The sequence below is a fragment of the Rattus norvegicus genome, chromosome 5, assembly GCF_036323735.1.
Source record: "Rattus norvegicus strain BN/NHsdMcwi chromosome 5, GRCr8, whole genome shotgun sequence".
NCBI classification, from domain to species: Eukaryota; Metazoa; Chordata; class Mammalia; order Rodentia; family Muridae; genus Rattus; species Rattus norvegicus.
This window is the reverse complement of record NC_086023.1, coordinates 108703182-108775270: the sequence shown is the minus strand read 5'-3', so window position 1 is coordinate 108775270 and position 72089 is coordinate 108703182. Positions and strand designations below refer to the sequence as shown.

The 72089-nt window shown below is 40.4% G+C and overlaps 2 long non-coding RNA genes, 2 other non-coding genes and 1 pseudogene across 4 annotated transcripts; 3 read left to right on the top strand and 2 right to left on the bottom strand.

The window, feature by feature from the left end:
• Nmt1-ps1 (N-myristoyltransferase 1, pseudogene 1) overlaps positions 1-588 on the top strand; it is a 3423-nt pseudogene extending 2835 nt beyond the window's left edge.
• Positions 589-29704: 29116 nt separating this feature from the next.
• LOC130062808 (uncharacterized) lies at positions 29705-31767 on the bottom strand. Its single transcript, NR_185306.1, has 2 exons — positions 31371-31767; positions 29705-30123 (listed from the first exon to the last, which is right to left on the bottom strand). It is a non-coding gene; the product is annotated as an uncharacterized LOC130062808 (long non-coding RNA).
• A 163-nt stretch (positions 31768-31930) lies between these two features.
• On the top strand, positions 31931-61132 carry LOC130062807 (uncharacterized). The gene is made up of 3 exons (NR_185305.1): positions 31931-32001; positions 43499-43604; positions 60269-61132. It is a non-coding gene; the product is annotated as an uncharacterized LOC130062807 (long non-coding RNA).
• Mir3554 (microRNA 3554) lies at positions 60311-60428 on the bottom strand. Its single transcript, NR_037332.1, has one exon. It is a non-coding gene; the product is annotated as a microRNA 3554 (primary transcript).
• Positions 60317-60422, top strand: Mir31 (microRNA 31). The gene has a single exon (NR_031845.1). It is a non-coding gene; the product is annotated as a microRNA 31 (primary transcript).
• Positions 61133-72089: the final 10957 nt, after the last annotated feature.

Genomic DNA, 72089 nt, shown 5'->3' with positions numbered 1-72089 from the left:
TTGCAAAGCCTGTTTGCACCTGTAGGTACTGGCATTGGTCCCTGAACCCTCAGAAGTTGATTGAAGAGTTCTCCTACCTGAGCAGAAATATGACCATGCAGTGCACCAAGAAGCTCTACCGACTGACAGAGACTCCCAAGACAGTGGGGCTATGACCAATGGATAAGAAGGACATCCTAGTAGTGTACCAGCTGCTCAGAAGGTACCTGAAGCAGTTTCACTCCACCCCTGTCATGAACCAGGAGGAGAGGAGCACTGGTTCTACTCCCAGGAGAACATCATTGACACATTTGTGGTAGAGAAGGCCAACGGTGAGGTGACTGATTTCCTGAGCTTTTATACACTTCCCTCCACCATCATGAACCATCCAACCCATAAGAGTCTGAAAGCCACATACTCCTTCTATAAGGCCCACACCAGACATCTAGACATTATGAGTAACACCCTCGTTCTACTCAAAATGGAAGGGTTGGACTTATTCAATGCCTGGATCTAACAGAGAACAAAACATTCCTGGAGAAGCTCCTAGGGAATGGCAACCTGCAGTATTACCTGTACAATTGGAAGTGCCTGAGCTCTGGGGGTTGAGAAGGTTGAGTTGGGGTTATAGTAACCAGTTGTCAGTGAGATTCTGGATAAAGTCACTGAAAATCCAAACTAAGAAATGGAATCCTTCCACTTGTTGGTCCAGCTTTCACAAATGTGAGATCTCTGGCAAACAGAACAGAACTGAACCAGCTTTACCAAACTACCAGCGAACTTGACAATTATAATGCGATGGCATAGGCTGCATGATGTCACCTTTAACCATGTTTTTGGTTTCCCTGTTTTCAATGAATTAACATTCTCGTGTACCTGTGATCAAGGGAAGGGAAGAGCTGAAACCTAGCTCGTGATTGGCATATTATGGAGCTAACTGGAGAATAGTAAAAGTATGTGATATATATATATATATATACATATATATATATATATATATATGCATAAAAACAATCAAAGAAGCAGCAAAAATATTTTAAGGAAGAACTGAATGCTCACAAAGTAAGTTACTAAGTGAACCATCTAAACTTCTTCCACCCTACTGACACAACCCCTTATGAGGAGAGTGGGTATCAATAGGACAGCCTGCTCCTTTAAGAAGCTTGCCAAAGGAAAGACAGCTCACCTCCCAGACAGGTGGGCACTCCTGAGACTGCAGAATAGGAGAGACCACCAATACTGCCCACCCTTGCCCACATCCCTGGCCCAAGAGGAAACTGTATAGGGCCTCTGGGAAACGGAAGATAGGGGCACTCAAGCAGCAGGTAACCTGTAGTCCAGACACCGCTCGATTCTGAAGGTAACTGGTCAACAGCTCCCTGCACCCAAATCCCTTGGGAGCGAGAGCTAAACCTTCAGAGGGGCAGACAGGTCTGGGAAGCCAGAGGAGACTGCACTCAGCCCCACATTTCTGACTCCAGAGGAAAATATCTAACGCCATCTGAGAGACCTTTGCACAGGGGCCAGGGAAAAGGTTGGGCAAGCCCTTCTGGTTGCTACCCTCATGCAGAGTTCAAATGCAGCCCCCCAGGAAAAACTTGAACCCCAGGACCAGAGGTAAGACCAACTTTTCTGCTCCAGGTGGACTGCCTGGTGGACTCAGGACACACACCAACATGAACAGCTAGACAGGAAAAACTACAGGCCCGAGAGCAGAACACTCTGTTCCCATAACTGGCTGAAAGAAAATAGGAAAACAGGTCTATAGCACCACTGACACACAGGCCTATAGGATAGTCTAGCCACTGTCAGAAATAGCAGCACAAGGTAACACCAGAGACAACTTGATGGTGAAAGGCAAGCACAGGAACCCAAGCAACAGAAACCAAGACTACATGGCATCATCAGAGCCCAATTCTCCCATCAAAGCAAACACGGAATAACCAAACACACCAGAAAAGCAAGATCTTGATTTTAAATCACATTTGATCATGATGATGGAGGACTTCAAGAAAAACATAAAGAACTCCCTTAGAGAAATGCAGGAAAACGTAATGAGCAAGTAGAAGCCTATAGAGAGGAATCACAATAATCCCTGAAAGAATTCAAGGAAAACACAATCAAAGAGGTGAAGGAATTAAAAATGGAAATAGAAGCAATAAAGTAAGTGCAAAGGGAGACAACCCTGATATAGAAAACCAGAAGAAGAGACAAGGAGCCATAGATACAAGCATCACAAACAGAATACAAGAGATTGAAGAGAGAATCTCAGGAGCAGAAGATTCCATAGAAATCATCGACACAACTGTCAAAGATAATGTAAAATGGAAAAAGATACTGGCCCAAAACATACAGGAAATCCAGGACACAATGAGAAGGTCAAACCGAAGGAAAATAGGTATAGAAGAGAGTGAAGACTCCCAGCTCAAAGGACCAGTAATATCTTCAACAAAATCATAGAAGAAAACGTCCTAACCCAAAGAAAGAGATGCCCATAAACATACAAGAAGCCTACAGAACACCAAACAGATTGGGCCAGAAAAGAAACTCCTCCTGTCACATAATAGTCAAAACACCAAATGCAGAAAAAAAAAGAATATTAAAAGCAGTAAAGGAAAAAGGTCAAGTAACATATAAAGGCAGAACTATCAGAATCACACCAAACTTCTCACCAGAGACTATGAAAGCCAAAAGATCCTGGAGAGATGTCATACAGACGCTAAGAGAACACAAATGCCAGCCCAGGTTACTGTATCCAGCAAAACTCTCAATTAACATAGATGGAGAAACCAAGATATTCCATGACAAACCCAAATTTACACAATATCTTTCCACAAATCCGGCACTACAAAGGATAATAAATGGTAAAATCCAACATAAGGAGGAAAGCTACACCTAGAAAAAGTAAGAAACTAATCATCTTGGTAACAAAACAAAGAGAAGAAAAGCACACAAACATAATCTCACATCCAAACATAACAGGAAGCAAAAATCATTATTCCTTAATATCTCTCAACATCAATGGGCTCAATTCCCCAATAAAAAGACAAAGATTAACAAACTGGATACACAATGAGGACCCTGCATTCTGCTGCCTACAGGAAACACACCTCAGAGACAAAGACAGACACTACCTCAGAGTGAAAGGCTGGAAAACAACTTTCGAAACAAATGGTCTGAAGAAGCAAGCTGGAGTAGCCATTCTAATATTGAAAAAATTCGATTTTCCACCAAAAGTCATCAAGAAAGATAAGGAAGGACACTTCATATTCATCAAAGGAAAAATGCACCAAGATAAACTCTCAATCCTAAATTTCTATGCTCCAAATACAAGGGCACCTACATACAGAAAAGAAACCGTACTAAAGATCAAAGCACACATTCACCTCACACAATAATAGTAGGAGATTTCAACACCCCACTCTCATCAATGGACAGATCATGGAAACAGAAATTAAACAGAGACATAGACAGACTAAGAGAAGTCATGAACCAAATTGACTTAACTGATATTTATAGAACATTCTACCCTAAAACAAAAGGATATACCTTCTTCTCACCACCTCATGTTACTTTCTCCAAAATTGACCATATAATCGGTCATAAAACAGGCCTCAACAGATACAGAAAGATAGAAATAATCCCATGCGTCCTATCAGACCACCACGGGCTAAAGCTTGTTTTCAATAACAATGAGGGAAAAACGCCAACATATACATGGAAGTTGAACAATGCTCTACTCAATGATAAACTGGTAAAGGAAGAAATAAAGAAAGAAATTAAAGACTTCTTAGAATTTCATGAAAATGAAGGTACAACATACCCAAACTTATGGGACACAATGAAAGCTGTGCTAAGAGGAAAACTCATAGCGCTGAGTGCCTGCAGAAAGAAACAGGAAAGAGCATATGTCAGCAGCTTGACAGCACACCTAAAAGCTCTAGAACAAAAAGAAGCAAATACACCCAGGAAGAGTAGAAGGCAGGAAATAATCAAACTCAGAGCTGAAATCAACCAAGTAGAAACAAAAAGGACTATACAAAGAATCAACAGAACCAAAAGTTGGTTCTTTGATAAAAACAACAAGATAGATAAATCCTTAGTCAGACTAACAAGAGGACACATATAGTGTGTCCAAATTAACAGCATCAGAAATGAAAAGGAAGACATAACAACAGAATCAGAGGAAATTCAAAAAATCATCAAATCCTACTACAAAAGCCTATATTCAACAAAACTTGAAAATCTGCAGGAAATGGACAATTTCCTAGACAGATACCAGGTACCGAAGTTAAATCAGGAACAGATAAACCATTTAAACAACCCCATAACTCCTAATGAAATAGAAGCAGTCATTAAAGGTCTCCCAACCAAAAAGAGCTCTGGTCCAGATGGGTAGAATGCAGAATTCTATCAGACCTTCATAGAAGACCTCATACCAATACTATCCAAACTATTCCACAAAATTGAAACAGATGGAGAACTACAAAATTCCTTCTATGAAGCCACAATTACTCTTATACCTAAATCACACAAAGACCCAACAAAGAAAGAGAACTTCAGACCAATTTCCCTTATGAATATCGACGCAAAAATACTCAACAAAATTCTGCCAAACCGAATCCAAGAGCACATCAAAACAATCATCCACCATGATCAAGTAGGCTTCATCCCAGACATGGAGGGAAGGTTTAATATATGGAAAACCATCAAGGTAATCCATTATATAAACAAATCAAAAGAATAAAACCACATCATCATTTCAGTAGATGAAGAGAAAGCATTTGACAAAATTCAACACCCCTTCATGATAAAAGTCCTGGAAAGTATAGGAATTCAAGTCACATACCTAAACATAGTAAAAGCCATATACAGCAAACCAGTAGCTAATATTAAACTAAATGGAGAGAAACTTGAAGCAATCCCACTAAAATCAGGGACTAGACAAGGCTGCCCACTCTCTCCCTACTTATTCAATATAGTTCTTGAAGTTCTAGCCAGAGCAATCAGACAACAAAAGGAGGTCAAGGGGATATAGATCAGAAAAGAAGAAGTCAAAATATCACTATTTGCAGATGATATGATAGTATATTTAAGTGATCCCAAAAGTTCCACCAGAGAACTACTAAACCTGATAAAACCTTCAGCAAAATGGCTGGGTATAAAATTAACTCAAATAAATCAGTAGCCTTCCTCTACACAAAAGAGAAACAACCTGAGAAAGGAATTAGGGAAACGACACCCTTCATAATAGACCCAAATAATATAAAGTACCTCGGTGTGACTTTAACCAAGCAAGTAAAAGATCTGTACAATAAGAACTTCAAGACACTGAAGAAGGAAATTGAAGAAGACCTCAGAAGATGGAAAGATCTCCCATGCTCATGGATTGGCCGGATTAATATAGTAAAAATGGCCATTTTACCAAAAGTGATCTACAGATTCAATGCAATCCCCGTCAAAATACCAATCCAATTCTTCAAAGAGTTAGACAGAACAATTTGCAAATTCATCTGGAATAACAAAAAACCCAGGATAGCTAAAGCTATCCTCAACAATAAAAGGACTTCAGGGGGAATCACTATCCCTGAACTCAAGCAGTATTACAGAGCAATAGTGATAAATTCTGCATGGTATTGGTACAGAGACAGACAGATAGACCAATGGAATAGAATTGAAGACCCAAAAAAGAACCCACACACCTATGGTCACTTGATTTTTGACAAAGGAGCCAAAACCATCCAATGGAAATAAGATAGCATTTTCAGCAAATGGTGCTGTTTCTACTGGAAGTCAGTATGTAGAAGAATGCAGATCGATCCATGCTTATCACCCTGTACAAAGTTTAAGTCCAAGTGGATCAAGGACCTCCACATCAAACCAGATACACTCAAAGAAATAGAAGAAAAAGTGGGGATGCATCTCGAACACATGGGCACTGGAGAAAATTTTTTGAACAAAACACTAATGGCTTATGCTCTATGATCAAGAATCGACAAATGGGATCTCATAAAACTGCAAAGCTTCTGTAGGGCAAAGGACACTGTTGTTAGAACAAAACGACAACCAACAGATTCAGAAAATACCTTTACCAATCTTACAGCAGATAGAGGGTTTATATGCAAAATATACAAAGAACTCAAGAAGTTAGACTGCAGGGAGACAAATAACCCTATTAAAAATGGGGTTCAGAACTAAACAAAGAATTCACAGCTGAGGAATGCCGAATGGCTGAGAAACACCTAAAGAAATGTTCAACATCTTTAGTCATAAGGGAAATGCAAATCAAAACAACCCTGAGATTTCACCTCACACCAGTGAGAATGGCTAAGATCAAAAACTCAGGTGACAGCAGATGCTGGCGAGGATGTGGAGAAAGAGGAACACTCCTCCATTGTTGGTGGGATTGCAGACTGGTAAAACCATTCTGGAAATCAGTCTGGAGGTTCCTCAGAAAATTGGACATTGAACTGCCTGAGGATCCAGCTATACCTCTCTTGGGCATATACCCAAAAGATGCCTCAACATATAAAAGAGACACATGCTCCACTATGTTCATAGCAGCCTTATTTATAATAGCCAGAAACTGGAAAGAACCCAGATGCCCTTCAACAGAGGAATGGATACAGAAAATGTGGTACATCTACACAATGGAATATTACTCAGCTATCAAAAACAACGAGTTTATGAAATTCGTAGGCAAATGGTTGGAACTGGAAAATATCATCCTGAGTGAGCTAACCCAATCACAGAAAGACATACATGGTATGCACTCATTGATAAGTGGCTTTTAGCCCAAATGCTTGAATTACCCTAGATCCCTAGAACAAACGAAACTCAAGACGGATGATCAAAATGTGAATGCTTCACTCCTTCTTTAAATGAGGTAAAAGAATACCCTTGGCAGGGAAGGGAGAGGCAAAGATTAAAACAGAGACTGAAGGAACACCCATTCGGAGCCTGTCCCACATGTGGCCCATACATATACAGCCACCCAATTAGACAAGATGGATGAAGCAAAGAAGTGCAGACCGACAGGAGCCGGATGTAGATTGCTCCTGAGAGACACAGCCAGAATACAGCAAATACAGAGGCGAATGCCAGCAGCAAACCACTGAACTGAGAATAGGTCCCCCGTTGAAGGAATCAGAGAAAGAACTGGAAGAGCTTGAAGGGGCTCGAGACCCCAAAAGTACAACAATGTCAAGCAACCAGAGCTTCCAGGAACTAAGCCACTACCTAAATACTATACATGGACTGACCCTGGACTCTGACCCCATAGGTAGCAATGAATATCCTAGTAAGAGCACCAGTGGAAGGGGAAGCCCTGGGTCCTGCTAAGACTGAACCCCCAGTGAACTAGACTATGGGGGGAGGGCGGCAATGGGGGGAGGGTTGGGAGGGGAACACCCATAAGGAAGGGGAGGGGGGAGGGGGATGCTTGCCCGGAAACCGGGAAAGGGAATAACACTTGAAATGTATATAAGAAATACTCAAGTTAATAAAAAAAAATGGGGTTCTGAGTTAAACAAAGAATTCACAGCTGTGGAGTGCCGAATGGCTGAGAAACACCTAAAGAAATGTTCAACATCTTTAGTCATAAGGGAAATGCAAATCAAAACAACCCTGAGATTTCAACACACACCAGTCAGAATGGCTAAGATCAAAAACTCAGATGACAACAGATGCTGGCGAGGATGTGGAGAAAGAGGAACACTCCTTCATTGTTGGTGGGATTGCAGACTGGTACAACCATCCTGGAAATCATTCTGGAGTTTCCTCAGAAAATTGGACATTGAACTACCTGAGGACCCACTTATACCTCTCTTGGGCATATACCTAAAAGATGTTCCAATATATAACAAAGACAAGTGTTCCACTATGTTCATAGCATGCTTATTTATAATAGCCAGAAGCTGGAAAGAACCCAGATGCCCTTCAACAGATCTACATAATGGAATATTATTCAGCTACCAAACCAGTGACTTTATGAAATTCATAGGTAAATGGATGGGAAAATATCATCCTGAGTGAAGTGACCCAGTCACAGAAAAACACACATGGTATGCACTTATTGATAAGTGGATATTAGCCCAAATGCTCGAATTACCCTAGATGCACAGAACACATGAAACAAAAGAAGGATGACCAAACTTTGAATGCTTCACATGTGGCCCATACATATACAGGCACCAAAGTATATAAGATGGATGAAGCAAAGAAGTTCAGGCTGACAGGAACCGGATATAGATCTGTCCTGAGAGACACAGACAGAATACAGCAAATACATAGGCGAATGCCATCCTTAAAACACTGAACCCAGAACGGGACCCCGTTGAAGGTATCAGAGAAAGGACTGAAGGAGCTTGAAGGGGCTCGAGACCCCATATGAACAACAATGCCAACCAACCAGAGCTTCCAGGACTAAGCCACTACATAAAGACTATACATGGACTGACCCTGGGCTCCAACCTCATAGGTAGCAATGAATATCCTAGTAAGAGCACCAGTGGAAGGGGAAGGCCTTGCTCCTGCCAAGGCTGAACCCCCAGTGAATGTGATTGTTGGTGGTAGGGCAGTAATGGGGGAAGGATGGGGATGTGAACACCCATAGAGAAGGGGCAGAGGGGTTAGGTGGATGTTGGCCTTGAAACCTGAATAGGGAATGACAATCAAAATGTAAATAAGATATACCCAAGTTAATAAAGATAAAAAAAAGAAGCTTGCCAAATCATAACTTCAAGGTTTTCAAATGGGGTGATAATTCATTTTGTGTATTTTCCCAGGTTTTAAGTCTAAAATCTTTTACATGACATTTCCAAGATCCTTTAGCTCAATTATGCACCTCCATTTCAAACCCGTATACCATGATGCATAAAAGCTTCAATGACATAGTCACATAAAGATTACCTCTTTAGAGTGACTAGATTCTTAATTTTACTTACAGTATATGAACCTTTATGAAAAATAGAGCTCCACTAAATCTGATGGGGACGGGGTGGGGGGAGAATGTCAGCGAAATGTCCGATGCATATGCAGCATAAAGTGTGGGACTTTAGGCTCAGATAACATGAATTCGTATCCTAATCCCTTACACATTCAACAAGGGATGTTGTTTGAGTTACTTAGGTGCCTAAAACCCCAGCTTGTGATCAGTAAGATAGGGTTAGCAATGATCGAACCACCTCGAAGTATGCAGGCAGTAAGCATTGTGCATGAGAGAGGTTGAACAGACTAGCATGAGGCACAAGTCCGTGTAAATGCTCACTTTCTGTCCCTTGCATTATTACAGAATTGCTAAGAATCACTGCTGTAGAAATCCAGTAAATATTACATATTGATACTCTTCACCAGTTTATTTCATTTGGTCTTCAAGGTCAAGATTACTTATGATGACTAAGCAGATTTGGGGATAGGTCTGTCTACCCCATTGTTTTTATTGTGTCTTTTTTTTTTTTTTTTTGTCAAACTATAAAACTGTAAACCACAGGGTTTCTGGGAATGGTACATTTACTAAAAATAAAAACAAGTCATCATAATTTGTAATATTTCTCATTTGGATATTACGCATGGCTAAGAACTTCTGGCGTCTGCTAAAATTGCTCTGGTAGTAGAATGTAAAGTCAACAGGAAATGAGTCACAGCAGGTAGATGCTGACACTTTCAGTCCCAGACCTTTCATCAGAATGTGCTACTTTTTGATTTATTTGTAAAATGTCTATTAAGCATCAATAATATTCAGGATACTGAAATGAACAGGAATCATGCTGTCTGTGAATTTCCAACTTAGAAGAGAAAGAACACACAAGTTACACTTTGGTAGTTCTCACTGCTAATGGAGGAAAATTGCTTCCCATTGATGGCAAATGGAAGAATTCGAAAGGCTTTTTACCTTCAGTAAATAGTAAAGGAAGAATCCAAACGATGCTGCCATTGGATCAGGACATGCTGCCGACCTAGAATCTCTACCATGAGAAAGGTGCTTCTATCAGAGCTCCCCAAAGGCACCAAGGACCCTGCCAATCACAGGTCTGTTTGGGACAGCACTTCTGTGCACTCGATCCATCCTCAGTTAAGGAGTGACTCCACGTTGCACTCTTACCATTTATTTTCTGGCTTCCTGGGTATTGGTCCGCTCCTAGAGGACAGAGGGCAAGTCACAAAGTCAAGTTCAAGCAAATTATAGACACTCAGTACACAATTGTGTTAGGGACTGGAAGACTTCCCCAAACCAAGAGACCAGAAAGGAAGAATTCAGGGTTACCAGTGCATGTTAAATCCCTTACAGACAGAGCTCTTGGGGCCTGGCAAGAATGGTGCGTTCAGGTCATGCTGGCAGGAGGCTGGGGCTGGACCACTTCCAGAGCAGACCAGAGATGGCAGAGATACATTGCGCAATGAGCCCCAGGGAAGGTGAACAACTGCATTACTCAGCCCTGATCAGTGAAGAAAGCTCCATTATTCTCTCCTAGCCTCTGGCTTGAGGTTAGTGGTGGTGCCATGAAGCTTGAGCGCAGGCGTGTAGATGTCTAAATGATAGGAAAAAAAGTTAGACTGAAAACTGACTAAATGGCAAAAATATTGGAGAATAATTTAATAATATATATCTCCTATCTTCCTATTTAGACTTCTAAAATGATGTTACAAATAAGTCTAAAAAGCTAATATAGAAGAGTAAATTTGGAAACAGTTGGGGACTTGTTTGTCCTTTGAAAGTACTTTGAAAATAAATATCACCCGCCACCTAACTTGTTGTAAGAAATTTGAATAATGAAAATAGTTTTAAACCTCAGGGAAAATGTTATCATCATAAAATTCCTTTTTAGGTCATAATTTAACCTTTAGGCATAATTAATTGTCCCTATACAATGCTTTCCAGAATCTAACAAAAGAGACACACTGCTACATTCTGCACCTCTTTGACTGGAGTGCCCGTCCTTGTGTGCGTGTCACTAAGTTTATTTCCACTGCCAGGCCAGAGCAAGGAACTGGAGGACACAGGGGAAGGAAAGACAGAGAGAGACAGAGTAGGCTTCGAATGTCTGAGCTTGTAGAAAGGTTGGAGTTACAGAGAAATGAGTATGAAGGATGTTCCAGAAACCATAATGTTGGCAATCAGAAAAGATAGAGAGGAGACAACAGCTGTCAAATAGCTAATCAATATATGTTGTTAAAAGTCCACCTTAGAAGCCAAGAAACAGAGTTGCAAGAACCGTGGAAGAAGAGACTGGGAATGGAACTGAATGACTAGATTTAGGGTAGCAAAGGCATGGAAACTCCAACTATACATTCATAGCAAATTTTTTCCTAGGTCTGTAATTTTTGTCTGTAGAATAGGAGCCATGTCTCTAAATTGGGCTAAACTGAGAGCTTCAGGCAATTAATGTAGCCACTAATGCACCACACACACACACACACACACACACACACACAAAGCAATATTCAATCTGAGCCTTTAAACACTGCAGGGTGCACTTGGATAGTAAGCAGTTCAAGGAAATGGAGGTTATGGATGTGCCCATTTTTCATACGAGAGAGCTGAGATTTAAGCACCTTTCTCAGTGTCATGTAGCCCCTGAAGCAGTCAGTATTTGAATTCTAGCAGTCTGAATCCAGAATCTGAAATCTTAGGTGCTTTTTAAAAGAAGGATCATACTTTGTTGCCTAGGCTAGCCTCAAACTTATTATGAAGCCCGGGCAAGCCTCATTTTCATGATAATCCTTATGCCTCAGCCTCTAGTAGTTGAGATGCTGCTCAGGCACCTCCACAACTGGCTCAGAGGCTGAATTACTATCATCATCCATCCCTCCCTCCCTCCCTCCCTCCCTCCCTCCCTCCCTCCCTCCCTCCCTCCCTCTCTCCTTTCTCCCTCCCTCTTTCCTTCCTCCCTTTCCTCCCCTTCCTCCGCTTCCTCCCCTTCCTCCTCTTCCTCCCTTTCCTCTTCTTCCTCTTCCTCTTCCCCTTCTTCCTCTTCTTCCTCTTCCTCCCCTTCCTCCCCTTCCTCCCTTTCCTCTTCTTCTTCCTCTTCCTCTTCTTCCTCCTCTTCTTCTTCCTCCTCCCCCTCCTTCTAATCCCCTCCTCCCCCTCCTCCTTCCTCACCCTTTACTGTATAGTGCTAGGACTAGAAACCACAGACTTGGGCATGCTGCACACATGACCTACCACTGAGATCCATCCCCAGTGAAGTTTGAAATCCTAACCACTATTTTCCACCATCAACTACAGAGTAAGTATGCCTATGAGTTTCATATACAAGACCAATGCTCATGAAAGGAGTTCCAATGAGAGATTAGGAAACATGATCCACGCTATTGCAATGCTTGTAAAATTAAGGCTAGAAAGTTCTCTGTAAAACACCATACACTTTGTTAAAAAATCTGGCCAGTGACTTATGCACAAATGTTAATATTTGTCACCACAAATATCTAGTTCGTGGTATGATGACATTTATAGAAAAAAATGTTAGCCTGATTTTCATTGTTATAAGGTATTTAAAGTAGTCCATTTTATAACTGTATGTAACACACACACACACACACACACACACACACACACACTCCCTTCCACACATACAAATGAAGAGATACCACATCCAGGAGTCAGAAATGGAAACAGAGGTAGAACCAGACTAGTGTGCATTGATTCTATGAGGGCACATTAATTTTATGCTGCCTTCTGATAGGCTGTGGATGGTTAGATCTGAAAGGATTCCCTATGTGTCCTGCTAGAAATGCAGTCTAATGCATGATAACAAAAAGAGCTGAGGGATGTGAAAATACATTACAAGCCAAAATAATGGTAGCAAAGAAAAAAAATGTACATACTCACATGTTCTGCTATAATTGTTTCACAGTTTTTCTGCTTTCGGGCAAGTTGTTACAAACTCTTATTCCCAGAGACCTGTTTTCCTAAGTCAGCAGCAGCTGTGTTCAAGTAAAGTGTTCGTTCCCTGTCAGATGAAGAGAGAACATTACAAAGGCAGCATTTTCTAATGGTCCCCAGCCTCTTTCTCCACAACCCCTGCTTCAAATAAATCAGTCAAATGTATTTCTGGGTTATTTGATGAGCTGCAGGGATTAAAGTAATGTAATAAGAAGAACCAAGAATATTCAATAGCTTAAAGACGCCCTTTGGGTCTCTTCTAAAAGCAAAGCCGACAGTCGAAAGGCAACACGCTGAACACTATGAGAGGCTCTGAGAGCAGGAAAAGTCCTCTTGGGATCAGGGAAACAGTGTGGATGGTTTAATTTGAGGAAGTTTAAGTTCCTCTAGCACTCGGCAACCCTTCTTGTTCACTTTATTTGGATGTTTGGGTCAGTGTCTTAATTTCACATATTCAGTGTAAGGGAGGGATAGTTAACATTGCTTTCTGTAGGATCAAAATGAGCTAAAGATCAAAGGAACAAGGGAGCAATGTCAACATGAAAGGTGCCTAGAAAACCCACAGCAAGCAAATGCAAACAAGTCGAATGTCAGCTGCACCTTATGACAGGTTAAAATCAGGTTCGGATTTCATGCTACATCCTCTCGTTGATTTGGATTTTCCCCCACTCCAGAGCACTGAAGTTGATTTCTGACTGCCCCACACAATCCTGTTCACACACTTAGAGGTTCAGTGAGGTGTGTGTTCCTCTGAATGTATACATTGGGAGCACAGGACTATGGGAACAGGTGGGTAATAGGGAAATGATGGGGAGATGGCTCTGTGGCTGGAGGCTCGATCTCAGGAGTGGTTATTACTTTAAAGATTTAATCCTGCCGCCGGTGATATCATTTCTGCAAGTGTTTGCTTTGGCATCTTCTGCTAAACTAACAATGATCCAGCAATAAAGTGTGTCACATTACTGTGATCAGAATCTAGGACAGATTCCTGTAACCTCCCAGATTTCTTTTGAAAACTTCCCACGCCTTGACTTGAGACCAAACCTAGTTGTTGTGAAGGTGAGACAGCTTTCAAATGACTCAGAAAATGATCAACCTAATTAAAACACACTTGGGTTACCCTAGCACTTTTTTCTTGTCTTTATTTTTATTTTGTTCTTTCTTAAGCTTTCTGCTATTTCCTTCCCTGGCCCTGGCTTTCCTTCATTGTCTAATTTTTCTGTCGTATTTGCTTTCCTGAGTAGATGCATCTTAGAACCTGCAAAGGTCAATTGACCTGTGATCTACTTACCTGGCAAAGAGCTCCCAGAATGTCATGCATAAAAATGAATGAGAGGAGAGGGGACCTTGAGAATGTGGGCCATGATGCTTAAGTAACCATCCATGGAGCACTTAAGCTGACTAAACAGTGTAGAATCATTTCATCAAAGTGTAGAGAAGTTGCTTGGGAACTCCAAACCTCATGTTTCAATAGTTGGTTTCTTCAGGAAGAAAACGTCTCCAAACAAATTATGAGATTTGAGTTAAGTCCAACTTGGGAAACAAATGATTGAAATAATTTAAAATAATAGGAGAAATGATTGAAAATTTGATTATTCGGAGAATCATGGGAATGATTAGGAGCCTGTCAGTTGAGAGAAGTGATGACTATTTCTCCTTGAGATGTGCTCTTTGAATCAGTGTTTTGCCAAGTGTTACGAGGCAAATGCCTTTTTAGAAATTACAATTAGTAATAAGAATTCTGTCAATAGAATGTTAGTTTCCTATCCTAGAAATAAAACAAATCAAGAAGGCAGGACATAATCGCCCATTTCACCTCGATTCTCTAAAATCAAATTTCTCAGTCTTACCAAAATTTTAGGATATATATCATGAAGACGAAAAATAACTACAAGAGAAATACCCGAATGATAAGATTATCAGAGTACACCCATGATAGTTGGCCTTGCTGTTGAAAGCATGGTTGCTTCAAGGAACATTCCACAGAGAGTAAAGTGGGCAATAATCACCCTGGTTTGAGATAAAATCAGTGATTCTTTCAAGAAAAAAAATGGCTGACTGGTGCTAGGGAAACTGTCTCAGAGTATCCTGTTGTTAATGGGACTAGGATGCTATTAGAACCCTTGTCTCTGTTCTCAGTTGGTTTAAAGAGCATATCATTTTTCTCCCATTCTTTTGATTGTCACATAGCACACTTGTAGAGGAAATGTCACCTGTACTCAGCCCTTGACGGTCAGTTCTCTGCTTCTGGGTAAGTTATTGTTTGAGCAGTACAGCAGACACAATTAGACCTAGGGGTAAAATTTAATTAAGTATTTTTCAGATGGTTTACCCACAAAATTCCATAGTGTTTCATCCGTGCCGGAAGAGTTGTATTCTGTGCAACCAGTGCCTTTCACAATACCAGACACATGTTGATTTCCAAACGGACTTGTTGAGAAGTGCAAAATATGTAAAAGTCAACCCTCACATATTTTTCTATTTAAATGTTCCAGCACACTATGTGGACTCGTGTCCACATAGAATAAACTACATTTAGATGCACTTCTCACGTTTTTCAAAAATCAGTCTCTCTTGGCCTGAGATGGGTGGTGAAATGGCACAGAATTCAGCACTACACAGGTTTGCTGTGAGCTGTAACCAACTCCTTACTTGATGCTCTCTAGTACAGACAGTCTGACCAGAGCACGGCGAGGTGGGAACAGTCTTCCATTCACAGAGGAGCAAGTATCTGCACATCTGTTTGGGCCCCTCACTAAAGAGAATTCATTGAAGGTGAGAATTTAAGCAAAAATTGTAATAAATGTCAAGTTAACATTTTTAATGGTGACTGAGAAGTTACCACACCCCAGAAAGGAATAAATTATATAAATCTTATTAGATTCCTTATAGAGTTCTGCTTCATCTCTCTCTCTCTCTCTCTCTCTCTCTCTCTCTCTCCCTCTCTCTCTCTCTCCCTCTCTCAGACACACACACACACTAAAATATTGAGACAAGTCTTAGATTTAGTTTTTGCAGGCCCCAGCTCATACCTAAAATTACTTTTTAAAGTCCTTAGTTTTATTAAGGAAATGGGACTCTTCTTGACTTGTTTACAACTGCACTTGGAAGGATTCATTTAGGTTTTATTAGTTGTTCTTTCTGTTTGTTTGCTTGTTTGCTTTTCAGAGTGGAGCTCCGGAATCTTACTTCTTTCCTTCTTTTTCTTCTTTTTAAGTTTAGGTCAAATTGAAAAAGGAACTAAATCAGGAGAGGAAGTTTCTGCACTTTTACTGCAGTCATAGTCGAATGGTGTCTGTGTGGGTGAGACTGTTCTAAATGCTGGGTTGTACTATTTTAAAGTGTTGTAAACAAAATTAAAATTTATAAATACATTGGAATAAATAGCATAAGTTCTATGGTAACCTAAGGGGTTTAAACTTTTACATTTGAAAGGATTACATGCATTTATAACAAATCAATAAAACCATCAAGCATGGGAAAGAAAAAAGAACCAGATGTCTAAATAAAAGGAAAAGAAATGTTTTCTAAGGAATGTTTTAATAAACTGTTGTTCTTAAAATTTCAACATTCATAATAGTTAAGATGAAAGTTAAGACAATAGTATACTTATATTGCCTCAAAGCAGTATGGAAAATTTTTATTTGCATTTAACACTCATACACACAATACATAGGCATATCTTTAAATTTGCCAGGTGTTTTGGTAAGGGAAATCCATAATGTATAAAATAAGCTTTAAGTATCTGTTTGAGGTTACATGAGGGAACACTCTTAAATGCAGGCAAATGTTTAAACATGAAGGTAGCCTCTACTCATGTTCTTTTCCTTCTTCCTTTCCTATTGATGTTTGAGACGGGGTTTCATGGAGTCCAGGGTAGCCTTTCTGTTCTTATTCTCCTGCCTCTACTTCCTAAGTGGTCAGACTATTGGCATATGCCACCATGCCTTTCTTTATGAAGTAAAAACCAGTGGACCTTAATGTCCCCAAACAAGAAGCCCATAAAAATATCATCTTATGCCATTCGAAGATAGATTCTTGTGACCCAACAATAATGAGCTCTAATGTGGGCTATAAAAGCATATTACAGTGGCTCCCAACCACTGGGAAGGAGCTTAGCGAGTGATGTCGGCCGCAGTTATCTCGGTCTGAGTTATTAATTTCTTATTTTTTGACTATTTTCCAAGGTTATATTTAGTAAAAGTGTAGGAGAAAAGGGGGTGGGGGAAGCCCACTATAATCAAGCCTCTAGTCAGATAGGCTATGTATGGTGGAGAAATAGAAAATAATTACTTCTAGATGTCTAAGTTCAACCTGGGGGGTCTTTTACAGCTAGGTTTTATGTAGCTAATTCTGGGTCAAAGTGCCAAATCAAAGCAAGGATTAGTCCTCCCTGACCACAAGGTCTACATAGCACGATTCAGAGTGACAAAGTAGCCATTCGAACAAATGAGTCATTAGGATGTAACATTGTGAAGAACAGAGGAAGAGGTGTCCAAGCCTATGGTAGACCCTTTGGGTTCTACCTGGAGCAGTGCCTACAGCTGCATCCTCATCTGAAGCAGAATGATATGCAGCATCTTCCCAGAACAGTAGGACAGTGACGGTAAAATGTCTAAAACCTTTGACTCACAGCTGGAGATTCTCCTCTGGTTTCTTATTTTGTCCAAGTAAAGGCCAGAGGCCAGCAAAACCCTGATTCATTGTGGAGACTCCACGTCCCTTGCTCTGAGTCTAACCACAGTGGACTTAGAATTCTTCCATACACAAAGTTGTGCCCCCACTGCACACTGATTCTGTTGATGTCATAGGGAGATTTTTCCTAATGTTCGTATTTCTTGCTGGATTCTATGAAGACAATACTAAGAGTATTATCGTATATCCCCAAAATTCATTGCAAAGCCTGGCTTGTAGAGTGACCTGGTTTGTAAGTGAAGGAGTGAATCAAGCAAAACTTATGCATCTGTAATTTTTTATAATCACTGTCCACTTCCATACTTTCTGTATAATATTCAGGAAAGGTGATTCTAAGCCTGACACAGAGAAATCAGACAAAAGAGAAAGGAATATATGCCTCACATAAACACATGCACGCCTTCATTAGCAAGAAATATAAGTGGTTAAAGATCTAAAGCCATGGAGGATGCTTTTTATACAAACTAAATGAAACGAGCCATCCTTTCGTGAAGTTAAAGTTGCTGTGAGAGATTTCTGCATTGAAACTTGGACTTGAGGACTCTGAGCATCATGCCAACCATCAAGTTCCATGACTTCAGTATCTCTGGCTTAACAGGCACCACCTAAGAGAAGGATGTAAAACAAGGGAGGGAGCTCAGCAAAGAAAAGCTTGGAGAAGAAGAGTCAGTGTAACATTGTCTAGAACTTTCTATCTCATCATTTGGGATCTTTGAGACCAGAGTTGGCAGGCGTCCCAGAGACACCGAAACAAAGCAACCACACAGAGCATCACCAAGAACAGGAGACCTAACCTGGGAGATGGCGAGATGAGAGGCCTGTGTCCACAGTCACCAAGGACAGAGCCCAGTGTCCTCAGTCACTGAGGACAGAGAAGAGACATGAAAGGCAAGCTTTCTCCTCAGGGATTTTTTTCAGTTTGTTTAAAAGAACACTTTTGAGATGAGTCCCCGAAGCAGCGAGAAGACACTGCCCTGAGTCCAGACATCTGGGAGTTAACAGCAAGACTGTGGTGAGTTCTGTGTGTCTGCATTCTCTATCTTCACTGTTCTTAACTCAAAGTTGTGTCATCAGTCTGGAATGGACCATGTCTGCTCAACAAACCCAGCTTCTCGCTCCCTCCCTCTCTCTCTTTGTGTTGGCTTATTCACAGTTCAGAAATTGACCAATGACTTTCTTACTCTCTAACCAAGGGAATTAATACTGTAGTGGAAAGAAAAACAATTTCCATTTTGCTTTGAGACAAAGGACCACGTGTTTCTGTTAGAGGACAAAAGATAAAACGGATTTGTACTCTGTAACCTCATCGTGCTCACAAGTGACTTTCTTTGTAACTGCAGTGTGGGGACTGCTTGTGAGGAAGAACATAAACTTCTGACTTTGATCACTGCTAGAAATATCTAATACTTGCAGAGTGGTCACTGGTTCAGACAATGAACTCAGTACTTTGACGGTGTATCTTTGGAATTCCAGCAGCAGTTTGGACACAGGTACTATTACAGACTTTTTGCCAAAAGGGTAAGGGGCAGGCACATTGCTTGACTTCAAGTCTAAAACAATCAGGGGAGGATATATATGTGTGCATTACATGGACATAGCTCAGCATTGCACAATTACGATTTGAAACACAAATCCTTCCCTGACTTGCTCATTATGGACAGAAGTATACCCAGCAAAGAGAATGTTGCTCATAGAAAATGCAAACTATTACTTTAAGAATTGGGAAAGCCTAATGGTGTCAGAATTAGTAAACACAGTCATAGTGCTGGGCACATAGTAAGTGTTCATTAAGTTTGGGCTTAAATTTCCCCATTCGCTTCATTAATTGTTGTCACTGGCACCATCACTGTCATCATATTCTGACAGAAACTGGATCTAGGTTAAAGACTACTGAAGCTGACAGGGGCACAGGACTCATGAGGATCAGAGTGGATCACAGTCAGATACCCAGTTACTTTATTCAACTCTTCATGCTATGTTGTCATGGCACTAGCTCTGTGGGAAGCTATTTTCAATGAACTTGCTTAGAGCTGGTGAAAACAAGCGCCCAATCCAATAATCAGTATGTTGAGCACTGTGAAGCCATGTAGCTTCAGTCCCTCTAACACAGCAGCTGACACTAATGTCTACAGGGAGCAATCTTTTTTTGGTCACATCCGAGCCAAGGTCCTCCGGCTGTCAGTCACTGCTACCTTGCCCACTCAGCTCTCATACCTTGCCTAGCCTGTTTTTTAGTTTTTTCTTTCTCCATTCATCAGTGCATGATGACTTACTTTGAAGTCAAATAACCTCCACTTTCAGACTTTCTCCTGCATCTCAGCAGAGCAAGCTATTCAATAACCTGTAAAAACAAACTATTATGTGATATATACTGCGATCCACATTAGATATGCAGAAATGAACAAGGTAACATCTCTACTTAGGCAGCTGAGAACATGATGGGTCCCAGCTTCCATTTTTCAGCTTTTCTAACATCCCACCTAGACACCAGCTTGTGATGTATTTACTTTATAGAGCTTTCTGTTAGATCACCTAAACAGATGATCACCATTAGATGAATTATGACTTGCATATTCACTCAACAATTTTAAACAGTTCTATTTAGTGTCTAAATATTTACATATGTCATAAAAACAATTCTGGACATGTTATTTTATATAGAAACCAAATTCGGTGTGGTAGACTATCTGACCAAAGCTATACAGAATTCTAAATCAGAACTGATTCCATGCCCAGCAGTCACAGAGGGAGATTTCTTCTTATAAACATGGCCTCCAATTCTGCAAAAAGTCTTTAATACTCCATTATATTGCTTCCTTTTCAGAACCCATTTTCTGAACCTTTGTTGGTTGTGGTATTATAAAAGTGCTTTGCCATGATGAACTTCTATCTCCACTTTCAACAAATGCAACATGGAAGGCAATTTAAAGTTGAAAGCTCCATGAACAGGCCAAAGCAGACGAGCCTGTTGAGCAAGCTCAAATATAGTTTCCTGGAACTAAATGGCTGAGGCTCTCTAGATGTAACTGGTGTCCTCCTTCACTAGATGCCACCAGGAGAGATATGTGATTATTGTAGTCTATCTTCCCTTCCAGGAGACTGACTCCATCTGCCTCTTCCGGCATTCCTTTTATACTTGAATATGAACTATGAAGCACAAAGGCATACGTACAAGACGTCTCATCTCACGGATTATTAGTGTAGGTAAAGGCAAGAGACATGATTCAGGACCCGGCTCAAACATAGAAAGGGAGTTGATCAGAGTCTCGGCAAAAGTTCCAGGAGCAAAAGGAGAAAACACGTGCACAGATGAGACTCAGTGTGAGTCAGGGAAGACACACGGAACGGCAGCCAGCCCCAGCAGACATACAGTGCTAATGAAGGAGCTAAACTCTCCAAATGTGGTCTGTCTGGATTTGATGGGAGAAATTCTTCCCCCAATACATAACAGTTCCTAATTTCATTTAAACGATTGTCACTTGGAAACTTATCTCAAGTAGAATATGTTGACCTGAGGACACTAGGCTTAGGACAACTAAGTGTGTGTCCTCCAAAGCTGGTGGTTTTGGACCAGTTTCTCCTCAGTTTTCTCATCTGGAAATGAACAGAACAGGTGCATCAACCACATGGAGATGCCAGGAGGCATACTTATGTGAGTTCAGTCAAAGCCAATGCTCACTGTTCAGTTCCTAGTGTGAGATTCAGAAGGCAGTGAAGCCTGATGCCTATAGCTTTACTGAACCCTGTACACGATAGCTATTACTGCCAGAAAGACTCTTAATAATACCCCCTGCAAAGTTTCTGTCATGCTTAGTCCTCATCCAGCCTTCTTTCTCTCCTTGGATGCATCATAGTTGACACACTAAATATGTTTATTTTTTTAATTTATTTTATGTGCATGGATGCTACGCCATCATGTATGTATGCACACCATGTGCCCTCAGAGTTCAGAAGAGGGCATCTGATATTGTGAAACTGGAATTAGGGATGGTTGTGAGCCACCATGTGGGTGTTGAGAACCAAACCCGCGTCCTCTGCAAAAGCAAAAGGTGCTCTCAACCATGAAGCTAAGTAATCCTCTTTTTCCCCTCCCAGGGATTAGTCAAACCCCTTGTTGGTGGCAGTAGCACTGTTCTTGTTCTGCCTTGTTGAAATCTGGTTCTTCTAAAGGGAAATGTGCTGCTTCAGATTTTCCCTATGGGAAGGGGGAAGCGCTACGATTGGCAGTAGAGATGAAATCCCGAACAACATGTATGAAATTTAAATACGTTTCTTTTAAGTTCTGTCTCTCAGCCTCTGCAAGGCTCATTTCAAGGTTCACTGCAAAGCCAGTCAATTTTCTTATGTCTTCATTTTATATCAGCAAAAAGGTTTTTTTTCTCCAAAAACAGTAACAAGGAGGGATGCATGCACACAGTACGAACAGGAAGTTCTACATGATCACATTTGTGTGTTATGTTGGACAGCAGAAAAGGAGATGGAAAAATATCTCAATTTTGAGAATTGGTAGTGCTTAGTGTTATTTCTAAAATACTTAAATATGCAAGGAAATAAACTCAAATGACACTGTTCCACGCAGGAAATTCCACATGGCAAGGGTGTGGTCTTCAGGTTTGAGGGGCTGTCCTGTCCCCATTATTTTGCAGTTCTTTAATTAGAAGTCTTTAATAATGACCTTGTACTGCAAATGCATCTTAAAGGATTTTGTTGAAAAATAAGCTGACAAGGCAATGCGAGGAGAACACATATCCAAGAAAACACTTAAAAACCAGAATTTGTGTTCCAGTGGAGAAAAAGAATGATGTCATATTAATTTAGCACGCCTTACATTTCTAAAATAACAGAGAACGTGATCTCTTAGTTAGAATGTACTACGTAGAACCTGTTGGCTAATATCAAATCAGGAACTCAGTCTGGTTTGAGCAAAGCTTTAACATATAGATTACACCATGTTAAAAATGACCAAAAAATCCCTAAGATTGTATTTCAATATTTACATTTTCATTGCTTAGATGTGCTTAAATAAAATGGTGAAAAACTAGAACTATTTTTTATTTCTGAGCCTCTAGATCTTTCTCATCACAAACCTTAACATGGATCAAGGCAGAAAATAATATTCCTTAAAGAAATCTATATATCAATATATAGATTTATATTATATATTATAGTTTATCAATATTCAGCTTTCTCCTCTAGTTTGGAAGCATGCTGAGTGCTTATGTAGAGCTGTATTCTTGTGGAGCAATCTTGGAAGCTTACAAGAGAAAAAGAAATGTGACAAGCAAATGGATGCTCCCAGCATGGCTGTCTGTTGTTTGAAAAGCTAGAAACGCCCCCTCCCAAAGCTTCTATGGTCCATAATAGCTCACTAAATGCATGGACCCAACTAAACCCAGTCTGCCTCTGTATCTACTGTATCAGGCTGTATCTACTCGAGTCTCTACTATTTTTCACAGGAGTTCACAAATGTGTGAAGAAAGATGTTCTTTATCTCTGTCTTAAAAGCAAAAACAAAACACTGCAAGAGGGCTGAAAAGACTTCTCAGTGGTTAGGAACAGTGGCTGCTCCAAAGGTCCAGAGTTCAGGTCTCAGCAACCATGTAGTGACTCACAGCCATCTATAACTGTAGTCCCATGGGATTTAATACCCTCTTCTGGTGTACAAATATACACGAGAGTATGCAATAGATACTCTCAGCCTGGGGCTTTGCTTCTCTAGGTGGCTCTCTGTTGTTTGAAAAGCTAGAAATTCCCCCCCCCCAAAAACTTGTGTGTTCTGTTATAGCTCATTCAATACATGGATCCAACTAAATTATCCACATAAACAAATATAAATCTTTAAAAATACAGTCCATGCCATATGTAGCATTCTGTTTAGCTAGAAATTACTAATATATTTTAATGCCCTTTTGTGGTATCAGAATAGTCAATTATCAAAATGGCGTTTCTATGACACATTAGCATTTACAGTGACAGACAGAACTGAGGGTTAGTATAAATGAATCATTGTATGAAAACTGAAGGGTTTTATAACTTTTATTCTGCTTGCATGCTATTCCTGATTTTTATTTACAGTTTTCTTGTCTTTATTCTTTCTCAAGTTTCATTTAGTCTGATGTACCACGGAGTTCGTCTAACTGCTTTATATAATTATTTTAATAACAACCAAAACCAAGCTCATCATTTATCTTCTTCGATCTGTCTTTTTATACTTAGTGCTGACTGTATGCTTGCTCAGCCCACATTAGCTTTATATTCCAGCCCTCGGAAAAGCATATTCTTCCTATTTTCTTTCTGTCATGTGCAAAGATTCTCACATTTAAGAAAATAATCCAAGGTGATCTATTGCAAGAAAATGATGTAAAAACATTGTTTCTGGGACACGAGGCTAAGCCTGCTTCAGGATGGCCCACCAATATCTAAATATCCATTTATCTATCTCTATAGACAGTGCTGCCCTATAAGAGGAAATTAGAGCAGGCAGAGGGGACTCTTTTGGTCTCTCTCCTTCCCTCTCCTTTCCTCTCTCCCCTTCCCTCTGTCTCTGTCTCTCTGTGTGTAACTGTCTCTCTCTTTCTGTCTCTATCTTTGTTTCTCTCACATACACAATATTTTTGTGTTAACCTATTTGTATTGGAAAGGCTTAACCTGCTTCCAGTTCACATGAGACAATTGAAGTTTATTTGACTCTTACATATGCAACATGAAATGAATTAGCCTTCTAAGGAAGCTTTGACTTTTATATGTGTCAGGGCCCATTTCAACTTTAAAATATCCCTTGGGTACATGGTAACTTGTAATAGCTGCACAATAAACTTTTAACGTCTACTGCACCTCAGTTTTATCTCATGGGGATTTATTTAAGTAACAATGATATGTTAGAACTGGGTACTCAGTTTTAAAATATTAAGGAACATATGTCGTGAATTTGTCAGTAATTCCTTCACTCACCGCCTTATGAGAACTGCATGGCCATGATTCCAGTACCCACTTACTGTCTCATCCTTTGTAACCTCCCAGGCTACTTTGAACTCTTCACTGCAATGGGGATTTTGTTACTAATGTGTAGCATTTTCCTCAAGTTTTATGTAAATAGATCTTGAATTCTGCCTAGAAATATTCACTGTTTTCTCTTCAAAGCTGCCATGAAGATAGTGGATTAAGGTTTCAAAGTGTCCTTTAGATGATAGAAATAGATTTTCTTTTTAAAAATTTCTACTTGTTTTTCATAGTTAAGTATATAATGCATTTTGATAATGTCAATTCCTTCACAACTCCTCCAAGACACCCCTGTCCTGTCTTCCTGAAAAGTTCATGTCCTCTTGTCACAGTTCACTAAATCCCATCAGTACTGTCTATATGTGAACAGTGTAGGGCCATCCACTGGAACGTGGGCAATCTACTAGGGGCCACTTTCCTAAAGAAAACTGACTCTTCCTCTACTGTTGTTTTCCAACTTCCCAAACTCCTTAGGTAGTGATAGCGCTTTATGAGCCTTTCCCTTGTCCCTGCGGGTGGCTGGATTGGCTTGTTCTTGTGCAGACTGGCTTGTTCTTGTGCAGACTGGCTTGATCTTGTACAGACTGACTTGATCTTGTTCAGACTGACTTGATCTTGTGCAGACTGGATTGATCTTGTACAGACTGGGTTGATCTTGTGCTGTTCTTGTGCAGGCAGGAACAGCAGCTGTGAGTCCAACAACAACGTCAATTCTAGAAGACACTGTCTTGCAGAAGCTCTCCCCAACCTCTGGCTTTGATAGGTTTCCAGTCTTCTCCTCACAGTGTTCCCTGGATGAGCCTGGAGGAGATTGATATAGATGATCATTAAGAGTCGAGCACTTCACAGTTACGCATTATAAGTTAGAGGAAAAAAACTTTCATTAAAAAATTTTTCCAAATGTGTGAATTTTCATTATGGCTGGGTTTTGTAAACTATCCACTACTAAACAGCAGAACATGTGGGAGAGGATCTGAAGGGAGAATGTCATGGACTATAATGCTCGTTAGAACATGAAAAGCTCTGGGGACTCATATAGCTTTTAATATCTTAGAAACACACAGGATATCTCGGACCTCTGTCTATTTCTCTTTATCTTCAAGAAACACATAAAATAGAATGGCAAGTTTGAAAATGAAAGTACTGGACAGGTATTTACTTCTGATCTTACTGAAGAGCTCTTTGAAAGTGGGACAGACTAATCAGGCAAGGCAAAGTAAGGCAGGCTGCTTGTCAGTGAGAGGGAAGCAAAGGCTGGGCAAAGCAGCTGGAGGAGTTGTTTTATTTTGGTTTCCGAATGTGAGCTAGCAGGAGACAGAGCAACCAAGCAGAGATTCAGAATCGAGTGAGGATCACTTGTGGGAAAAGTCTAGCCTCAAAAATATATTGAGGTGTGTCAACTAAGAGAGATTGATTAGACAGACAGCACTGGATCATGAAAAAGACAACAAGACTCCTTTTCTGAAACTCTTTATGTAGAGATTGACCTTCCGTACATGGAGAGCCACCTGCCTCTGCCTCCTGAGTGCTGGGAGATCCATCCCCAACTCCCATCCCCTTTAACACATGCAAGCAACAAGAATGCCTCCAGATATCAACCCTAACCCTAACCTCCAGATGCAAGCAACAAGAATGCTCTCCAGATATCTACCCTAAAGATAGTCAACTTTCATTTTGGGTGGGTCCTTGCAATGTGTGGGAGATAGTAGCCATAAGGAAAGATAATCTGCACTTTTTCTTTAATACACACACACACACACACACACACACACACACACACACACACTCATACAGAGAGCCGGCGGAGGGGGAAGGGTGCACATATGAATTTGTGTCTTAATTGGACATCTGCTTAGATTCCTGCTCTCTTCCCATGGCTGGACAAGGATTTAAAGAATGTGCCAGGTTTCCTTGGCTATGAACTTGTTTTTTCTTGTATCCAACATGCATACTGGCGTGGCCTTTTAACTAGTCATTCCCTGGATGGGGAGTGGGAATGTGATGGAATCCTTGATGTGGTTCCAAATGCTGCTGGTTTTTTAGCCTTAAAACCAACAGCCCAAAGACATTTGAGGGACGGAGGCTTTGACGCGCTCCACTCAGCACAGCACACTCCAGGTGCCCAGCGGCGTGATTTAAGAGTCTTCCTCTCTCCTCTGCCTCTCTGTTTATCTCTCTATCTCTCTGTCTTCTTGTCTCGCTGTCTCTCTCTGTCTCTCTGTCTCTTGTAGTGATTACAGAAGGTCCTCAATTTTCACTGTTTTTGTTTTTTGGTTTTTTGGTTTTGTTTTGTTTTTTTTTCTGGCTTAAAAACCAAAAGACGGAACATGGAGCTGGGGAATTTATCCATGAGAAGTGACATACTGAGTCTACAGAGGACATCTGCTCCATTAGAGGCCTGACTATACTTCCCACTGTACTCGATGATGCCAGCAAAGGAAGTGCCTAGGACTCATCGCCATATCCCGAATTTAGTTTACAAACACAAAACCCACAATTCCTCTGAAGATGATTTCGAGAACTTTCTTTTCAAAATAGAAGCATCTGGCCATCGTCATCCTGTTCAAAATGGTTCAAAGCACGAAGGATCACTTCTGTATTTTTCATTTTGCACATGACTGCATTCTTTAAAAGACGGGCCAATTTCTTTAGGGTGTTGTTTTAAAAATCTTCATGGGCTGTCCCGATCTTTTTGGAAGAAACCCACATGTTCCTATGTTTGCTTTTTCATTTTGTTTGTTTGTTGTGTTTTGTTTTGTTTTGGGGGGGCATCTGGGCTATGTTCTTACAAGTACACTAAGAGGTGGGCATCGCAACATTGTTGTGAGTTTAGCTTGGCCATTTTGCATTTCTAGTTCTTAAGAGAAAAAAATTCTTGACGAGAAATACTTTACCTAGATGAGTTTGAAAGGCTTTTTTTTTTTTTTAAGAGTCCTAAATATCAGACAGGGGATTGATTGGATATAAGTTAAGTACGAGGTGGTCTGAGGATGGAGTTAATGGTGGGTGGAAGGTAAGGGCAGGAGATGCATGGATCCTCAACAGCTAGCCATGGGGAGTTTGAGAAGCCGGCAAACACACGGGGAAGTAAACAGAGTCACACTCTGCCCTGTTGGACTTCTGACTCTAAAACCTGCAGAGAGACTTGACCTGGGAGTCTTTACCTAATCCTGAACAACTTGAAGCAAAACAGAAAACTGTCCAGAATAAACACTGAAGGCCACGTATGTCCTCCACGTGAATGTGTTGAACTAGCTTGTGATCCTGATACAATTTCAAAAGACTCATCTAAAATCTTTACCTAGAGAAATCTTTTACCGCATTTGAGGGTCTCATTAAAGAAAAATATCCCAGGATTTTTAACAGATTGTTTCTCTGTTTTTCCAGCTAGAGAGACAGGGCAGCCCAAACCACAGGACAGTTCTTGGTCTCAGCAGGCAGCAGTTCCCAAACGTTTGGCATGTACTTTGAAGACTGAGCACCTTGAAAGGCCAGTCCTGTCTCAGCAAGCCATTTCTAGCAAGCTCCTATGTGAGGAGACTAGCAAGGCCAATGCTGCTAGTCTGTGGTGCACTCTTAGCGAGTGGGAAGTCTCTAAGTGTGGATCCAATCCTACACATCTATTGCACAAAGCACTTCCCAGCAGCCCCTCCCACTCTCTCTCTCATCTATATCCTTACCCCACGCAGTCATCAATCACTTAACCTAAACCTAACAGACTGGAAGCCATCACCAGGGTTTGGGTAAGAAGAATAACTGACATTTTTTTTTCTCCTTTAGAATGATCTTACGTTTATTATAGTTGGGTTTCAATGTTTCTCTGCTTTTGTGGTGCTTAACATTTGATGTGTCTATAAGTTATGAAGCAGATTATAAGTAATGAACATGGATGATTTGCATCCGTAGCCCCAGACTGAAGCTATTATGATACTGCTTTCAGGAGATGAACTCAGCGTTAGATAGTACCGAAAATTACACTGTCACAGCCCAGTTGGTAATTGATGTCAAGCTTGTGTAGACCTATTCTTAGTTTCCTTGTGTGTTTGCAGTTGAGAAATACTTCCTTCTCCCTATAACCCTTTGTGGATTCAAAACATGGATGATTCAAAGATGAGCAAGGCCCAGGGTCAGAAAGATTTGCCTGTGAGAGAAGTTCAGAGACTTGTGCATGCTAGCCACTGGGTGTGAGCAGCTGACCCTTGCTATTCGATACATTTTCAATAGAGAAAAGTTTCATGACAGTTCCGACAATGGCAGCTGAATGAGCAGTGCTGAAAAATTTTGGAAACTAATGTAGCATTCGATAAATTTTATGTAACTGGAGGTAATCCAAAGATGTCATTTCAATTTTTAAAAATATTGTGATATTTATTTATCTACTTAGCCTGCAAGGTGTGTGTGAATGTGTGTGCGTGTGTGTCTGTGTGTGAATGTGTGTGTGTGAATGTGTGTGTGTCTGTGTGTGAATGTGTGTGTGTCTGTGTGTGAGTGTGTGTGTGTGTGTATGTGTGTGTATGTCTGTGTGTGTGTTTGTATGTGGATGTGTGTGTGAGTGTGTGTCTGTCTGTGTCTGTCTGTGTGTGTCTGTGTGTATGTCTGTGTGTGTGTGTGTGTATGTGTGGCAAGTTCCCTTACCTGAGCCATCCAGATGGCCCATTTCATGTATGATGGAATGGAACCAAATACCTTTAGAACATGTTTCTCCAAATATCCATAAAAGAAACAAACTTAAATATGATTCTTTTTCTTCCTCATTTATTTCAATAGGTCAGCCATTTCTTTACCATCCTTCTGTATGGAAATTAGGTGAGATCAAATGTTAGAGAAACTAACACTAATTGTGTAACGTGGCATTCTAAACCTCAGCATGGATAAAGACAGAGTCTCAGATAACAGCCTTGGTCTCTCCTACTTACCTATGCTGTTTAATGTGAAAAGGGCGGCATTGTCTCCATTAGGGTTATTCCTTTCTCACTGCACACAGAACCCAAAATGCATTCCTCCCAGCCCTCCTTCTTCATCGAATACTATCAAAAACAAAAGGCATGGGATTGGAGCTTTCAAAAAAAAAATAAAACTAGAAGAAAATTCTTTTAAATATCTGAAAACTTTATAAGTTTCATAAGGACAAATGAGAAACCACATTTGTTTTTGAAAGCTTTAATGTTTTATTCATCACGGTTACATTTTTTTTTCATTTACTTTAATCCTACCTTTAACTCTAAGACATTTGAGAATACTGTCAGATATTCACACACCACCATCCAGTTTTAACAGAGAGGGAACACTAGGGATAGATATCTGTTATTTTGTCTGTTAGCTTTTTTTCCATTAAAAAGAAATATTTCTTTAAAATCATATTTAAAGTCTAAGAAACCGGCAGTGTTACCGATGGGTTGGGTGAGTGACCAGCACTGAAATCCTTTGCTATGTTCTCATCAGAACTTCAGTGGATGGGATGAGGGCCTCTTTTCTATGTTCTGTGCAGCGTTTCTCTGTGCACAATTACAATACCATCTTCGGCATTTGTTTTGGGGTACAAACAACTTGTCAGCCTGGATCAAAGTCTGAAAGACAAATGTTTGTTTTTCTTTACATTGGTATTTAAAATCTGAGATGTATTATCTTTTCTTCAATTATTTGCTATTAAAGTATCATGGTACATAATTTTAGATAAACAATCGGTAGTCTTATATATAGTATTAATTTAAGCTTCTGCTTAAAACCTTTTTTAAAGTGTCCCATAAATGAAGTAATTGTATTTATGCAACTATTTGGGTTTTCTGTTGGAGTTTAAGTCTTTCCTGCTGGGATTCATAAAAAAGGATTCTTCCTTTTCTATTTTACCAAAAGGATTGTGTTTAAATGGCTACCTACATGTGATGATACCCTAATTCAATAAATAAAGTTAGAGCAAGATTTTTGTACTTCAAAGAATGCGTTTGTGTTTTTCTATGGATAGATTTAACTGCATGTTTCCCCCTAGACAAACACTTAGCTCTTTCTAGGTTCTCATTTTAAGGCTTGCTTTTTATGAATTGGTAGTATTTGATCCCCCCCCCAATACTATGACTATAAACTTTAAAGCTAATTTTTAAAAACCTTCAGGACTACTTTAATAGTGACATGTTTAATTGTTGATTCTTATTTCTTGATCAAGGTAGTGGACCAAGCTTGAGAGTTTTCAGTTTTTCAAAATGGAGATCACGAGTCAGAGAGCCGTTTTCAGATGAAGCGTAATGATTCCTACCATTGTGTGTTCAACCCTGTTAACCATTAAGCATCGCGACCTCTCCACACTTGAGTGTAGGAGAGAGCATAAACAACGTTTTATGTACCTGCTTCCTACGGAAAAATGAAACCCGAGTTTCTCACCTAAGTCTTGAGCTCACATATATGCTCATGTTAAGGTAATTTGTGTAATAAATCAACCCTATTTGGCTTGTCTGCTCTATGGTTGGCTAAGCGAATGAGTACCACCTCATTAGGGAACATCTGGTGACTAATTTTCACCTGGTTTGAATAAGTGAGTTTTACACTGAGATGTTATCACATCATTAATAAAACATCACTGTGCATCTTATTCCTCTCCTCAACCCACCTGTAGAATTTTTTCTTGGGGGTAACGGGACTTTTGCTAAAATGTAATTGCATTTACTCTTACAAAGACAATTTCCACCCTCTTAAAACAGTGTAAAAGGTCTCATGCTGTGCTTGCACACCATAGGAAAAAATATGTTGCTGTGTGTAATTCTGAATTCACTTGAGATTTTCCAAGATGGGCAACCCCTACCTTTAGGTAATTGAAACTTACTTGGAAAGGATTGGGAAAGTGCATGTCTCTGCTTGCACGCTCCAGTATTAAACATGAATCTCAACGGACAATAAAAATGACGTGCTTGGTTGGAGACATGGCAGTGCATTGGAGCATTCATCCAGAGGCAAAGCCAGTAGAAAGATTCAGAGAGCCCAGGCTGCTCCGAAATACCAAGATCGTTGAGCAGGTGGGTACCTGGGAAAAAAATGTCCAGGAAGGCCTCCTGGCAGCCAGGATCCGGAGTACCCAGGGATGGGAGAACTCCCCTCCGGCCTGAAAACCACTTAGACCCTCGGACCGCGCCACTCGCCAGGGTTTCGGAGGACTCCAGCCAGCATCGCTGCCCGCCTGCTGGTCAGGAACGCCCGGGCTCGCGCATTTTGCCGCGCGGCCGCTGCCGCAGGCGGTGGCTGTCGCGAACCTTGCCGTGTCGTGGCGCTCCGGAGCTGCGCCGGCTGCAGCCGTTGCTGGCCGGGCGGAGGCGCGGCCGGTCCCGTCGGGGCGGGGCCGGGGCGGGGCGTCCGGCCGCGCGGCAGGTGTGGCCGCGCGGAGGTGGCACAGCCCGCGGCGCCTCCGACCTGCGCACAACGCGGGACGCAGCGGCGCGCGCGGGGTGCGGAGGCCGCAGGTAAGCGGGCCCTGGCGCGCGGGGAGCCACCCGGGGGTTGGGGGAACCAAGGGACGGGGCGGCTCGGCGGCGCGCGTGGGGAGCGGAGGCGCGGTCCCGCACAGTCACCCGCGCTCGGCTACACGCCCGGGCCGCGCGCGATCCTCGAGCGCGCAGGGAAGCCGAACTCGGCTTGTGAGCCGGAGCTCTCTCCGCCGGGGACTCCCCGCGTTGCCCACGCACCGTTTCAAACTCCCGATGCTTTGGAAACATCCCGGGAGCTCCTCCGGTGGAGTGCACAGAAATGAGGCGTGCGGTGAAAACCCACAGCCGAGGATTCGTTTGTTTTCAGTTCGTACGGAGGGAAAAGGATGAAGGATGTTCGTCAGCTCCTGACCCTTCTCTCCGCGACCCTCTTTTGGAAGGCCCAGCTCCTCGGGAGACAGCTCCTGCTGGGTTTCCAGAGCCAGGCAGTGGCCCCGTAAAGGCAGCGAAACAGGCTCAGGTGGCCTCCTAAAGAGCTTCTCCCGGACCGGGGACAGCTTTGTCCCTGCCTTGAGGGCAATAGCGCTCAGAACCTGCACCTAGGGTTAGAGCTTTGGCTCAACCCCGACACCCTCCTGCTTGGGGACTTCTGGAATCAGAATCCGGTCTTTCAGCTTCCTCGCTGAAATCCTGGCACCTTTGAAGTGGAATTAGGGGGGAAGTAGGGTTTTTTTTTTTTTTTTTTTTTTTTTTTTTTTTTGGTGCGGGCGTTTATTACCTGTGGATTAAAATGCTTGTCGAGCGGAAGTTTCGACAGCGCTCAGTTTTATAATTTGTTTTGAGGAAGTTTTGGTTGACTTGATTTTTGTTTTAAGTGATTTAAAAGTGACGGTCGACTTTAGGTTTATTGAATTTCGTGTTTGGAAGAAGGGGGGCTAACTTTTTAAGTTGCTTTCCACTGCTATTCTGGTTATGTTTCAGTATCTCCAGAGGCAGTTCTTTAGGGAATTTATCTTGATTTTTATTACCAGGAAAGGATTAAAATAATAGTGTGTAATTGTCCCCCACCAAAGAAGTAACATGATTAGCCCTTTTCCTCTGTAACTTGTATAGGACCTCTTGAAAACTAGGTTGAGCCCCCAAATAAGCATTTTTGGTTTGTGTTTAATAGACTGTTTTTGCGGAAGGGGGTGGGCTTTATGAAAACGTTTTCTTTACATTATATTAGGTCTTTATTTTATATGTAGGCATTGTTTTCATGATGTGAGAGAAAGAAAGAACCCTGGAAAGTATCTAGAAGGCTCTTGGTGAAGTTTTATAAGTTCTGAAGAGCATGAAGTAGTGACCAGATCCTTGCCGGACAGTGTGGACTTGGCATATTTTAAATAGGGTATTACGAGATGAAAACTACAAGACATTTACTGTTTGAACATCTTTATAAAAAATGGAAGTGGAAAGAAAAATGGAGAGCAAGAAAACTTTTTTTTGTGTGTGTTATCATTTTTCCCCCTCATTTTGAAATCAGTTTTCTTGATTTGCCCCGGAACTGAAACTATATTAAATACAGTAGTTAACTATTTAGGGTAATTACAGAACATTAATTATTAACTTTAACAATAATTTTCTTCAGTGATAGGTTTTTGTTGAGTGTGCTTTGCTGGAAATCCTGACGCCTTGAGGTTAGATATCATTACATTTTCCCATAATCGCCACTATTGTCTTACTTGTGTCTTAAATATTTTTAGCATCTGAACATTGTAGGGGCTCTTAAGTCTAAATGTAAAAAGGGGAAAATGTAGCCTGATTACTAACATTTTAGGGATAATATGTAGAATTAAAAGGCAATATGGAATTTAAAGACATTTTAGGATAGATAATTCTCTAATCATAAACAGGAAAGGGCTAATAATAATTCTTTAAAACATCTTCTTGCTGTATCTAATGGCTATGACTAGTTGCTTAAAAAGTAACCCCCAGATGTCACAAAAGTTTTAAAAAGTGATAAACTTTGTTATTACATAGTTTTGTAATGTAGAAAAACAAAAACAAAAACCTCTTGCTGAATCTAGCTAGAGTAGATGCAGTTAAGTTAAAAATAAAAAGGTAAAATTTGATCTTTTCACTAGGGGCTTTTAAACAATGACAATGAATTATATAGAAAGTAAATCAGTTATTTAATCTGTCCATGTAAGTACCCTGATGTGCTTGCTATATTTGCAGAGTCTCAGGCTGTTCTTTTTACATTTCAAATGTTAACACTCTTTTCTGGTCCCCCCCCCCATCGTATCCCCTCTCCCCCTGCTTCTATGAGGGTGCTCTCCCACCTACCCACCCACTCCCTCCTGCCTCCCTGCCCTAGCATTCTTCTACACTGGGGCATCGAACCTTCACAGGACCAAGGGCTTCTCCTCCCACTGATGCCCCACAAGGCCATCCTCTGCTACATTTGTAGCCGGAGCCATGCCTTGCTTTTCTGTGTGGGAAACTCTGGGATATTTTGTGTGTGTGTGTGTGTGTGTGTGTGTGTGTGTGTATAAACTCATAATCAGGAGGAGGTTTGAGATGAGCAGGGAAGTAATACACATGGGTATGGGGGAAATCTGTGTTGACTTCAGGGGTAAAGAGGTTAAAAGGTAGAGTTAGTTTAGGGTCAAGATTTACTTGTTGATTCTCTAGCATTTTCAACTTTATTGTGTAATCAACATTTTAAGCAATATAGAGTTATAGCGTGCATGATAGCAGAGGGTGGAACCTCTTCCAAAACCCTTGAAACCTTGGTCCTGGTTTTATCAAATATGTCCTGTTTCGTATTTTCTAGCTGATCCTAGCTATTGAGCACTTGAAGCCAACTTACAAATTACACAGAATTCACTAAGTGATTTCTATGTTAAAAGAAATACTCTTTTGAGACACCATTATTTTAATATCACAAATAGCACCGATATTTTGAGCAAAACAACAGTTCTAGTAACTTAAAAATACAATTTACATTGACTGTCAGTGCTCATACTATGCTATTCATTGGCCCACTTCCGTTCCCTGCTTGCGATGCCTCTGACACAGCATTCTGGTGTTAGAAACTGGGGGGTTGGGGGCGTTAAGAAAACAAGCAATGGGTGTCGATCCTCTTTCTACCCCATAAGCCTGAGTTTTCACGACACAGATTCACAAGAAGTCTGAGAGTCTAACCCACAGCCCTTTACTGAGTTTGAGAAAAGACAGTAAAGACAAGAGTCAGCTCTGCCATTTGCAAAGTGGAAGTTAGTTTGCCACAGCAAATCCAGCCCGTGGACTCTCCTAGTCCTGTCCAACTCAGCTGTACTTCCTTGCCAGGGGCATAACAACTGGAGTTAAAAGACTCATACCCAGATGGGGAAATTAGGGCCTTTTGTGTATAGGCTGTAGCCTTATTGAAGCTGCTTTCAAAGTAATTGGGACGAAATCAAGACATAGTATGATTTAATTATAAGTCCTCTAGGGTAGATAGTGTGTAGGAGTCTGTGGCTCAGGAATACATTTAGACTTTTCACTTACTTTGAGTTGTTTACAGTTCATGTTGTAGTGTGTGTGTGTGTGTGTGTGTGTGTGTGTGTGTGTGGAGAGAGAGAGAGAGAGAGAGAGAGAGAGAGAGAGAGATTCATATGATTCGGAAGATGGAAAAAACAAAGTTTTCTTCTGCTGAGGTAATTCTTTTATGGATTGTCTTCATTACGTTTTAAGTTGATGCCATTTAGTGGGGTTGCTGGTGGGAGAAACCTACTATGTTTAAAAGCCAGTCTAACCTGACAATCGATACCTTCAATTATCTCCGTCCATTTCAGGTAGACTTTGACCATGTTAGTAAGCTGAATGTGTGTGGGATAACCTAAGAGAATTCAGCCCTGAAAGTCATGCCCCAGAACATGTGGGCCAAGTGATTTTTTCTCATTGATTTAAATATGACATTCAATGTCTAGTCGAGACCACTATTTCTATACCTCTAAATTGAAAATTGTTTAGAATTTTCTAAACTATAGGTTTTACTATAGGCAAGGGACCGATAGCTCAGAGTCCCACGGATGAGAGCTACCACCTAACACAACCTGAGATTGCTGAATTATGGTGCACCAGTGCACGTTCCCTTTCACAGGTCACTGTTGAGTCACGCGTGGAGCTTGTTAACTGTTTCCTGACTTAAGCCTGGCCGCTTAGTGGTCATCTCAACCCCAGTTATTAAATTCTTTTGTGAGTCTTAAATACCAACAGTGAATTTGCTTTGCACCCTCAAAGCCCTGGGTCCAATCCCCAGCACTGAAATAAAGCAAAACCAGATTAAAATGTGAGTGGTTGGATGGAGGTCTGAGCTCTTTGGCTCTACAGGTGAGTGGAGCCTTTTAAAAAACGAGAACTCCAGTAGCTTTAGCCAGAACTTTCACGTTCCTGCTGGTCATTCTGTTGCTTGGTGATTCCTGTCCTTTCCTGTCCTGTCCTGTGCCATAACTCAAAACTGGCTTTCCTTTTTTTCTTTTGTTTTAATGGATAGAGCGTGGAACTTAATTAAACTTAAAAAAAAATTAAACAAGTAAATCCCAGTTTTCATCCTGACTTCAGTAACTCTGAAACACCACTCTACACCCGACAGATAGCCTCCAATGACAGATTAAAGCCCTCAGGACTGTTGTTATTTTTTTGTCTTTGGAGATGGGATTAGGATGAGGTTTTATGTGCAAGCAAAGGAAAAGTTTGGATTGCATTTCAAAGTAACAGATAATAGTTCTGCCTCGATTGGTGCAGGATGTCTAGCTTCCATTTGCTTTTAGTAATGAAGCAGTTAGAATTTTATAGCATTTTAATTCCTGGAGACAAATTTCTAGTTTTATATAAAAGGGAAATTTCATTAAGTCCTCTTGATCTTATTAAATATTTAGTCAAATTAACCCAAAGATGGAGTTTGTGTGTGTGTGTGTGTGTGTGTGTGTGTGATTTATCACTTTCAACCACCAGTAACTGAGAATATTTTGATGAAAAAAGAGAAATAAATGAAAATAAAATGAGGAAAATGTAAAATCCAGACCAATTGGATTAATTTGTAAAGTACTAAATCTTCAAGATGATTTTTCCTGTTTGAGGATTTTCAGGTTCTGGTGAAATGCCCATGTAGCCAAAATAATGACAAAGACGATGAATTTGAGAGATCTACTTTCCTTTATGATAAATGTATTGGATAATTTTTCAAAGCTGATGTCCAGAATTTTCTGTTTCATTTAACACTTGATCAAAACAATAAATAAAAAAAGGGAAAAGTAAGTCCAAGTTAAGAAAAAAAAATTATTTAAAGGCCTGTCCTTGTTTTGAAGAATTCATTTTACCAATCACTAGTGTTAATATTTTTTTCTTTGTTCTTTTTTTAAATTTTTTTTGTTTTACAAAATTTAACTAAATTACAAGCAGTAAGAAAACTACTTATTTAGAAATAATTGGCAAGTTGACAGGCTTTAGCACTAATTAGCTAAGCTAAAAATAACGTATGCTGGAAATACTAAAATATCAAAACAGCTTGTCATTGTTATTCACTTGTAGTTCAGAACGCATCTCCAGATATTAACTCACACTCATACAGAATGGCCTTCTGGGGCCAGAGCATCAATATCACCCAAAGCTGTTTGTCAAAGTCGAGTAAAATATGTGTTTTGTCTGTCTTAGTTGCCAGAGCAGTACCAACTGCAGAGTTGCCTGTGTCTTCCGATCGTCTTCTGTGCCCTGTGCTTTGTGTGCACTATGGGAGACCTTCTCCACAGTTCTCAGGATTTGGCTGCCATGGTCTTTTTATTTTACAGACTAGAAAACTGGCCTGGAAAGATTAAAGATTTCAGAAATCTCCAGAATGGTGCAGTCTGTGTTTCTTATCTCATCTCTGCTTTTAATTTGCTGTATATCATGATATTTAAGCAGATACTGTGATTTTTTTTTAAGGTTGGTTTGAGAATCACTGTGTCATAGTGTGTGTGTGTGTGTGTGTGTGTGTGTGTGTGTGTGTGTGTGTGGTGTGGTGTGTGTGTAAGTGCACGTGCACCCGTATTCTTTCTTAAATCTTAGAATTGGTTCAAGCCTCATGTCCATGCCCATGGAGGTATAGGAGAGACTACTCTAAGCATTAACTTATGACCCAGAGGTGAAGTGTTAGGTTAGGGAAGCAAGTCTGCTGGTTTAGATGGATTATAAACTGTCTCTGCTGATCATTCCAGGAAAAACATGGAACAATTTTCTCCTGAACCTTAACGAATGAATAAAAGGATTACTACCACCACCACCACCACCACCACCACCACCACCACCACCACCACCAGCAGCAGCACCTCCCCCTCCCCCTCCTCTTCTTCTTCCTCCTTCTCCTCTTCCTCCTCTTCTCCCCCTCCTCTTCCTCTTCCTTCTGGTACTTTGAAAGTTCTAATGTCGGTGTGGGTTAGATATAGTAGCAGGGCTGGCTCAGTGTGTAAAGGTGCCCATCACCGCTGATGTTCTCAGTTCTGTCCCAGAGCCCATATGGTGGAAAGAGCAAACTGACTGACCTTTGACTGTCACATGTGTGTTAACACACATACAAAAGCACACCCCGACTTTCAGGCCCTCTACGACTTGAATTTAAGCTCTCTTCTGTGTCTTCCCACTGGTATCTATCTGAGACAAGAAGCTGACAAGTTAGTTTGTATTTTGTGGTGGGTAAAGGTCTTGTACAAGCATAAAGACCCCCTTCAAAGTTAACGTGCTGTTTTCTTTGGAAACCAGTGTGGGGGACATGGTAAGACAGCAGAAGTATCTGAAGAGTGGGCAGAGTTTGCAGACTAAGTGAAGCAATAATCACATTACAGAGAACATTAATATAGATGAATATTAAAAATATTTGTGTGGAGAGAGGTTCAAAGGTCAAAATAAAAGTGTTAAAATATTAGGGGATTTAAATTTTAAAATATAAATATAGAATATGCTTCATAGCATATAAATGACATTTAGACAGCAAAAATATTAGAACTTTAGGGTATCTGTTGGATCACAGTGAATATATTCCAGGAAAGCAAAGTCTCTGAGAACATGAGAGGTGGGCTTTAGGAAAAACATTCCAAGGACAGCCATCCCTACACAAAAGAATATCCCAAAGTGGTTTGCAGATGGGATGACATTGTGTTTACTATGGAAATTAGGGGATACACAAATTTATAGCACTGAGAGAAAACACTGGAACAAACAATACAGTATCAGAAATGGAATTTCCAGAGTGCAAGTACCCGGCATTCTAGAAAATAACACCGGATTATGCACGGTCATCTATGGGGATGAGCAGAGAAAGGAGCAGGGTGCTCATTAGCTTCCAGGACTGCTCAGTCTGAGCGGCAGGCTGCTGGAAGGTTGCTGTGGCCGGCTGGTCGGCCTCAGCGTGTATAAATATAGCACTCCACACTACCCCTCATGGCTTCCAGTCAGACGTTAGGGACTGTACACAGACCTCAGACTCCAAAGCCATGAATTCCAGTGCCAGCTCAGCACTTAACTCCCTTCTGTATGTGTTGCCTTGGACAAAACTTAAAGCTCTCTGCCCTGCCGTACTCATTTCTTAAATGAGATTAAGCTGAACTAATGCCTTTCGCACAGAGACTATCAAAAAGAGCTCACATATGTGCAAGTTGTGTACAGGCACAGTTTGGCTCTGTAGCAGAGGAGGAGTCTTTCGGAATTACTTCTGAGAAAGAAAGTGGACAAAAGGACAGACTTGTGTTTTTCATTCCTTTCACTGTTAAAGTTTTTGAGCCTTCAGGAAGTCATCTGAATTCTAGGTTTCCTACCTAGAGTCTGTAGATCATGGGGAGTCTGGATAGAATTCGGGAGTCACGGGTTGGTAAGCTGTAAAAATTACATTGACGTTTACTAATCTCTAATTGAAATTTAGGACTTTGACACGTTTACCGTAACTGTGGTGACTGTCGGGAGTGGATTTGGATACTTTAATTTCATATTACAGTTATTCCTGATACTTGAAATGATTTATGTATCACATACCTTGGACATTATGGTAACCATGAGAATTGGTATTAGACCTGTGTTGAATCTATTAATAAAGAATTACATATAGGTGTTGCAGTAAAATTATAAAAAAAAAATTTCTTTTATCCTGCACTAGATCTGGCACTGTAGGGCCTCATGACATCTGTTTGATATTTTCATCTCAGTCAGCAAAGCGTCTCACCTGCTTTGCTCCATCCTGTATCACGCTGCTGATGGCTACTCTCTGAGCCTGGCAACAGTATCTACCCATCTAGTTCCCAAGGCAGGTTGCCACCATGCCAGACATATACATCTCAATTTTGTGGCACGGCCCAATGTGTCCAGCCACCACACACTCTCTTGAACTCAATTAAATCGCCACATGAAAGAACACACAACACAATAACCTCTGATCCAATTGATAAGATATAATTGCCCACCTAGACATACAAAGCCCTGTACACATCCATCCCTTAAGAATATTCATAACAACCTGTAAATGTGCAGAGAGGAATCTTAACATCTGCCTCCATGTTCTCTCCACTGCTCCTCCTTCTCTGTCTCCTCCTCCTCTAAAACTTTTCTCCCCCCTATTATTCCCTCTCGTCCAATGACAGGCCTTGTTCTATCTTGTACCTGCTTACACCTGAGTAAAGACATCATCCTACATATAGGGACTTGAGGCAACTCAGTAAGTAGGTAGAAAGTGCTTGCCTTTTAAGCATAAAGACCCCAGTTCAAATCCCAGAACTCACATTAAAAAAAAAAGAAAGAAAGCCGGAACAACAGTACATGTTTGTAATCTTAGCACTTGGGAGGCAGAGGCAAGAGGATCCCGAGTCCAAGGCCAGCATGAGTTGCATGGTGAGAACTTGTCTCAAAATAAAATTAAAAAAAAATGAAATCTCTTAGTATTGTAATATAATAAAAACAGTGACTTGTGTGATGCAAGGCATGTGTTTCATTCTGTTGTCCAGGAAAGCACCATTTCTGTCTGTCTTGAAAGCAGGTCAAACTGTGCCAGCCTGCTCAGGACTGAAGGCCATAGTTGAATGGCAAGGGACACACACACAGCCTTGTGTTAATATCTTCTGGACACCTAGACAGTGCCTGAATAGGGACCATCAGAGAGCTTATCTGGAAACACATACAAAAGGCAGATGTTTGCATTTTACTTTTAAATTTCCTATACTTGACGTAGTTCATTTCACCCATAAAAGGGACAGTGACTGAGACCACTCTGCCCCCAGGGACCTTTGCTCAGCTCTCAGTCACAGCACTGACTAGACCCTTAATAAAACATATCTGTCCTCAGCTGCTTTAGTCTGAAGTCTTGGTCTTGTGCCATATTCTCTGCTGACTTAGCACCTTTTAAGACATAATGAGAAGGTTGTTCTGGGCTATCTTTTGCGGCCACTGTTGGCATCAAAAGTCGTCCCTTCCCATTCCACTTTATGTTTTAAAGAAATGGGATTCATCTACAAAGCACAGCAAATAAGATAGTATTTAATGTCTACACCATGTTCATCTCAAGTGAATGGGCATTTGAGGCTCCTTAATCACAGAAATTTAGAGGAATGGTCATCTTGGGAATTGGCATTGTTCTTCATTTTGTTTGACCATGGTGGCCTTACCATTGAGAAAGCATGTGTTCAAGTTTTTGATAACATGGAACAACCGTAAGCCCCATGTACTTCTTCTGGGGCTGAGAAGATGGCTCAGTGGGCAAGCACACTTATTATGGAAGCAAAAGGACATGGGTTTGAATCCTCAGCAACCACATAAAAAACCTTACCTGGCATGGTCATGAGTACTTGTAAGTCCAGTGTTATGGATAGGAGGATCTGGGTAGCGTTCTCTCCAGCCAGGTTAGTCTAAAGACTGGCTTTGTGTTTAATGGGAGATGCTGCCTTAAAAAATAAGATTAGAACCATAGAGGAAAACACCTAGCATACTTCTTGCCCTGTGCATATGTGGCCATGGGCACATGCATCTGCACACACATATACACCCACCCACCCTCACACACACACGAACATTTTTAAATCTAGAAGGCTCCAGATTCTCTTAGGGGCTAACGATTATCAAGGTCAGGGAAGGTAGGGTAATTTCCAAGGCTCCTGAAAGGGTAAATGGTAGACTGGAGAGTCTATAAATGGCTAATCTTGCTTTCTAACACAGTAACCTTTCTTGGGAGTGTTTTCTACAAAGTCATTCATAGGATCCACTGGTCACATTCCTTGTGAAAGCTGGACCAGTATATTTTACTTATTAAAGATTTTAAATGAAGCTCACTTTAAAAGCACTCGATGCCCTTGCAGAGGACTTGAGTTCAGTTCCGAGCACCCACATGGATGCTGATAGCCACCCTTACCTCCAGTCTCAGGGGATCTGATGTCCTCTTCCGGCCTCTGTGGAAGCCAGGCACTCATGTGATGTGCAGGCAAACACAGAGGTGAATACATCTCTGCCATATTCTGCAAGTATGAAGTTGAAGGACAACGGCTTCCGTTCATTATTTATGAGAAGGGTGTTCTAAATGCTTCACATAAAGCAGACCAGGGCTCACAACAACCCATCCATCCAAGCAGGCATTCTTACCCTCTCTGTTTTACAGATGGGAGGACTCTGCAGCATGGGCTCTCGGCCTTGGTACTCCTCACATCTTAGCCGGGTTATTGATTGTAAAAGGGAGATGGGCCCATCCACTGTACAGTGTTTAGCACCATTCCTGTCTTCCTCTCAGTTTTGCCAACCAGGAATACCCTGGCTAAGCCAGGCATCCCTTGAATTGCTCCTGGTTGAGAATTACTGTTGTAAACCTGTAACAGAAATGTACGTTCTCGAAAGACTGTCTTAGTGACTTTTACAGTGACTCATGGTTGTGACTGGACAAGTTACACATTGCAGACCCTGTGTCTGCACATCAGAATGCACTTGCGTGGGGGCAGATAAGAGCTAAACCTGACCCACATTACTATTTTGTAGCATTTCCTCATGTCGCTTCTAGTGAGAGCCAAAGGCCACAAGTTTTGATCTGCTTTTAACTTCTTTTAATTGCCCCCAATTCATGTATTGTTTCTTTTTAATATTTCCCCTTGGACTTGACCCATCAAACACACAGACAGGCTTACTTTTCTCTGTGTAACAGAGAACTTAACATATCTCAGTTGCTTCACAGTAAGGATTTATGTCTCAGCCAAGACCAAACAGCTGCCAAGAAAAACATACCCAGTAATGAATAACTCACAAAGATTTGGTAAAGAAAAAGGAAAGTTATATGATGAAGTATATTACTAAGGTATTGGGTTTTGTTTATTCAGTGTGATAACTTGTTAAATTCACATAAGTCAAACGAGACTGAGGTTTTTGGTCATTGTTTCTTTGTAATTTTATATTTTAGTTTCAAGAGCAGGTGGAGAGTATTGGGGGCAGGGGGACGTTGAGATTGATTGATTTAAATCCTAGCTGTGCCAAACATGCTAACCACATGACTGGTGTCTTTTTTTTTCTAAAGGTTTGCTTCCCCACCAGTAAAATGAGGTAATGGTGTGAAATCGATCACGTTGTTGAAGAGTTGAAATGAGAGATTGTGCATCAGTATCCAGCTCAGGTCCCTGCCTGTAAGTTTCCCCTTCTCGTCCCCAGCCAGCTTATCTGATAACTTTATCTTCATGGTCTTTAGCTCTAAACTGCCTGGAGAACAGGGTGGGGACATTCAGTACTCAAGATCATTGAACATCGAGACATTTATATTTAAAGAGAGCAGGGTGGCAGAAGGAGGGGCTAAAAGGGGCCACAGAGGGTCTGTGGAACCAAGCCTGCCCTGTGCTTCCAGTTTTAGCTGACATTTGAATGCCTACTGTGTGCTGGACATTATGCAAGTCCTGGAGATACAAAGAGGGCAAACAATAGAAGTTAGCTATTCTGTCCCTGTTCCCTGGCTTAGTAATTAGTTAGTCATGTGATGTCTTTGTACTGACTCCTTCCAAGTGATAACTGCCGGGAATGGTAGTTTGGCTGAACTCAGAAAGAATGTTGGGAAGCATAAATGCTATCTGCCCTGGGAAAGAGACAAAGGCTGTGACAGCACAGGATTTGATAGTCTTGTGCCACAGTCTTTCAGCTTGGGGATCTGACCCATTAGAATATCACAAAGTCAGCTTTGTGGGTATGATTTAAGCAGAATGTTATTTAACAAACGATAGAAAAATGTTAAAGTGAGTTGCTCATAGTGATCTCTTGCTTTGCAAAACATTGTTTTAGACTTGTACACATTTGGTACATGTCACACTATATAAAATACCTTCCTTGCAATGACTCCCATGAAAAATGTAACCATTTCTTTCTCCCCCAACCCCTGCTTTTGTTTTTTCCTTTTGGAATTGCATACACATTTATCTTTGTGGTTTTTGTTTTTGTTTTTTATCTTTTTTCCCCTGGAGCTGAGGACTGAACCCAGGGCCCTTGTGCTTGTTAGGCAAGTGCTCTACCACTGAGCTAAATCCCCAACCCCTGCATGCACACTTAATAGTTTAAGTCCTGTTAATAGAAGGGCTGATCAACTTGTTTATCTTGGCAGCCATCCTTCAGAACTTCAAGTCTGCTTTCATGAGCACCTTTGTGTAGAGAATGTATAATTCAGTAAGTTCGTTGAGGAAGCAAATAGTCACGTATTTAGACACTTAGGCACCAGAGTGATGGTTTCTGACTTACAGCCACAAGGCCTGATTATCTTGTTACACAACAAGAATTTATTGAAACATCGTTAGATGTAAGCCCAGAAAGAAGATGCAGTGCCATGTACCATGTGCTGGGAACATGTCCACTATCCAGGGTTAGGAGCCATAAATACCACTTTACTATTTGACCTCATTTTATTCCACAAGTGTAGAGAGAGAAGTGAAGCCCTACAGTGAGGATAGGAAAGTTGCTCACGGAAGGGGAAGTGCCTGGAAACCTTAAAAGAATGAAGGTTGAGGATAAGAGGCTCAGAAACTAGAGAGAAAAGCCCCCTTTGTTTCTATCCTGAAACAGAACTGGGTTTGAAATTGGTTCTGCTTTTCTCAGCTCTGTGGCCCTTGGTGGAACACTGGACTCTTGAACCCTTGATTGTCCTACATGTGAAAGTTCATGGCAACACATTTCACAGGGTGATTACCTACATAGTTACGATAAGCAGCAAGTTTGTATGGAAAGTGTTCATTGTGTCATAAATGGCCAGAACGTAATTGTCCCTGAACTCTAACCTTGTTAGAGAGAAACCAGTGCCTTGCTAGCTCCTCTGTTGCTGCCATAAAACACCATGACCAAGGCAGCTTGTAAAAGAAAAGCATTTAATTGTGCTTACAATCTCAGAGGGTTAGAGTCCACAATGGTGGAGGGAAGACACGGTGGCAGAACAACTGAGAGCTCACATTTCATCCATGAGCCGGGGATGGAGAGAACACTGGGAATGGTGTCCTTGCGTGTTTTGAAACCTCAAAACCTGCCCCAGTGACACATTTCTAAGAAGGCCAACCTCTTAGTCCTTTCCAAACAGTTCCACAAACTGGGGACTGAGTATTTAAACCACCACAGTCAGATTTGCATTTTCCAAGACAGTTTCTATATGCACACTCGTGGAAACAAAATGGACAAGATGAAAGTTTAGAAAGCTAACCTCAGTTGCATTCTCCTTTAGTTTCCAGACTGTGCCCATGTGGCTATTGGCTTTGTCTCGGTTTGGGGATAAAGGAAAAGGGACTCACTGAGGGCATCCTTCTACATCTGCTTGCTGCTCATTCCATTTTTGTACCATACCCCACTCACAGTAGTGTATCCTGAGTACATTTAGTGTAGATTTGGCCTTTCATGTACATTAGGGGTATTTATAGAGTCTAGTTTTACTTCTGTGAATTAAGAAAAGGGTTTCCACTATCCAGTCCGGTCAAATAGCTGTGCCCCCCCAACGTGGATGTTCTGACCCTTCAGTGTCCATGTCCCCAAATTAGTGACCGTAAAGTCTCATTGTTTCCTAGAGTTGCTTAAAGCAGGACCTCATTTACAGGAGACAATTCACGGGTGAGGCATAGCAAGCTACGTTCGTGAACACAAAACAGTGATACCCGGGGTTGGGGATTTAGCTCAGTGGTAGAGCGCTTGCCTAGCAAGCGCAAGGCCCTGGGTTCGGTCCCCAGCTCCAAAAAAAAGAAAAAAGAAAAAAAAAAAAAAACGGTGATACCCTTGTCCAAGAAGGTACCTGTTCTGGCATGAAATTTATTAAACCTCAGAGAAATGTACCTTGGAAAATGGATCCCTTAAAAAAATCCATTTATCTTAGAGGGAAGGATCAAAACAGAGCTGACCACACTTGCCCCCATCAAATATAGGTCCTGCCATCTCAGTAGCTATGCTGTGTCCACGAGTGGCTTTGCTGTGTGTTTTCTGCTCTGCTCTTTGCAGATTGACATTAACATGCCCAGCCATTCATAGAGGCACTAGACTTTTTAAATGAAAAGTTTCTGCTTGGTCAGGTGTGAGTCTAAACACAGGGTACTTAAGAAAGGCCTAGAGTTGCAGTTCTCATATTGCCCCTCAGTATACTAGGAGTGTACTGTGGGGGTGGGGGGAGTGAAGAAATGTGTTGGGGGCCCAGGGACATGGGAACAGCTATTTTCGATCTTTTCCCAGATCTTGGAATTCTTTATTCCATTAGTTTCCAACATGAAATGCTTAAAATAATTAAAATTTCTGTATAGATACTTTGTCATTCATGAGCTACTGACTTTTAGAAGCTGGTATTTAATACATATATGAAATTTGATATTTATTGGCAAAATATTACAATTACAATTCTGAGCCCTTACGGAATAATGTTTTCCTTTGATATTTTATTCCTCCAGCCATCTCTGGCTGCTTTTGGGCTGTTGGATTTTATCTCTCAGACTGTTAGGTACATCGTGATCTTCTCTGGGTCTCTGAACAGTTATTGTGACTTAGGGAATACCACCAAACACAGGGAAAATAGGTAAATAACATAAAGTCAAAGTTATTTTTTAAAGATCCAATTAAAATTATGAAATGTCTTAAAGCTATTGACTGTTCTTTAAGATAGATTAAAGAAAAGAATTTTCTTTAATTTTTTCTGATCATCTCATACACAATGAGTACTAAATTGTCACCATTTTCACCCCCCTTTCTCTCTCCACTCCAACTCCTCCTGTGCATTTCCCCGTTCTCTCACAGATTCATGGCCTCTTCTAAGTTAGCATTGTTGCAGAGGTACACACACAGCCTGCTGCGTGCACTCGGTGGCTCGCTCCCCACAAGTGTGCACGAGTTTAGGGCTGAGCACTTGGGATTGGAGAACCTAAACCTGTTCTCCCTCTCTGCAACCACTGGTTGCTCGTCTAGAAGCAGAGCCCTGTGTAATCCACCGTCCATGTTGGAATGCCACCTGGTGTTGTTTTCATGCAGGTCTTGTTTAGGCAGCCAGACCATTGAGATTTCATGGGTGTGCAGCATCCTTGTCTGAAAGACACTGTCTGGAAACAAGCATCCTGGTCCTCTGCTTCTTACAATCTAAGGAATTTCTTTTTTAGTTTAGTGTCTGCCAGTGGGTTTTCATATGTATATTAAGTTGAGAGACTGTCATGGGTGTAGTTAACTGAGTATCATTTCCCACAAATGCCAAGACTTCAAGTGATTTTCTAGAACAGGCTTAATTTATTTTTCTTCATGACTCCTTTTCACCTAAGAAATGTATACATATATGAAGTAGGTATTCAAATCAGCTATATATATGTATATATAGCTTTATGTTTATATATATTTGTATATAGCTATCCATATAAATATATACATATATATATATATATAGTCAGCTGACAATGAGTTAGAAACTTATTTTAAAACCATATAATTTTGTCATTTAGTATATACGTGGTAAAATTCCATAGTAATGAGATGGGTATGTTTATTTACCTTTACATAAAGAAATCTTGAATGGATATTTAATACTGCAAAAAGGCACACACTAAGTACTTTTCAGAGTTGATCTGTATTTCTATTTTATAACAGTTAGTGGAGATGCCCCTTCACATACATACAGAGTCCATGTAAAGCAGACGTTTGTTTAGGGCCATTTCCAAACTTTTTTGGAAGTGGTGTCATAATTTAGAAATAACCATGCAGTGACTTGGTACATTGCACAAATAATAAAATTAATAGTTAAATGAATGAATTAAGTGAATAATTAAAATGAACTAACCCTCTAGAAGCTCATTCAGCCCAAAGGCTTAAAAGTATGCAGAAGTCCTGGAGAGTGAACAGCTGCCTCCCCTGGCATGATTTTCATGAAGGAAACTGTTGTATTTTACTAGAATTGGTGACTCCAGGCTTAGATGTGGTTTTCACTATTGGATCCTCTGGCAATTTCTCTTTTGAAATATCATCTTTTAAGAGTCTGTTAAAATGTAAAAACCCAGGTGTGGTGGCTCATGCGTTTAACTCACTTGCTGAGACAGGAGGATTCCTATTAAGTTCAAAGCCAGCCTGGGCTCTAGAGTGAGGTCCAGACAAGCCTGTAGAGTAAGACCTGTCTCAAACATTTAAAATGACTTATGTAGTTGATCAACTTCCATTGTCAGTCCAAACTGTGGCTTTTGATGAACTGACCTTACATACAGTCGATGAAATTTGCAGTTTGGGAAGTTCAGAGATGGCAACTCTGAGTGAGGGGAGCGGGATTGTGGGGGTCGGTGTTGGTGCTGGGGTAGTCCACACTTCTGATTTATAGCATTGGCAAGCCTGGGCTTTGAGATTCTGAAGGAAGACTTGGAACCTTACCTTGTCAGTTTCCACTTTATTACGTTGTGGTGCAATAGTCCCTTCATGCTCAGAGTAGTGTATCCATATGTGCTTAGGGCCCTACAGTCGTGGGGCGGAAAGTACACTGTCTAAAGTACGTTTGGTTGCCTTTGGTCGTTGGATTGACCTTACGCTTACTTGAAAGAAAACATAAATTTAATTACTTTATATTTACAGTTCCCTAGGACTCTGAGGTGATGCTGAACTGTGGATGCAAACAATGGCAGCTCCCGTGATTTTACTTTCACCTTAAAAAGTAGATCTGCGGATATAGCTTAGTGGAAGAGACTCTACCCAGCATGCACCAGGCCTTGGCTTCAGTGCCCAGCACAGAAAAAAAGTAATTATTCTAGACACTCACATTTTATCTTCAAAGTGCTCACTGAATATTAATTAACTTTTTGAAACTTTAAAGGAACTCTAGCCAGCTTTGCCTTTTTGTAGTGAATATCTCACTGAAGGCAGGTGGTATAAAATTAAGCTATAATTGAGTGAAAATAGGACTATTAAAATATCCTTATTAATAAGATGCCTGGGCTTCAAAGAGGAATGATCTAAGTGGGGTAAAGTAAAGTGCTTCTAAGAAAATAATTTACTTCATGCTGAAGAAAACTGACGCTATTGGCTTGGCCAAATAAAATCTTTCAGGGGTAAGCAAAATAGATAGGTTTTAATTTGATCTCGCACTGTTGAGACTGTGCTGTGATCCTTGGCCTGATATATGCATTAAGTGTTTCTAGATTTGGGACCATTGTTTTTCCATGCCTAACCTGAGCTAAAGCAAAAAGTAATAGCAGTAAGTTCAGAATTAATCCATCCGAATGACTGGCCTAAAATATTAGCATGCTTTTAAAACAAAACTTTAGGTGTATATTAAAAGTTCAGAATAGCTTGCCATTTTTAAAGCAATTTGCATGGTGAACTTCTGAAGCTCGTTTTCACTGGTGGTTTTATTTTTCAGGCAATTATTCTAATGCAGTACACTGTTCCATAATTGCTGTCCTCTCAGCTAATACTTAAAACCCTCTCCCGTACTGCCATGAACTGATACCAAAAGTCAGTTAATATTCAACACTGTGGCAGTGTGGAAGGAGGTAAATACCAATTATATATGTAATTCTTCTCAGTTCTGTGTGATCAGGAAACAGCTACAATATAATAAAGAGAAAGATATGGCAAATATATGTACATATGGTCTGTAGTCGACAAAGGACTGACCCACTAGAGTCTGATTACAGGAGTGCTGACATGGTCCTTTCCAGTGGATCCTTGGTTTCTCATTCATAATCTGGTCTCAGTTAAAAGCAAACATTAGTTCATGCCTTGTCACGTGGTATATTTTCCATAAATGTTCTTCTCTGCTGTTAAACTCGCAATCACTAGGTGACGTTTACAGGATACAAACAGCAGAACCTACTCTTTTTTGTTTCTGGCTCACTTATGCCTGAGCAGTTAATATGTGATGATTTTTTAACTCTTCCCTAGAAAAGTGCCATCTTGTCTTTTCTAGGATTTGGTTGGTTGGTGGGTATGGACAAAGGGCTTCCTGTATCTTGGGCTGGCATAAAACTCACTACAGAATAAGATTGACTTTGAACTTCTGATCATCTTGCTCCCATCTCTTTTTAAAATATTTTGATTAATATTAATTATACATGTGGTTCCGTGGGAAGTTTTTAATTAATAAACACTCAGTGTTCTTGTGTCCCCACCCTTCCAACCTCTGGAGTCACTCTTCTGCATCAGTCTTTACTGACCCAGCACAGGCATCTCTCCTGTGAAGCCTCCCGTGACCCCTTCCAGTCAAAGGACTCCTGTTTTCTCTTGTCCTTCTTCATCATAGATGTTTCTACTTTTGCTTGTATTAAAGTATTGTTTCATTTTTTCTGCTCACCATCTGTGGTGGTTGGAATATGCTTGGCCCCAGGAGTGGTACTAATAGAGGTGTGCCCTTGTTGGAATGGGTGTGGCCTTGTTGGAGGAAGTGTGTCACTGTGGGACTGGGCTTTGAGAGCCTCCTCCTAGCTGCCTGGAGGACAATCAGTCTTCTAGCCACCTTCAGAACAAGATGCAGAACTCTCAGCTCCTCCTGTGCCGTGTCTGCCTGCGTGCTGCCATTGTGCTAATAGACTGAACCTCTGAACCTGTAAGCCAGCCCCAATTAAATGTTTTCCTTTATAAGAGTTGCTTTGGTCGTAGTGTCTTTTCACAGCAATGGAAACCCTAACCAAGACACCATGTAGTTGTTAACTATCCATGTTGAACTGCCCTGGAATATAGAAGTTAAGCATTGGGTCTTTATTGAGATGAAATGAAGTATAAATAAATACCACAATCACTAAGAGTTCCTAACATCCAGTTTATATAGAGCACTTTTTAAAATTGTATTCCAGTTTTTAAAAGTAATAGCCTAGCTTTGCTCTTTGCAGTTCTGTTTAATGGCAGGAAAAATTGAGAATACATTTAATAGACGTTTTACCTTTATCAGAGTTTTGCTTGCCACAGTTTCAGTTACCCGTGGTCCACTATGGCCTGAACATATTAAATGGAATATTTCATAAGCAAAGAATTAATAAGGTTCAAATCAGCTTTATGATACCATATTACTATAAATATTCAATACTTATTATTAATCTTTTATTGTGCCTAATTTACAGTTTAAAGCCTTATCATATATGTGGAACTAACAGAAGGTATCACAGTCTTGGAATGCATCCCCCACTGATAGCTATACATTTTTAAAGATAAAAACTAAAACCAGGTATCACTCAACTACTTCTGTGTACTTATTTCAACAAATTTGGGATTTTTATAGCTTATGATTTTTGAAACTGCTTTGCTTTTTTGTTGGATAGTTTATGCTATCTTCATATGCCAAAAATATGTTATATTGTAATGGTTTGTTAAATTCTATCATATGAGCATACTGTAAGTTATTATTGGTGATATAATTTTCCTGTTGTGTTTATTTTCTCTGGCTAATCTTACTGTGCAGACATCATACCAATTTAACATTCAACCTGTTAAATATGGAAATACTACCATACTGGTTGGAAAGTGGTCCCCACTGTAGCCTTTCTGTTCGCCCACCTCTGCTCTGGACTGCTCACCACCCAGCAGTGGCCGGGGAGCTCGTTCCTGGCACAGGGGGAGCCGGTACTCCAGGTGAGAGCCTTTCTGTTTTGTTGTGATAGTGACTTATCTATCCAGAATAATGGCACCTCTGAATCTGGGTTTCTTAGAAGACAGTAATGAGACATATTATTTCACTGCAAAATATATTCACTCCAAACAAAAATGTATTTTTCGACTAAGAAATATGCCAAGATCCTGTCAGGAAATAGCAACTTAGCCTATCTTATGGGGAGGTCAATAAAGGAGTGATTTTGAAAGGAAACAATATGGTAAATCCATGGGAAAGAAAATCGTTACACCCTTAAGTGTAAGTTCAATGATCGCTAGAAACTATAAGGACAAAGGCCCTTTTGAGAAACTGACTGACTTGTAGTTGACAGCTACAGTCGACCATTGCATCCTCTAGGGAATGAGCCCAGGGACTAGGCACTCCAGTTTTTCTCCCTGTGGTCTTTTACCAAGAATTCTTCTGGATGGGCCAAACTGGAAATCAAAAGATTGTCTCTATAGTATTTTTTTTTTTGATAGCTTCCATGGTAGTGTTAATTTGGTCAGAACAAGTAAGCCTAAAAGAGCAATGGTACACATTTAGCTGTTTTTTAAAAAATTATTCCACAATGAAAATTTCTACCTAGAGAAGAATTTTAGAGTCTCAGATGTAGGCTATAATCAGGATATGAGTTGATTATATTCACTTGACAGGTAACCTGAGTTGATGTGCGGTGATGGGAGGGAAAAAGCCACAGGGGCAGCAAGTACCTGAGAACTGCAGAGAGGTGGAAAACCACTGCGGATATGGGGGCATCTTGAATAAACAGCTCTTGGCCACAGAGGTCAGCAGTGACAGGAGTGGGTGTGTAACCACAGAGAGCAAGCATTGCCCTGCTTATCACCAGCTACTTCTCCGCAGGACCTGAGGGTAACTCATCTTCACAACTGTTCCAAAATCACCTTGGCGGAGACCTTCAAGAATGTCTCAGAGGTATAACTCAAGCAGTTTATAGCCACTGAGTCTTTTCATGGAATTTCATAAAGAAACCCAACATAAGACACAAAAATAAAACCTCTGTGTTTGGGGTGGTGCCCCTCCTTTTTTCATGCGTGCCTACCCAGGGCACGTAGATGATGTGATGAGATCATGTCGGAGTGGTTAGTCTCATGATTATAGACTCTGTCTTCCATGTCTGTGGGTGGAGCCTTCTCCCAATACTTCCCAAGTTACGGAGGCTTCTCTGTTTTCTCTAGACTTGTTTTATTAGCTAGTTGATAATGAATTGGTGATGATGTAACCACCCAGCTATCTGAGAACCTAATACCCATGACGTCTACTACAAATGCACATTGCAGAACTTTTGTAAATGTATTGGTGCTCTCTACAAGAGTCTGAGCCGCTTGCTCTGCCACGTGCCTGTACAGTGCAGCAGGTTTAGGCACGTAGAGAGTCTAGTGGACGGTAAGGGCTGAGAATTCTGGTCTGGTGGGAGCCTAGAGAGAGCAGGAGTTCCCAGAAAGAGCAAGTTAGCTTGAGTCCTAACCAAGCAGCCCAGGTGTATTCTCAGGTCTACCAGACTGTAAAATCTAGGGTAAATGAAAGCACACGACTTACCTAGAAGGAGAACTCTGCTTCTGTGATATGGAAATTGGGTAAGCTGCTTATAGTTATGTTTTTAAGATACTTTGTAAATTAGAAATAAATTCAGTAATAAAACTCTAGTGAGACATAAATACTTGTATACATAGGTGATTGGATGTACAGTTATGTTTCCCACGATTCACGCACAGATGTCTTATTGGGCATTACTCTGTTCCAGATACACAAAAATAAATATTCATAATATCTATGTTTATTGAAGAGAGTATGTATTTCAACTATAAATAATCATAATTTAATGTTTCCAAAGTGGCTAAGCCAAATTATTCTAAATTAAGCAGTAAATTTTAATAGGATTTCTAGGTGTGATTTCAAGAGAATGATATTTCTAAAAGTGCCTGTGTATTCTATAAAATAAGCATCTTTTTGGTTTATTGTATAAAGGCAGGTCTATAGCCTGTCTAAATGAGTAACTAGTAAGTCACACATCTTTTGTTTACACTTTCTCTTTTCTGCTGTTATAAAACCTGTGTGTTGCTAATTCTAGACTAAGCATCTCAGTGGACTGAGAGAGGGCCTTGTCCCAGATGTTCTCAGCACAGTGGACTCTGGTTCTTTGATACAGTATCAGTGCCCTGGTAACAAATGCATTGCAGTGTAGTGTAGCTGGGACAGTGTGTCTTCTTCCTGAATTTCAAACATAAACCCAAATTGAAATTGCCCAACTAATACCTGCTTTGTCCTTCTTGCCAAAAGTTCCAGTTGCAGCTATACAAGTGAAAATGGGTGTAAATTAATTTTAAAATGTTCTTCCCATATTTCTGCCTTAAAGAAGGAAATGTGTTTATGAAATATATTAGTGGCCCTTGTCAAGAAGTCAAACTGCTTTGGTTCCATGCTGCTTTTCCAGAGCAAATCTTCTCTAGACTGACGTCATAATCAAGATGGAATGCTTCAGAAACAGTCCTTTTCAATACAAACAAAGCAACAAAAGCACAAAGAGTATGCGAATGGCTTTAAAAAATACCAACAAATTTGTAGTAATATACCTGATGTTGCAAATGGCACACATCTTAGGCAAAGGCTTCCTTGCCATCTGCAGGAACAAGTATTCCTGAGGCTAGAACATTGTTAGATGCCAGTAGTGAGATGTGCACAGTCAGCTGCTGATGTCCTTTCCAGGATTGCCACCATGGCCTGCAGGGCCATCCAGTTGGCCCCCTGCCAGGTCCTCTTTCTGGCACACATGTTCTCTAACGTTGAGCTCATGGTCTTGGTTCTCCAGGTTCTCTTGGGGTTTCCTCATTTCTCTTCTGTCTTTGTCTTTGTGGGTATTTACTGTGGAAATGATTTACATATTTCCAGAGGACTAGAGTAATTGGGTGGGGGCATCTAGAAATGCACACACGAGTGCACTGCTTGGTGTGAATTGACATTTTCAGAGCTTAGCTCAGTGCGAGACCTTGGAGATGCGCATATTGAAGGGGAGCACGAGGAGACGGTACAGGGAAGTAGCATGCTCTTCTTGTCCGTTTGCTTTTTGACACAGGGTCTTTCAGTGTATGAGCATCCGTGTGGGCATAAGTCATCACTTGCAGCTCTGTACAGTTTTATGAAAAGAATAAAATGTAGAGCTTTAACCATGTAGAGCTTTAGGAAACTTGGAGAGACTCGATCAATGAGGCAGTGCCTGCATAGTGTAGAAAGCACAGGGAGCTGTTGTGGTTGGAAGCACTTCTGTTCTCTCCTGTAGAGTGTCAGATGGGACCACTACTCACCACAGTCACCTGGAGCTCCTTAATGTGGCCAGGCTGCGTTCCACCTTGAAACCCCATCTGGAATCAGCTCGTCTGGAAGCTTTTGGAGTCTTTGGATCTGAATACTGCCCTGTCATTGATAGCAATTCACAACATTAGATTTTAATAGACCAAAAGCCTATGTGAACAAAAATGGCGATTGGGCCCAAGTTGCTGGTAAGACTTCACCAGTGAAGCCAAAATGCCCTGCAGGGTGAAACGGCTGGAAACATCCGGGTTGTGTATATAGTGCTCCTTAGTCTTACCAAAGGGGATTGGTCATTGCCGGCATGGCATTAGGCTGTTTGGACCACCATTTAGAAAAAATGGCGATCTGGGTTCAGTGAGACCCACAGCTTCCCTGGCTTGCAGGTGACCATCTTCCCTGCTGTGTCTTCATAGACTTTTCCTTACTTCCCTCTGACGTAGGGGAGGCCGTGGAGGGGGTGTAGCAAATGCTCTGGTGCATCTCTTCTTACTAGGTCACAAATCCTGCTGGATCAGGTTATCACCCTTATGAACTTACTTAACATTAATTACTTCAGGTTTAATTACCTTAGGGACCCCATCTTCAAATGCAGCCTCACTTGGAGTTGGTAAGGATTTCAATTGGAGGGGTGTGGGGAGTGGAAGTATTCAGTCCACGGTTATCATTTATTTGTTAACATTTATCCAGAAGGGTAGACGTTATAACAGGCTGTTCGTAAGGTTGTAATAAAGACCTTTCATCCGCAGATGTTGTTGAAAGTTTGCATATACATCACCATGTTTAGTTATTATGATAATAGCTCATTTGAGTCTCCCTGGGACCATAGAAGGTAGGTATCTTTTGTCTCTGGTAAGCACAAGGCTTAGATAAATTAGGTGAGTTACTAATTAGGAAATAAAATTGCAGTCTTGTCGTATGAACTGTGTCACACAGATGTTCAACATAACTGTCTAACATCACAGCTCAAGGCCCGGATGACAAGGGCAGAGTTGTCTGGACAGGCTCTAGAATCCTTCTTATGTCATCATTGCCCTTACTCCTGTAAAAGTGGGTGCCAGCACGCTCCAGCCTGTGCTCTGTCAAGGACTCAGCCTTACTCCAGCTCCCACTTGGGAGCTCACTGTGACCAGATGCCCAAGCCTTACTTCCAACGGTGCTTCACATATAAGAGACGTGTGACAGGGATGGCACTGATGGGATCAGTGACTTCCTTGAGCTCATGACCCTCCCAGCATCATCACTGTAATCACTTACAGACAGGGTTAATTCCTACTGATGCTGTGTTTTTAAAGAGCATGCTGGGAAACTAGTCATATTGTGTACTTTAAAAAGCCAATTGTTTCTCCTTCCCTCTTTCCCACTGGGTTTCTATGAATTTAGGCAAATAGAAAATGGCTTCATTTTGGCCTTCTTTACTGGAGATCCTATTAAAGTATCTTCTACATTTTCTACTAGCTAAAACCTGATTCTGTATAGAATACACTTAAAAATTAAGATCGTGAAGACTGACTGAAGTTTATCATCATTTATGGTTTGTCCTGAATTTTAATAATGATAGATGTATTTCTCCTTTCCTCTGAAGGAAAAGAACTCAAGAATGGATAGAAGGGTGTAACTGATAAATGAGAGTCCCTGAGAGGAGACAAGCCTGATAGTCTGTGTACTGGGAGAAAGACAGGTAGCGGGTGGGGATGAGGGAAGAACGTGGGGTCATTCAACAGTCAAGACTGGGCAAGCAGGGAGTAAAACTTGTTTGGAGCAGTTCTTCTGTGTATTAATAGTTGTCTCAGTTATACAAACATTCACTTGAGCAGTTCCTGATTAATTTAATTCCTAAATTAAAGCAGTTCTGTGTTTAGTAGTTTTCTTCCATAGAAAGAATTCTATAAAATTAAAATTATATAAACAATGGATGTGTGTGCGTACACAGTCCTACTGAAAGGGCACTTGAGAAACCTGAGATATTATTTCATTTTTCTTTTCTATACATCATCCTTTTTTAAAAAACTCTTTTAAAAGATCTTACATTGTAAGTTTTTTCTCTAAAATTCATATGGCTGAGTTCTTAGGTACAATTTGAAGTGGGTGTTTTTGTTTTTGTGTGTTTATTTTTATCTACTGTGTGTGTATGCACACACACACACGATTCCCTTCCACCTTGTTGCTTTTTCTCTCACTGGGACATTTCTATATGTAAATGAACAGTGACTACACAGTGTGTGACAGTGACACTTGAGGTTCTTGTGTAGATTTTGAATCTCTCCAGTGACCTTCCTATTATCATTGCCCATATCTAAGAAATGGTATTTTTTCACCATAACCTATATTTACCTATGTGTGTATAATATGTATATATCTTTTAGTGTGTGTGTGTGTGTGTGTGTGTGTGTGTGTGTGTGTGTGTGTGTGTGTGTGCGCGCGTGCACGTGCCTTTTTTGCAGCTCACCAGATGTAAGGCAGACACACATCTGGCTTCTATCAGTTAGGGAATAGCTTTAAGCACATCCTGTGAAATTGTCTGTTCCCAAAAGTAATCCCAACACATTCAGTAAATGTTATTTCCCCCCCACAGTTATGTTCCTGATTGGACCACAAAGTTTTCCATAATGCTGTACTTAAAAAATAGTACATTCTGCTCTTTACCCATAATCATCAGCAACTCCTCATACCAGCCTTCTTTAGGACAAATATTTTAAACACAGCACATTAAATAAACTAATTCCAGTTCTGGAAGGAGGCATCGTGTACAGCTGCGCCAGCTTTGCAGTCACCATGGTTGAACTGATTTCCTTCCTTATCTCTGCGTGGGAAGTACAGCCAGTGTAGCTAGCTCTCCCCTGCTCCCATGTCTAGGACTTGCTAGCCTTGCTTCTAGAATGGCTTCAAGTCAGTCATTTACAAAGGAAATCAAGCTGCTAGTTTCAAAGTAAAAATTAGTTCGAATTTTATTTGGATATTTACACTAGTAAAGAGACTCAAAAGAAAGAAGTCATTTTAGGATATGAAAATTATAAATGGTCCATGTATCCTCAAGGAGTTCCACTGTCCGCAGCTCTTAACACTCACCTTTAACTGTAAGCACTTGAAATAAGGGATCCATAATTCATTTTTTGTTTTGTTTTATTTTTTAGTTGTAACATAATTATGATTATGTGACATGATGTTTATGTCATGAGGTGTATATATATATATATATATATATATATATATATATCACCAGCAGTCACTACAAGTCCTTGATTAGCTGAGTATCACAGAAATATTAAAATGAAAAGCCCACAATGTATAACAATGGTAACAACTTTCTTAATAAGCATAGTGTAATGGTATGAGTGAATTGTCAACAGACAGAATATATAATCTGGGTGATCAGTGATAGCAAGGAATGCCTGTGGGGGCTGTTTCTGTTAATTGATGTGAGAAGAACATTCCCTGCAAGTAAGAGGAGAGGTGAGAAGCTGTACGTTCTTCGCAGCCTTCTGATAATGGACATGGTAATGGTATGAGAGCTGCATCAGCCGCCCTCCCAGCCGCCGTCCCACTGCCTTGACTTCCTGCCTTGGTGAACTGCCCTTTGAACTGCAAACTGGAGTAAATGCTTTCCCCCTTCAGCTTTGTGAGGTTATTTTATCACAGCAGCAGAAAAGAAACTGAGACAGGGTACAGACCTAGCTACTTCTGGACCTTGGAACTATAAACCGAGGTATTTTAAAACAAGAAGTAGAAGGGAGATATGAGTCACGGTCTTAGACCATCTTTCTCCTAAATGAGCCTCATCAAATAGCCAGTAAGTTCTCAGATGATTATTGTCTCAGGTAAATCAAATAATTACCTGACATTCATATTTGAGCCATATTTGCTGTGCTGACTGAACCAAGAACTATTAAATATACTTACAATAATGAATATCATCTCTTAAATAGTCTTACATCAATTAGTATCTTTACACTCTTTTACCTGACTCCAGGGCAAGAAAGGGGCTTGTGCTCCTTCGTAACCTAGATGACCAAGAGAAATGTAGCACGTACTTCATGCGTGCCACTGAGTGACGGTGTAATGCTCAACTTTGCTTCTAGGAAACAGTTCATATTAGCTATATCCAAGTGAGTAAATGGTCCACCTCTGTACCTCTGTTGCACATTTATCTACTGCTTTAAATAATATTTTAACAAACCTATTAAAGCAGAAAACAAAAGTAATTTATAATTCTAATTATTTTAAAATTATAAAGTCATCTAAAATAATCACTTCTGTACCCTTCAAGAAAAATGTTATGGCATAATCTTGTATGTATACATTTTACACAGAAATTATCATAGGAATGTCATTATTGTGCCTTAATCTGATGTAAGGACCAGGAAACTATTTTATAACTACATCATAATTCATTTGGGTTGGTTTCCATAATATTGATGGACATTCATAATCTTTCTAGTCTTTAACAATTCGTACCGATATTGTAGTGAACATCTTTGAACATAGAACTTTTTCAGTTGTGTTTGTGTAAAATATTCCAGTCTGAGAGTTCTTGACTTGAAAAGCTTTCCGTTTAAGAGTTCATGAAGCAACGGCGTATCCATACACTGTGAGGTGACAGCTTAATATTATTAAGGGGCATTCAAATGGCCAAGATAGGCCAAGCAGAACATTATGCTATCTGCAGTACTGTGCTGAGGTCACTTCTGTGGGTTGTGAATATGGCTGTATTCATCATTGTCAGTTTATGACTTAATTTTACTTCAGAGCCACCTTGTCATTTCAAAAGCAGCAAATATTCTGAGCTTTGTGTTACTCAAGGAACATTTAAAGCAGGAACTAACCACAGCCTCTCTGCATAACTGCCTTCAAAATTGGACACTAAGGGAGACTGTTGCTTTAGGGGAGAGCCTGTGTTTTTAACTAATGAGTGTGTTTTCCCTCCCTCAGGTGGAAGGAGAGATTGTGGAAAAGTAAAACAACAAAGAGGCGTGGTATTGCTCCTGAAACTTGGAACTGGAGAGGAGGCAAGATGCTGGCATAGCTGTTGAACTGAGAACCTGCTATGCCAACATATTGCCATCTTTCCTGTCTGACAGCAGCTTGGCCACCTCCATGCCATTCCTCCGTGTCCTGCTACAAGCAGTACGTGATGTGTAGGGGTTCTGCGACTAGGTCCGCCTCACCCTGACTTCTCTCCAACCGTGTGCCGAGTCACTCACTCCATTCTACCTACACTGGCCCAAAAGAACTCTGTTCTAGGACAAACCAGGAATGTTCCTGCCTCTCCTTACCTGCCTTTGATCATCATTTGGGTGTCAGTGGAGAACTCTTTCACCATGGCACTATCTGTAAAACCTTCCATGTACCCAGCCACCGTTCACCTCATGACCTGCTCTGACTTTTCAGAAACACTGGGCACTACCTGCACATTGTCTGCATGGTTGCTGCTTTATTTCCTGAACCAGATTATAAATCCTTTAAGGGATGCCAGTCTTCACTTCTTATTCAATGTAGCCTTAGACCCTGACATTTGTAAGTCCTCAAATCTTGTCTTTGAAACTCTACCGTGAACTTATTGTGCAATAGAGGTGTCAAATAATTAGATTTTACCATGTCATGAATGGCTCTGATGAAACACTGGTTTATAAGTAACAAAGAATAAACAAATGACATTGATTTCTAAACCTGCAATCCCAACATCTTAAAGGAACCACAATAAAGTTACCATCAAGTCTACCAATTCAGAGAAGACAAAATATTGTACTGAAAAGATATTATATTTAAAATAAAAGCTACTTTCCAGTCTCAGTATGGGTGTCACTTCTGTGTTCTTAGTTAAACTATCATTTTCTCTGTTGGAAGATCATACTGACTACACAGGATCCTTGAGGTACATGTAGTGAGATTAGTCTTAACCATGTCTAAATGCTTTTACCTAGAAAATTTATGATGTGCTCATATTGGTAAAAATGCCATGAGTTTTAATTATTTTACTGCCCTGGAGTCTTGTCTTTATTTAGAACCAGGTGATCTTAAGTGGAAACTCCAGACTTAGAGTATGTGGTGTTCTATATGAAGTCACAGAAATGTTGAGACCAAACAGTTAATTAGCATAGATCTCCAATGTTTCTCCTGGTTCTTTTCCATGCCTCACCTTATTTCTGGAGTTACTCATTGTCTACCAACCTGTGACTTTTATACATCCATTAACTCATTATAATATGAATGCTTGAATATCTGATACTCATACTTTAAATCATTAAAGTTTTAGTAAGAAGTTTCCCTCATAATACACTAAATTTTATATGAACTTGATGCTTTTCCATGGAAGAAAGTAACTGTCACTCTTCTTAGCTGGGCGTTGTAACCCCTGCATCCAGAAAATACTCATTATGCCTTGCACATGCCTCCGAGAGTTTACTGAACAAAGCCCTTAATTTCACAGGTGGGCAGCACAAAGTGGTGGCAATTCAGCCTACATTATTTTGTGTGTGTGTGTGTGTGTGTGTGTGTGTGTGTGTGTGTGTGTGTGTGTGTGTGATATATTCTCTTAACATGGGTAATTAACAAATAAGGCAATAGGATAATTAAATGGCTTCGAAATATTAGGTACTTCTTCTGATCTCAGGTAACTACATGTTTGATTCTCTTAGGACCTGGTGAATTTGTCACCTTTGTTCTTCCAATTCTAGAAATAAAGATACAAAACACAATATCCAGCAACACTTGGAGGTCATTCTGAATGTCGCAGTGTCCATGAAGACTGAGGAACCCAGTTAGTATCAGAGACCTGACTGCCATGTCGCTTTGTTCATTTGTTATTTTAATGGGAAAAGAAAATGTTGAGGAATAATAAACTAGAACTGACAATTTATTGTAAGAACTTAGATATTTAAAAAATATATTTCCATCTATATTTAGTTTATAAAAGCTGTTGGACCTTGAGGGTTTTTTTTTTTTTTTTGCCTTTTCCCCAGTTGTGACTGCATCTGTTGTACAGATAGCCTCTGCCCCCTCAACCTCAGCGCAGCTGATAAGCCAGGTTCCAAGTGAAAATGAACTTGAAGTTTAGATAAGCCCTCCTCATCTGAAATCATATGATTGTAATTTATAAACACCTGCCCTCAACTTGTTATACTGAGTGAATGGTCATCAAGGAGATGCTAACGAGTCAGTAGTCTAACTTCACCAGCAGCTTTTAAATGCCCTGGACTTTTGAGTGACTCCTAATGTTCAGTCCCTGGGAGAATTTGTTTTAAAATGCACATTCCCAAACTGTCCCCTGGAGATCTGGGTTTGATAGGTGATCTTTGAGACTTAAGACTTTCCATTTTTAATGAGCGCCTTGTCGATTTGGATTCTATTTGAGAAGGCACCATACTTTGAAGACATTCAACTTAGGTCCTAAGTCAGAGGGCAAGTATTTAAAAAGGTGTTTTTTGGTATGGAAGTTGGCCATAGCCATGAAAAGAGTTTGCTTTCCCACTGTGTCTTTGCTTGCAAAAACTAGAACGATGTTTTGTGATGTGTTTTCTCCTCTGAGGTCACTTATATAAACAGCCCATATATCTGTACTCGGGAGCATTGCACCCTGGACGGCCACAGTGCTTCTGCACAGTTGTTTTTAACTTCCATCGTCTTTGCTCCAGGCCTTCACGTTACAGCCCCCAAGTTGTTTTGTTTTCTGATTGACATGTTGACCCAAATCTTTCACCTCTAAATAGTCACTCTTCTGAAGACTTACTGTCAAAATGTAAATGATACATGAACACCTTGGGGCTACAGACGAGGTCTAATTATGCAGAAGGGGAATTTCCAAGATTTATAGGACTCTTTAACAGTTGTAAATCTTTCTTTAACCCAAGGGTTTATATCTTAATTGATCTATTTCTCCATGAGTTTTTGTTTTTGTGGATATTTTTATAAATTAGGACAGCTTTTCATTTGGAAGCAGTGTTGTGTAATGGAGCTTCAGACTGAAATGTAGAAAGGTTTGTGCAGGCGCCAGCCAGGGCATTTTCTTGTACAAGGCATGATTTGGGGCAAATCATTTAATTGACTCCCTTAGTTGTGAGGCAGGTAAAGATTTTGTGAAATATTATAAAGAAAGGAGGTAAAAGAAAAATAAAAGCTGTAAAAACTAGCTGCATATCAAGATGGAAGATAATCTATACAAAGAGACTAGTTATAAATGTTAGTAGGAATTAACTCTATTATTTTTTCAAAGGCAACAAATTGTCTCAGAATATGAGGGTCTCTGCTATTAAGCCTAACAACCTGTGTTGATCTCCAGGACTCTCAAGATGGAGGGATAGAACCATTTTTTTCTTTGACCTCCACATTTCCACTGAGATACATGTCCAACGTGCATACTTGTGCACACACAGAAATAGATATAATGTTTTTCAACATCTTACTGCTTTGTACTATTGTACAATTCAATAAGAAAAAAACGTGAGTTCTGAGTTAAAGACATAACTTGTTCTCATCCAATATAAAGTACTTCTTTTCTACTTTGTCTCAACGAAAACTTCTGTTTCTCATATGCTGCTGAAAAACCATATTAGGGGATCAGATGTAACTCAGAAATAGCATGCCAGGAGTTCAGTCCCCAGCACTCAAGTAAATAAAAACAAACAACAAACAAAGGTGTCTAAGTGGAATGTGGCCATGTATGCCTAAAAGGCCAGTACCCAAGAGGGAGAGACCAGGAGGGTCATTATTTGAAAGTCTGTGCTACATAAAAGAGTCAAAGCCACACTGAGGGTGTAGCTCAGTGACAAAGCACTTCCCTAATGTTCAAGGCCATGGGTCCAATCTCTGACTGTAAAACAAATAAATAGAAATCAAGAGGACCTCAATAATGACTCGTGACTCACAGTCACTCTTTCCAACTCCAAGTTGAACAAGGTGTGAAATAAAAAAGTACTGTTAAGTGTCAAACTCTATAGCTGGAAACAAGATCTAAGTTTGTATTAATTTTATATAGTTTATAAATTCCTTTATCTCTTTTTCCATGCTCACAAAACTTTGCTTTGGCACTCGTTGAGATTTTAATAGAATTACTCTATTTTAATCCTGTCTAGAGGATATCCTAACTGCTTACTTTGAGTGGTAATGGGAGGGTGAGGATTCGGTTGTATGGGAGACTCATCTTGTGGCAGCCATGCTCTTGAGGGGCACAGCCTAGACAGAGCAGGCAAAGTTGGGAGTGTCCACCACAGCAGTGCATCTCTAAACCACAGGAGACCCACTGGCCTGTTCTTAGTTTCCATTGATATGTGGACAATGTTTTCATTCCTGTTAAGTCACCTGATATATTGCATAACAGAAAAACTCACACCAGAGTTTTCTTTTAAAATGCAACTTAAGTTAAACAAAAATGTTAAGAGACGCATGATCAGTGAATATGACAGACGGTTGGAAAATATTGCTCAAACTTAAACTGAAGGTTAGGTAAAATCATGTGGGGAAGCAGCTGGAGAAAGCCTCCTGAAAAACAAGCTAAAATTACCTAAAGTTTCTCCAGTGTATGATTCACTTTGAGATATAAGAAGTGTTTGTGCATGAAGGAATTTTTTTCTTTTTTTTCCATTTTTATTAAATAGGCTAATTCTTATTTACATTTCAAATGTTATTCCCTTTCCCAGTTTCCTGTCCATCAACCCCATAACTCCTTCCCCTCCCCTTCTATATGGGTGTTCCCTTCCCTACCCACCCCTTATTACTGCCCCCCCAACAATCCCCTACACTGGGGGGTCCAACCTTGGCAGGACCAAGGGCTTCCCCTTCCACTGGTGCCCCAACAAGTCTATTCTCTGCTACATATGCAGTTGGAGCCCTGAGTCAGTCCATGTATAGTCTTTGGGCAGTGGTTTAGTCCCTGGAATCTCTGGTTGGTTGGTATTGTTGTTCTTATGAGGTTGCAAGCCCATGAAGGAATTTTTTAAAGTGAGGATTAATGTACTTTGCCTAAAAATTATGCACACACTCATCCACACCCCCAACACACAAAGTGTTGTTTCATTGCTATTAAGGCATAATACTGCTTCACATCATAAGGAAAGTGTCTTAGCCAAAGCATTGTTGGTAAGTGATAAGCAAGTTCATTTAGAAGCTGACTAGTCAGTCAGAGTTTGAGTAGTTCATTCAGTGTTTGTACTTTCTTGGAGATAAGATGATCTTCACTGTCAAGCTAGCATTTTATATCAACAGGTATGTTGGTATGGCGTATGATCTGCAATGTGCAATGAAAGCAGAAACCCTTTCTGTGTTGTCTAGAAAACTTGCAACATCTTAGTTTTCATACAAAAGAGAAAAAAGCAAAGAGAAACCAGTAAGAGCATTTGCTGTGTGCTGCCTGTGTACCTGCCATGAGACCCATGATTTAGAAAGGTATCATCAAAGACCATTTGCCCAAACTTAGACAAGAAGTCTAGAAATACCTACAGGGAGAAGAATCAAGTATGCATGAGGAAGCAGGAAAGGGAGAATGGAGTGCCTGGGAAATGAGCCATGCTTTGGATTAATGGTTTGCAGACTTTGAAATGTCCTGTCAGATTGCTTTACTTGGCAGAAAAATGAGTGACTTGGTTTGCTGATTCCAGATTAATTTCACATAATGGACTTCAGAGACTTAGCACGAAAACTTTTAATTTCACCTGTTCCTGGGCTAGGAGGCAGGGATGGTTGTAGACACTCAACTCAAGTTTATTGAAAAGAAAGATCACATTGAGAAAGGTTAAAAAAAAGAAAGAAAAAAAAAGCAAGTATGGTGATCAAGTAAATAGATATAGTCTCAAGAAATTCCCACTTTGAAATGTTCAGTTTTTAGGTGGATATTTTCTAAACATTTCTCTAAACATATTCCAAATAGCCATGTTCTTATAAGTGTTTTCAGCTATGTAATTTTGCATATATAATTGTCTCAGTACTTGAACTAAAAGTAAAAGTTCTATCGGTACTCGGTACTCTTACCTTGGGCAGAGGAGATGTCTCAGTTGGTAAACTTCCCAGCATTGAAGAGGCATAAATAGGTGGGTCACCAGGGACTTCTGGAGTATTGATATATGAACTCTAGGTTGAGTGAGACCCTGTCACACAAAATAAGGTGGAAGACAAGAGACTGAGTAAGACTCCATGCTATCTGCCTCCATGTATACCTGTACCCAAAAGGACACATACATAAAGAAATCCTTACTTAACTTCCTCCATTAGAGTCTTTCTGTCATTCATCCAAACGTCTTTAATTCATTCTCATAAAACACATAGAGCACCTTCCCACTACGTTCAGTCTAAGAAAACAGATAAGCAGGCTACATGAGGAGTTTAAGGGGCATACCTTATGGAAATGAGGAAAATACAATCCAAGAAAGAGGAATTTGTGTTTGTTAAGGAATGAAATTAGAGGGGCGGAGTATCATCGTAAGGCAGAGGGCATGTGTGAGATCCCTAAAATTGCAGATTTCAACACATCAGGCACAGAAATGTGGGGAATGTTCATAGTAGTGAGGGGAGGAACAGATCGTATAAGTTATACAAGCAGGGAACACAATTGTCTTTTAAGCCTGATTAAAGAACAGAGCTTTTAGCAATGTGATGGGCACTGAAGTATCTAAAGTCATTGTTGTGTAAAATGAAAAGATTTATAATTTGTTATTATTTCCTTTGATTTTAAGACAAGATCTCACTCTAGACCTGGTTGGCCTGGAATTCTCAATGTAGACCAAGCTGGCCTCGAACTCACAGATCTGTCCATCTCTGCCTCCCAAGTTCTTGGCTGAATGGCCTATACCACTATGCCCTGTGAAGTTGTTTTTTTTTCTTAAATATTCAGATTCTCTCCACAGAATCATTCATTTTCTCCCTCTTGCATATCCTGGAAGGTAAACTCTTCTTGAAGCCGGTCCTCTTCTCTGGTACGGGGCCATTCTTCACTTAGAGGCCAGGAGGAGTCAGAAATTGTAGTTAGGTGTCTCCTCTTGGCCTCTCCTTCCCTTCCTCTTCAGGAATGTTTTAAATTATTCCTCTCCTTTTTTGTATCTTTATTTTTCATTCTTCCTCAGTATCTGCATCATGTTTTTAAATCCTGCATACACTAAACACATCTTTCTAGCCCAGACTAGTTTTATTACTGTTTTGCATTTCCAATTGCCTTCTATGTCACTACACAGGCTATGTAGATGGTACCACCAGCTCAACTTGTAGAAAACCAGAAACTCCCTTCACCCAAATGACATCTTGATGAAACTCTTTGTCACCAATCTACCTTGGGAACCAAACATCACTTGTTTTCTTCCTCAGCTCAACTGCCTATTTCCATCTAGTAGGTACCACATCCTGTAAGTTCCATCTCTGTAGTTTCTCTCGTATATACTTGCTGATTCCCACTCCTGCTGACACTGCCTCCATTCATATCCAGCTTCCAGTTACACACTATATAATCTTCCAGTTCTTCCAATTTCTAGTTCACCACACACACAACCCAAATCTACTTTACACACCTGCTAAAAGTGTTTTCCTGGAGCATTTGATTTCCTAGTTCTCCTAAAGCATTTGATAGTCTTAATACATTGTTGATTTAGCCTGACCAAAGTACTCCACAGGTTTGAACCAAAGCACATGTTGGTTACTTTTGCTTTTTTTCCCACTGCTGTAACCAGATGCATGTTTAAGAATGGACACTTCTTTTGGCTTACAGTTTAAGCAGATACTGTCTTTGGTAGTGGGGAGAGCATGGATTCAAGAGTGTTCAGTGGCTGGATGCAGGAGTGTCACGTAGCATCTGCAGCTAGAAAGAAGAGAGAGATGAATGCAGGTGCCCAGATCTTTCTCCTTTTTGTTCAGTCCCATGGAATGGGGCCACCACATCCAGGTAAATCTTCCTCAGTAAACCCCTCTAGGAATGGCTTCATAGCAACACCACAGGTGAGTTTTCATGGTGATTATGAATCTTGTTGAGTTGACCATGAAGACTAACAACTTGACACAACCTAGGGTCATCTGGGAAGAGGTAACCTCAGCTGAGAAAACGCTTCCGTCAGATTGGTCAATAGGCAGGTCTGTGAGGTATATTCTTGACTAGTGATACTTGTAAGCAGGATCAGCCCACTATGGGCAGAGGCAGCCCTGAGTTGTATTAAATAGCCATATTTAACTGAGCCAGCCATAAAGGACAAGCCAGTAGGAATGTTCCTCTGTGTTCTTTGCTTCAGTTCCTGCCTCCAAGTTCCTGCTTGAGTTTTTGCCATGATTTCCCTTTAAGATGGACTGTAAGTTGTAAGCTGAAATAAATCCTTTCTCCCTCCCAAGTTTCTATTGGTCATGGTGTTTATCACAAAGATAGAAAGACACCAACACAACTCTATCCCATCAGATAAAACACTTTAAATCACACCATTTCATCCCTTGTTCATAAAGCCTCAATTTTATCTCAGTACAAAATTCACTTAGTTCTTCTCTGAAATTCCTCAAAGTCTTGGACGTTCTAACATTGTTCAAAATTCCCAGGCCTGTAAAGAACACAATACTCTTTTATCTGTACATCCATATAGAATAAAAAAAAAGTTACCTATTTCCAATATATTATGACATTGACTAAGCATTCTCATTCCTAAAGTAAAGAATAGGAGCATGTAAGGAAATATTGGACCTTCAATAATAGGGTCAAACAATCTAGGCCTGGTGGGCAGCTAAGAGCAATGGCAATCATCTGCATTGTTCTGGGGACTCTGGAGGCTTCCTGACTAATCGCACATAGGGGGTATCCTGTGCCTGTCACTCAGATTTTCATTTAATCACCCATATATTTGGGGAACAGCATTATTCACCTATGCAAGATATCACCTTTTGAATTCTTTTTATTTAATTATAATTTTAATTATCTCAAAAGTGTTAAGCTTTCATAAGATACTTTTTCATACATCCTTAGTTTTGATTATACCTACATACTCAAAATTTCTTTTCCTTTTCCTCCTACACCATCCCTGCTTAAGCTTTTAATCCAAGTCTTCTCCCTTACTGATATTTCATATTACATATCTCCTACTATCCTCGCACCATTTTAGGCCGCTTCTCCCCCTTACCTTCATTTATGCAGTGTTCCTGCTTCCTTACTTCTACAGCCATTCCAAATAAAGTATAGAAAACTAAACTTGGAAGCTAGGATCCTCACTTGAAAGAGAATCTACTTAAACCACATATTTTTCTTGTCTTTCTCCTCTACTTGTTCTCTTTCACTGTAGACTTGGATAAGAACACAGATGGATTGGACCCCATGCATTATAAAAAAAAAAAAAAAAAACAGGACACAAGGTTGATTGGTAGGGGTTAGTGGTGGATCTGTAGTTATGGGAAGGAACAGGGGTAAATAGGATCAAAATGCATTTGTGAAATTCTCAAAGAATTAATAGAGATACAGTGTTTCAAACTTTTGGAAGAAGTATAGAAACAAACAAATATCAGTAATCAGGAAACAGACTGCATGTTATCCTGTCTTGAAAATTTGTAAGTCAAAAATGCTAGTCCATTACTTTTGAATTCAGCCCTATATGGGTTCTCAGGATACTGACAGAAGGAAAGCAGCTTCCATTCACTTGTTATAACACAAATGGCCTCGAACCCAGTTCCCAGATGAGTTATTGTTCTTCCTACCTCATGAGCTGTCCCTCCACTGTTTGTGTTTCTGTCAGCATCCTACTCTTTCAAAATCCCACAAGAATGGTTCACTAAGATCTACTTAGTAGGGCTCCAAATTCTTCAACTTAACTCTGTAAATTTATCCCAAAGACCTACAAATCACAGTCAGGTTTTCCATGGCAACAACCCCATTTTTTGGTGCCAATTCTCTGTATTTGTTGCTTTTGTCATTGCTGTGGTCAAATATCTGACGAGAAGCACTTAAAGGGAGGTACTTCTTTATTTTAGCTTACAGTTTGGGTGATGCATACCCATTATGGTGGGAAAGACATGCAGGAGTAGGGACAGTTTGTCATAATGTTTCTTTAGTCAGGAAGCAGAGAGAAAGGAATGCCTGTATTCCACTTGCTTTCTCCTTTTTATTCAGTCCAGTACCAGAGCCCATGAAATATTGCTGTCCCTGCAGAGGATGGGTCTTTATTTCTCAGTTAAAGCTCTCTGGAAGCTCCCTCATAGACAAACAGAGAAATGTGTTCATGTGATGATTTTAAAAGTCAAGCTGATAGTGGAAATTAACCTCCACACTGTCTTTCCCTTTCATCTTCCAAATATCTCCACCTTAACAACTCCTCTAAAAATCTCATATTCAGTCATATTTTGATGTGAAACAATCCACACAAAAATTGACTTTTCCTTAGTGAAATCTTCCCTGATATTCCAAAATAAAATTTCTTTTTCTCTAAAGGTATTTTGTTTGTAATTTAATCCTATAAGCTACATGTTTCTATAAAACAGCACTGTGCACCTGCCATAGGTGAACAGCTGTTTATTGTTCCATTTATAAGAAAGGGAGAGATTTTTGAAAGTGCATTAAAACAGTAGTTTGTGTGATTTATGAGTCTTTACGATACCCAGAGTAAAGACTTGCATCATAATATATCGATTCAGTATCTGATTACCAAGCATTCTGTTTTCTATACAGAAACCTCCAAGGTTGGAACTGTTGGTACACACCTTTAATTCCAGCACTGGGGAGGCAGAGGTAGGCAGATCTCCCAAGTTTAAGGCCAGCCTCATCAATATAGCAAGTTGTAGGTCAGCAAAGGCCACATAGTAATACTTTGTCTCAAAACAAAACAACAAGTAAAACAAAGCAAAACAGAAAAACAAACCCCTCCAATATGCTCACATATGCATCTAAAATACTGCTGCCACTTCCAAGAATACTTTCTCACCTAAGTTATTTTGGTTATGTCCATATAGTTTAAGGATTAGATACTGTCTCAGGCTACGTTGAGGAGGTATGCAGTGTATAAATTTGTAAGGCATACATGTAGAAGGCATCCAGCACCAAAGATGGCTTCTTGAAGGATCCACTCTTCTCTCCAGCCTTCACTTTCTGTGTCACTGTTACTCATTCCTTCTCTAACCCCATCCCCTGGGACTGTGCATTGTGCTCTCCTCTTCAGTTTTCCTTTCCTCTTCCTATACTGTAGCCTTAGCCTGGAAGGGATGTATATAATAGGTAGGATGTATATTGGTAAGATATATATAGTATAGGTACATTTCCAGGCCTGGTCTGCGTATCATCTCCTCTCATCTTCATTCCTCACTGTCGACAGCAGTAGACTCTCCATGTGTCACAATTTCACTTTTCAATATGGTAACTTGATAGGGCCTGACCTCTTTAGAAGCTGAACACATCCAAGATTTCTTGAATGATTTTTGGTCATGTAGTACTTCTAGTCCATGCACAACAAACCTGCAACAAATCTTGACTGCTGAGGTCATAAGAATTGTGAGCAAGGCACGTCTGCCTCATAGGGCTGTGAGTTCTGTCACCACTTAGCAAAGCTCCCGCTTAGTATAAAGCTACATATTCATGCATACTTAACATTTAGAATTATAATTGTCCAATTAAATAGCCTAATACGGCTTCCACAAACACTCAGATGATCTTGTTGATAAAATTGTAACTGCAATTCTTGTCTCCCTCTTTTTCCTATCTATTTTAATGTATTTTATCATCCAGACTTCACACTGGTAAGACAGGATTGCTGAAGATGCTGTTGCAAATCTTATGGACTCGGTGTCTCTCTTTCTTAGGTTTCCTGAATAGAAACCATGTGCT